The sequence below is a fragment of the Aphis gossypii genome, unplaced genomic scaffold (assembly GCF_020184175.1).
Source record: "Aphis gossypii isolate Hap1 unplaced genomic scaffold, ASM2018417v2 Contig00296, whole genome shotgun sequence".
NCBI classification, from domain to species: Eukaryota; Metazoa; Arthropoda; class Insecta; order Hemiptera; family Aphididae; genus Aphis; species Aphis gossypii.
In genome coordinates this window covers 1-60,654 of record NW_026083056.1, presented here as the reverse complement: position 1 = coordinate 60,654, position 60,654 = coordinate 1, and the positions used below count along the sequence as shown (strand labels likewise).

At 30.1% G+C, this 60,654-nt stretch overlaps 4 protein-coding genes and 1 pseudogene across 4 annotated transcripts; 3 read left to right on the top strand and 2 right to left on the bottom strand.

The window, feature by feature from the left end:
• The first annotated feature begins 15,548 nt into the window (after window positions 1-15,548).
• On the top strand, window positions 15,549-17,121 carry LOC126553653 (uncharacterized; annotated as a pseudogene).
• On the bottom strand, window positions 17,073-20,784 carry LOC126553647 (uncharacterized). The gene is made up of 2 exons (XM_050208790.1): window positions 19,026-20,784; window positions 17,073-18,961 (listed from the first exon to the last, which is right to left on the bottom strand). Exons 1-2 carry the CDS (start codon window positions 19,576-19,578, stop codon window positions 17,280-17,282), a joined length of 2,235 nt encoding a protein of 744 aa, XP_050064747.1. The 5' UTR covers window positions 19,579-20,784; the 3' UTR covers window positions 17,073-17,279.
• Window positions 20,785-26,859: 6,075 nt separating this feature from the next.
• LOC126553652 (uncharacterized) lies at window positions 26,860-27,886 on the bottom strand. Its single transcript, XM_050208795.1, has 4 exons — window positions 27,852-27,886; window positions 27,644-27,754; window positions 27,200-27,292; window positions 26,860-27,129 (listed from the first exon to the last, which is right to left on the bottom strand). Exons 1-4 carry the CDS (start codon window positions 27,879-27,881, stop codon window positions 26,860-26,862), a joined length of 504 nt encoding a protein of 167 aa, XP_050064752.1. The 5' UTR covers window positions 27,882-27,886.
• A 1,501-nt stretch (window positions 27,887-29,387) lies between these two features.
• LOC126553651 (uncharacterized) lies at window positions 29,388-30,050 on the top strand. The gene has a single exon (XM_050208794.1). The coding sequence runs from the start codon at window positions 29,388-29,390 to the stop codon at window positions 30,048-30,050; it is 663 nt and encodes a 220-aa protein (XP_050064751.1).
• A 19,868-nt stretch (window positions 30,051-49,918) lies between these two features.
• LOC126553650 (uncharacterized) lies at window positions 49,919-53,536 on the top strand. Its single transcript, XM_050208793.1, has 3 exons — window positions 49,919-50,119; window positions 52,851-53,055; window positions 53,400-53,536. Exons 1-3 carry the CDS (start codon window positions 49,919-49,921, stop codon window positions 53,534-53,536), a joined length of 543 nt encoding a protein of 180 aa, XP_050064750.1.
• The last annotated feature ends 7,118 nt before the right edge of the window (window positions 53,537-60,654 follow it).

The following is a 60,654-nucleotide window of genomic DNA, read 5'->3' as shown; positions in this document are numbered from 1 at the left end:
GACCGGACCAGCAAACAATTGGTTTACCGGTAGGAAATTTACAAATTGGGACGAATTCGTAATTCAGTTTAAATATACATTTGTCGGTTCGAAACTGAATGTAGTCGAACGTATGAAAAATATACTGAATCGTGTACAAGGTGAATCGGAAATGGTAAACGATTATTTTCACCATAAAGCTAGATTATGTCATGAATTAGAATTGCCGTTTGATGAGACAAAAAAGGAGATTGTGGCCGGCTTAAGGTCGCGAGATTTGTGTTGTTATTTATTAGCTTGACATCATATTGATGAAGACAGCCTTTGTTATGATTTGAAGTTGTTTGCTCAGATTAATGATGCCCGTTCACAGTATTTTAAAAAAAATAAGCCACAACGTCCAAATATCAACGAAGTAAGTCACGTTACGTCTAGTACAACAAAGTCTCAAATGCCTACTGCATTTAAAGAAACTAAGAAGTTTACCAAATTACCGCCGCGCAATGACAAAGACAAGCCACTCTGTTTCAACTGCTCAAGGTATAGGCATGTATCGAGATACTGCACAAAACTAAAAATAACGAAGTGCGAAAAATGTGGAAAATATGGTCATGAAAAAAACGCTTCTTTTACAAATACACAAGTTATGTTTTTAGTGAGTTTAATACCAAACACAATTAATGAAAAGTATTTTTTTGATTCCTTTTAGTTAATGACAAACCAGTTCAAGCGTACGTACAAGATACTGGGAGTCAACTATGTCTTATGCGAAAAAGTGACGCTATAACAATGGGATTATTGATCGAGTCAATACCGAATACAGTGAAGTCCGAGACGGTGATGGTAGATTGGTGCCTCTATGCGTTGTCACAGTGAAATTACAAGTTGACTGCGCTACTTCTCAAGTACCAATTTATATCGTTCCAGATGACGCACAGACCATAGCACTTATAGTTGGGCAACCATTCACCAAACAATCACATATTGTACTAGTCAAAAGGGGAGACATCAAGGGGTGATCGTGGAACAGCCTTCACTGGAAAAGAATTTGAGCAAATGTGTAAAACCAGGAACATTATTCATGTGAAGAATGCAACTGCTACGCCTAGAGCCAATGGACAATGTGAGAGACTGAACATGACAATTTTATCTACGTTGACAACCACCTGCAAAGAAGAGACTGATTGGGACAGAGTTATAGGAAGAATCCAATGGAGCATTAATAATGCATTTAAAAAAGCAACAAAATCAACTCCATTTACACTAATGTTTGGGTTTATTCCAAGGACCTATGATGGTGACGCAGTTCAAGATGAAGTGCTATCAACTCAATACAACACATGTGACGTTTTACAATTAAGTGCTCGAGCGTTAGAGTCAATAATTGCAGAGCGAAATAAAATGCAGGACTATCACAATCAAGGGCAAACTAAGGTACTACATTGTCCACTGGTGACTTAGCAATGATACAGCGTCAGATAACAGGACAGCCAGGAGAATAAAAAAAAATGTTAGTAAAATACAAGGGTCCTTATGTAAAATCACAGAAGTTCTACCTAATGACCGTTTCAGGGTACAAGATTTACTTGGGATTCAAAGAACTCAAAGATTCTATGAAGGTGTAGTGGCCATAGATCAGATGAAGATGTATATGAACTTTGAATCTGACTCATGCGAAGATGAAGAAGATAGTAACCAGGGAGATGAAGAAATGGAGAAAGAAGAAGAGGACAAGACTGATCAACGACCCATTCGAGTCAGGCAAAAGCCAAAGAAATTTGAAGACTTTATAATATGATCTCTTGTATGTAATAATTAATATATATGTATAAAAAAATAGGTATGTGCTAATAGGTATGAGGACATAAGGCCTAAGGATGGCCGAATGTTATGTTTATGTTATTATTATTATCATTATTATTATTTGTATTAGTATTATGTATTGATAACGGTACGGACGGGGTATCGATAATCAATAGTAGTCAGTCATGGCCCGTATGTTGAGACGAATGGTCATGTTTAAGTTGTATAATCTTTCCTAAATAAACTTTAATGTATGTTAAGTCATAGTGTTGTTCATATTTGTTAATGCTTGTTTAATACGTCCTATTACTGGATTATCTAAACGATTTAAACATTTTGTTCATCTTTAATACCCACGTTATTTTCAATTTTATAAGTAATTAATCTATTTTTAAATGCTGTTTCTTCAGTTTTTAAAATAGGTTGAATATCCTTCTTATCAAAATTAAAAAAAGTTGAGACCCTTTATAAATGTCCTATTTTATTAATTTTTATAATTATCATAAATATTAATACATGTTTTTCCATTTCTTGCCATACGAATAAATAATAAAAATAATCATGATCTCTTGCAGCTTCGTCTAAGTTGTTTATAGGTTTTTATTTTTTTCTAACTTTGTTCCCGGTCCTAATTAATTATAACCAGGCCAATGCAATTCAGGTAAAAATGAGCAATTCAAAAAATAATTAATAAATCCTGAACCTTTTATAATTTTCTTTGTTAAACATGAAACATATGAATATAAATAATATGCACCATTATTAAGAATATCAATTAAGTTTTTCATCATGATAAATATTAATTCCTTTTCTTTCTTCATTTGATATAAAATATATTTTTTTTTTATTATGGAATCTTTTGATATTTTTATAACTTATTTTGGTAAGTTTGTTAAATAATAAATATTCAATACCTTTAGTTGTATCAATAATTTTTTCCATACTTGTTTTACATAAATTTAGAATCGAAGTTTTTCGTTATAATAATTATTATTTCCTGCTCTTTCTTCAGCAGAAATAATTTGTTATCTGCATATTAATTGTTTCATATTATCAATATAACGATATTCAATACGATCATCTATGTATTGTCATAAACCCTCTCCTATTGGTTTTGTTATTGGTCTTTTCTTTCATTTATTTCTTTCAAAATATTGCTTATCATTGATACATATTTTGCACCACCACTTAATTTAGCTCTTCCGGTTGATTTATCATTGTTTTGGTATATAGAATCAGTTTCAATTAATATTTCTTTATAAAGTTTAAAGTTATCATCTGTATACATTTCAGGTCTGGTTAACATCTGAATGAGCTAATAATCTCCACAAACCTACAGTTCCTTTATATTTTTTTCCATTTAAAATTATATCATTATTTTCAAATGTTATCATACATTTCCCGATTATATGATCTTCAAAATCTTTATTATAATATATTCCAAAATAATTATTGGGTTTTATTGTTAGTAGATATTTTGTTGCAGTAGGACCTAATTTTATAGTATCTGCAGGCATTTGAGAACTATCTGTTGATTTTTGACGAGAATTTTTTGGAGTTTCAAAAGTCTCTTCTGTACTCATTAAACGTTGTAATTCTGGATTTTTAGGTTTATAAAGAGGTATTATAATCTTTTGAATATCATTATCGATTTTAATAGCAACCTCTTTAACATCAATAACAGATGGTTCAACATTTGATAAGGCTTTTAATATTTATCGTTTAATACTGTTTTTCTGTAGTTATTTTGTACATTTTTTTTAAGATAAATTATTTTTTGTAACTTTGTTGGTGTGTATTGTTTTTTATTCAATTTTTTATATTATTTTTACTTTCACCTTTATCTTCATCTTCTTCATCTTATTTTTATAAAATTTAATTTTTTTTCGGATTGTTCTAAATCTGATTTTTTATAAGTTTTTTGTAAATTTTATCTAAGATAAATTAATTGATTCATTTTTTCAGTCACGTTTTCATAATTAGTTTAAAAAACTTCTTAAAATTCTTTTGTGTTTCTACTGCTTCTGGTGGCTCTTCAATATTTTTTTTTCTAATTCTTTTTGAATTTGTTTTATATCCATTTATAACACAAAACTAAAAAAAAAATATTTTCATTGTTCATCAATATTTAAAATATCAATACCTTTATTTTCATAGATCAAATTTTTTTTATCATATGTTTTACAATAAGTTCTAAAAATTTCTTTAAATTTGTCTAATGGTATAATAAATTTTGCTAATAAAATCGGACGGCTGTCATATAGTACGCGGTCTACCGGTGAATTTATGAGTATAGTATGCGGTCTACCGGCGATTTACGAATATAGTATGCGGTCTACCGCAAATAAATAAATTAAAAATATCATAATATTGCAACGTGCTTTGATAAAACACTTAGAAATAATTCAACAGTTATACATAGTATTGTTGTATAATTATTCATAGTATTATTGTATAATTATTCATAGTATTATAGTATAATTATTGTAGTAGTAGTATCCAGTAAAAAAATTAATAATTAAATATTTGTTAGTCAAAAAAATTGTTGTCAATGAATATAAATATAAAATATAATACGTTAAACAAAAACTTGCGCCATATCTCTCAAAAACGCATTAAATAAATCTGATTTATTTATTCCTCGCCACCATGTTTCCATTAGATACCTGCAATAATATGTATAATATAATATTACATTAAATTTATTAAACATAACTTAAAATAATTTTACCTTGGAAGGAGGTCAGGAGTTGTACCACACATATTTTTTACTACTTTTAAGCGTAATGGTCTTGTAGTAACCAGTGATGGTTGCTGCACGCTTCCGTCGTAGGTTGGAAAGATGAGGTATATAAGTTAGACAATAGATTAATAAGATAATTGATACGTTTATTAACTTGTTAAAACATAAATGAAAAGGCTTTCGTTTGCGTAAGCACAAGTACTTAACTACCGTAAAGCAAGTGACAACACTGACTAAGTCTAACTGACTCTTAACTAACTCTGATTAAATCTATGATGAGGACTCATATTTATATGGAACATGCCGTGATGGAGAATAGGATGATCTACGTCTATGAAGTGGCGTGATATAGTTCTAGGCCACTGGACTTTAGAACTACGTTTTTATACTAAAAACGTCGGTTTACTACATTCCTCCCCTATAAGACGATACTCCGTATCACATCGGGGTGGGGTACACGGAATACCTTGTCTTGATCTGAGGTGCGGACGGTAATGGAATAATGTCGTCCTTGATCTGTTCCTGTGTTCGATTAGTTACTGGAACATCTTCGTTTGGTTCTGACTGGTATGGTTCTTCGACTTGTACTGGAGTTTGAAAATGCCATAATTCTACTTCTGGATCTGGTGCGATATTTCGTCTGGATCTCCTGGTATAGCATAGATCCATTCGTTTTTGAACTTCAATTTGTGAAATAGATTTGCTCGCAACTGTACTTGCATGATTTCACAACTGTCTGGAACCTCTTTTGGCTCTTGTAGTAAAAGCACCTCGCATATAGGACGTCCGCTTCTAGGATGTAAAGGATAAATTTCAGGACATAAAAGGAAATCGCCGGGGTGTTTACAAAGGCTTTGATCAATTTCATCTTAGACTGAATACATTTCTTTAGATTTACTTACAGCTAAATACTTATATTTAGGTTTTATATAAACACAATTATTATTATTACAATCTGGTAAAGGTATTAGCTGAAAAAGTGTCAATTCGTATTGATATACCAAAGGTATATTTAAAATAAAAACAATTTTGTCATTTAAATAATATATCGTTATGTCTGAGAGGGGTATCATTTCTTGTACATTACTTTCATTTAAATCTATGGGTAAGTTTGTACCACTTGGCATCCCTACCTTAATATTTAAAAGCTGTTTTAGTAACTCTTTGGGGGTTAATAAGCTTGGCTGTATTAATCCTACTTTGGCTGTTTGTATGACGTCGAATAATATATCGGTCTCGGCTTTATATAATTCTAATATTAGCTTGATTTGAATAAAATGATACGCTAGAAAGCTTCTCATATTAGCTTCGGATGTCATATTTCGATATATCATACCTGATAAACGAATTTACTAAATAATACTAATGATAATGATATAGCTATGACTACTTATAACAATAAAAAAACATCAGAGGATCCTACAGCTAAACCTATATATAAATATATTATGACACCTTAAGTGTTCATAAATCAGTCTCGAAATATTTTTTTGTATTATTAATGTGGATCCTGTAGTCTTTCCTCCCTTTCTTTATTGTTATATTTTCATTGTCGTGAATCATTATCACCTCGTATGGCCCTGACCAATTAAAACATAATGCATTTTTCTTGTTCTGATCTTTTAGTAACACTTTATCTCCTACGTGTAATTCTAATATGTTTGCGTTTTGATCATAATATTGCTTATTGGAATTTTTCTTTTTTTATTAGATTTTCCCTTGCTATCTTATGTGTTTCTTGCATTATTCTTTTTAAATCTAACGCGTAATTATCATAATTATATTGTGGTTCAGTCGTTTGAAAAAAACGTGTCGGAATTATTGGTTTTTTCCCGAAAACTAACTCGTATGGAGTATAATTTGTTGAAGTATGCACCGTGGTATTATAGCAAAACATAGCATAACTAATTAACGCGTCCTAATTATTATCTTTGTCTACAAAACTGCGTAAGTAAGTTTTCAAAGTTAAATGTGATCGTTCCAAATAACCATTTGATTGGGGATGCCACGGAGTTGTTTTAGTTTTCTCGATTTTTAATAATTTACAAACGTCTTAAAACAAATTTGATAAGAAATTGGTACCACAATCTGTTAGAATAGTAACTGCCGTAGGGTTGCCATAATTTCAATAAGTAAAACCGGGACAGATAGAAAAATAGTAAATAAATTTAGAATTAATTATTATTGAACTATATTCGCCATTGGGTATGTATTAAAAAAACGACACAATAGGTTATAGTGTTATAACTTATACACTTTATTTCTATAACAAATTGACAATGTAAACTTTTTTTTTTAATTTATTATTTTATAATATTTAACAATATTAAATTAATATACTATAATTATAAAATAACAACTTTTATTTGCTTGTACTTGGGCCGGGGTGGTTGGGCTCTTCTGTCTCCTTTTCTTTGTGCCATTCATATTTCTTAGATGATTTAACCGATGCTAGTAAAGATGGCTGTGTTTTAACATACTCGTAAAATTCGGAACAAGTCATTTTGTAATTGTACTTGCACATTATAATACTTTCCACAGTATCAAGCTGAAGACGATTTTGTTCGTCAGTCCATTGTATTTCCATTAAAGAAAATACACGTTCGACGTTAGCATTGTGGGCCGGTATTGCAAAAACATACTGAGCAATTTTTAAAAGTTCTGAGTGTTGTTCATCGTGTATTGACACACTAAAAAAACATTGCCATTTTTCACTAGCAATTTTATTATCCCAATCTAATATACTGTTTTTGAATTCTTCGATTTTTTTTTTTTTAAGTATGTTAGCTGATCAAACAATAAAGAATCATCTAACTGTATGTTTTCATCAGATAAATAAATTATTGTTTCTTCTACGTCACGCCATGCTATCGGCTCCAACAAAGACATCCAGTCAAAAACATGAAAGTGATTTGTTGAGACCGACCATTTGGTTAAATATGTAATTGCTGTATTGTAAAACTCATCAACTTCTTCATAAAATGTATGTTTTACTTGATCAGATATTTCTTCTTTTCTCAACATTTCTAGAACTTTTAAACCAACAAATTTATTAATTTGTCTATTTTTTAAGTTATCTGAAATGGTGCTTAATATTTTTCTTAGTTCAATCATACTCGTTTTAGATTTTTCAATCAATAAAATGTTCCTGTTAAAAATAACGAGTTGTGCATGTAAAAACCACATATGTGTTTCACTCATCAGACTATTAAATGTGTCGAATAGTATTTTTGGAGGTTTCTCTTCGGACTGAAAAAATGATTTTAGTGCAGGCCACATAGATAGCGTTCTTTCCACTGCTGGTAGCAATGATACCCACCGAGTTTTGGAATGATTTAAAATAGTTCTGTAGTTGATATCCACAAATTTACAGAAATCTTTTAATATTTCTGTTCTTACAGTGTAAATAGAAAAGTACCCAAATATTTTAAATATGATCATTTCAGCATCAAAACTAAACGTATTTACAGCTGTAGAAATAGTATTGTGCAATATGTGAGCAGAACAGCCAAAACCTTCCAGTTCATTTTGAATGGCTTCTTTTAGTTTAAAAAAAATATTATTTTGCCCTTTTCTATGAATTCCTCTGGTGTTTGCATTATCTGCACAAAATGCAATGCATTTTTTTAAAGGTATTTTCAAATTATTTAATGTATCAATACAACATTGCGAAATTGTTTCTGAAGTTTCGTTTTTAAGAGAACTCATTTTTATTAATTGACTTTTTATACCATCTTACTTTGTAAAATATTGAATTATAATTGGAAATATTTTTCTGATTTATGATTACTAGCATCCGTCGCCATACTAAAGAAAATTGTATTTTCTAAATCTGATTTAAATATATCAACTGTATGTGGAGCTAAAATGTATTTTACTATTGCAGTGCCTTTAGTTCGTGCAGTTGACATTTTACAAGCAATTTTTGAGTCGGGAAATAATTTTGAATAAAGCGGTGTAGTACAGTCCAGTGAATTAAATGAATTATGGTGAAAAATTACCTTATAAACATTAACCAACTCTGCAGCAGCTACCAATTGTTCTTCTTTTGTATCAGGAGTTACAAAAAACTTGGTCACTTTTTCACTAATATTTACACTTTGAGAATTTTTTTTATGTTTGTTACATTTAATATGATCGACTATGTCAGATTTTCCACCCTGGGCAACTTGAAAATAGCTTTTGCAAAAAGTGCAATATGCTTCAAATTCATTTCTACCTTTTTTTATAAAACTCCAAGTAACGGAAAACTCGTCACGAAAGTGACATTTTCTTTTTGGTGCCATAATAATGAATAAAATAATAAAAACGAACAATCTAGGCTACGTTCTACGAGTGACTACGATCTACGTTCAATTGATGTAAAAGTCATTACTCTGTCTCTGTATCACCCGTACAGTGTTGCCAAAAGTCGGATAAAAGTCCGATTGTCGGATATTTTTTTATTAATAGGACAATTTTCGGACAATTAATGAATCGGACTTTCTACGGATTTTTAATAAAAACTATTGTATTTTATACTTGTACTTTTCAGAAAAAAAATGCCTTGGGAAAATTATTATTATTAAAATAAACTAATACTATTTCGTCAGAATATTTTACTAATAACGAAATATTATCGGAAATAGCACAGCCGCATAATTGGCATCGCCTTCGCCGTCGTCGTCATTCGGAGAAAAATAATTAAAATTCGCTAAAAATAGATACACGAAATCCAATACACCATTGAAATCACAAGATAAGATCCTACTGAATAACTACATATAAATATTGAAACAGTGCTACTATAAACAATCAAATAATACACCCATAAAGATATACATAACATTTACCGACTACGTGTCGACCGGTCGACATCCATGAGACAATGTGACAGTTGTAAACTACGTGTCGACTGTGCAACTGAACATGTTAATTTAAATTATTATTATACCATTTTATGATTGATAAATTTTATAATGGATAAATTCGTGACAAAAACATTGAAGTTCCGGAAGGATGTAACTGATTTAAGTACCTATAATATAATTTGTATAATATACACAATTTACAGTAATTGCTGGTCTAACGTTTGGACCTATTATTTTTACATTAATTTTACATTCTAAGCAAAACCAGAAATATTTTGGTTTTAGTCTGTTTATTTATTTTTTACAAAAATTTTTATTTTTTTGGGGTGTTCTACTTGACATATTTTATTTTATTTCAGTCTAACGATATACCTAGTACCAGTACATTAGGTGACGTAGCACAAAATAGTGAGAGTGAAGATGACCCCCTTGTAGTATCATCTGAAAAAAAAAAATTAAAAGGCATATCTTGGAAAAATTTAACCCATCATGGTTGGATAATCCAATGTTTAAAGACTGGCTTCAGAAAGGGAAATTCAAAAATAAAAAAGGTCATGAATTAGCATTTTGTAAAATATGCCAATGTGAACTTTTAGCTCACAAAAGTGTTTTAAAAAAACATTTGAAAACTGAAAAACATGTAGAGCTAATGAGAGTATCTGTAAATCAGCAGAATTTACCACAATTTTTTGAAAATAAATCAGGTTTAGTAAATAATATAAAAAGAGCTGAAATTAAGTTGGTTGGTTTTTTAGCTACCAATAACTTGCCTTTCACATTGATGGATACATTATGTCCTCTATTAAAAGATGTGGCTCCCGATTCGGAAATATTAAAAGGCATAGCTACTAAACGTACAAAGGCGACTAAAATAATGAAGTTAACAACTAGAAAACACTTTAAGTTAAAACTTTCAGAAAAATTATCTACCCCTGGCTCATTTTTTTCTTTGGTATTGGATGAAACTACAAATAGATCCACAACTAAACAAAGTGCTCTAACAGTTACATTTTATAATGAAGATGAAAAAGGTGTTAAAACTCATTTTTTGGATATAATTGAAACCCCGTCAGGAACTGCAGACAGTTTATATATGTGTATTCAAAATTGTTTGAAAGACCATTCTATTCCACTAGAAAATTTTGTAGGATTTTCTTCGGACACTACTAACGTAATGGTTGGAAAAAGTCATTCAGTTTTTTCCTTATTGAAAGACAAAAATCCAGCTATTGTTTGTGTCAAATGTAGTTGCCATTCAATACATTTAGCCGCTTCTAAGGCATGTTTGAAGCTACCTAGATCTGTAGAGGATCTTTTAAGAGACTTAGGTGCTCATTTCAGCAGAAGTTTTGCAAGGAAATGTGTCCTAATTGAATTTCAGAAGTATTTTCAAACAGAAATCCATTCAATTTTAAAACCTTCCAATACTCGCTGGCTCTCATTAAAGTCATGTGTTGATCGAGTTTTGGAACAATACCCAGCATTAGAAGCCTACTTAAAGGAACTAGTATTTGAAGACCCATCCAAAACTTCTAATTAAATGCTGAAAACAATGAATAATTGTTATACTAAAATTTATTTAGAATTTTTGTCTTATGTATTATCTTTATTGACAGAATTTAACATATTATTCCAATCTGAAGCTCCTTTATTGTACAAACTAAAATCAGAAGTCGAACGTCTATTAACAAATATTGTAAGCAATTATATAGAGCTTAAGTATGTTAAGTCATTAACAAATATTTTTGAAGTTGATGAAACGAATCCCCATTACTTTGAAAAACAAGATAATATTTACATAGGCATGGAAGCTTCTGAAAGTATTTTATTAATTAAATCATCTACTACAACTCAAAATTTGGATATTTTTTATAATTCTTGTCTTAACTTTTACATTGAATTGGTTAAGGATATCAAAAGTCATTTCAATTTTGTGGTGAGTGATCCACTTTTTGATATGATAAAAATTGTAGATCAAGCCCACGCACAATCATTCCAAACAAAATCATTAAAACAATTTTTTATTAGATTTCCAATTCTGAATAATATAGTAAATCAACAACTCACCGAACAAGAATGGCGTGAACACGCTTTATTAAATCATTCTACTGAAAATTTGGACACCTCAATTTCAGTAGAAGATTATTGGAGCAGTGTTTTCAATATCAAAAATGCAGTAGGCTGTAGGCACTCCACTTTTTAACAATTTAAAAGTAGTAATTAAGTTGTTACTTGTACTTCCCTTTTCTAATGCTTCAGTTGAAAGAGTGTTCAGCACATTAAATTTGTGTAAAACTGCACATAGAAATAGACTGAAAACCGAAACCTTACGTGCAATTATGACTACAAAAGATGGAATAAAATCAGAAAAAGGAATTGTTGCTTTTAATCCAAGTAAAGCTATGCTAAATGAAAAACTTTGGTCTTAATTTGTGTGACTGATATTGTCCTAATATAAAAATTATAAAATCAGTGTTATTTTTTTTTTATAATTTTGAGTTGACTGTTATATTTTGTTACATAATAATGCATTTAAAAAAAAAAAACTATTATAACATTAAGTTATTAAGTTATAATTTACATTTTTGTAATTTTAATGTACTTAAACCTTTAGTTTATAAATTATTTATTGTTAAAGGAAATAATAAATATTATTTAATGCACAAAATATTTAAATTTAAAAATGTAACAAATGATAATTGATAACGTTATTTGTATTATCATTGATAGTAACAAATTTTAGTTCTGGTCTCTATCATAGGATGGCACTAGTGAGTAGTATTGTTTGTACTTTATAGTGAAAATGATACTACTAGCGCTCGTCTTGTGATAGCGACCAGAAGTGAAATTTGTCCTCGTCTATCGGAGCTCACTAATCGTAGAACGGTATGATTTTGTTAGCTGATCTAACGTTATGAAAATTTTTTGTCGGACTTTTCGGATAATTTAAAATATTTTTATGGATTATTAGTTAAATCGTTTCTGGTAACACTGCACCCGTATGGCCGTATCGATTATCGATAAAATATAAAAATAAAACATGTAAACTGTATAGTGCACAGCGCACATGACTTGTTTGTTGTTCTCGAATATTACGGTATCCAACGCCACGGTCGTGGCGAGAGCTGAGTAAAAAAAATAAAAGCGGCGGCACGACAGTGTATATTATCTCGAAGCAGGAGTTTCCCATTAAAACCGTGTAAATTTCGGTGTTTTTTGTCAGATGAGATAATTAATTATCTACTGAATCAATTTATACCAAGTAAATTGCAAAACATGAGGAAAATCATGGAGATGATCCTTTTGTAAAATCATAAAAATCGTACAGTAGAAGTTAAGTAATTAAGGAAACATGAAACATTTTTAATGAAAAACTATATTGAAATCTTGAATCACGGCGGCCGCTTCTCGCGTTGTCGTGCCGACCGGCCAAATATAAAAAAAAATAAAAATAAATATAATAAAGAAAGATGGCCTCGTGTGGAAAAGACGTGTATATAATAATTCTAGAAAAACAAAACTAAAACAATTATAGTCATTATAGATATTATAATATTATTTAGATAAAATTAAAGATAAAAATATAGAAACATTATCATTATTATAATTTGCATTTGCAATGATGATAAAAATTAGTGATATCACAACAAAAACCCTTCGTAAACTTCGTGTAAAAATGGCTAAGTAAAAAAAAAAAAATCTTTAACTTTTAAGCACTATAAAGATGTGATATCATGAATTAATGCTAAGTATATTGAATTTAAGTAAACGTATTTTGTTTCAATAATTTATTTACTTGGCGAGGAATTATTTCTTAAAAGAAACAAAGTGTGATGAATAATATAATAAAATGGCGAAGAACTATTACAATATAACTTATTATTATTTAAAACATATTATTATTAATATTTATATACTATTCTAAATAATTCCTCGCCAAGTAAATAAATTATTGAAACAAAATACGTTTACTTAAATTCAATATACTTAGCATTAATTCATGATATCACATCTTTATAGTGCTTAAAAGTTAAAGATCTTTTTTTTTTTTTACTTAGCCATTTTTACACGAAGTTTACGAAGGGTTTTTGTTGTGATTATTATTTTATATTTAGCCTATGAATTTATCAATTATTCGTTATCTTTAACATTAACATGTTGACTCTCGATTTCAATTATTATTTGAAAAAATAAAATTGTAGAAATTATACAATTTTAATTTTTTCCTAAAACCGGGACATATAGGCGTCCCGAAAAATGTTTTCGGGACACCTGCACACAAATTCGAAAACCGGTGACAGTCCCTGTTTTCCGGGACGTATGGTAACCCTAGTAATTGGTATACCATAGATACATATAAAACATTCTACAAATGCTTGTGCTACTGTCGTTGCGTCTGTGGAGGCTAATGCTATGGCTACGCCATAACGCGACAATTCATCTTGTATAGTTAAAATATACGAGTTACCTAAACTTGTTACGGGTAATGGTCCTACTATGTCTAAACATATTTTGTGAAACGTAGTAGTTACGGTAGAAGTAATTAACATAGGTTGTTTTGTTTTTTTACCCGATTTGTTTCCCTGACAAATAATGCATTTTTTAATGTAATTTTTTACATCTTGTTTTAAATTTCTCCATTGATATTTCATTTTTAATCTTTTTATTGTACGGGAGGTACCTTGGTGCCCCCTATTAATGTGTCATGATACTCTTTAATTATTTGATTTTTTTCGTCTTCCGTAAAACATTGTTCTTTATATATCGTTACTTCTATATCGGTGTTTTTAAAAACAAAACGGAACATTGCGCGTATGCGCTCGAAACAGGTCAATGTCGTTAACCCTTCTAATCTAATGATTGAAAATTGTTTGATTTGTTCACCGACACAGAATAATTTAATTTCAGCTATCGCGTTATAATATTGTTCTGCGTTCATCTCAGTAGTATATTTTGGGGGATTCTGACCGCTGATCCACCGCATCCACATCCCACATCCCACCGCATCCACATCCCACCGCATCCACATCCCACCGCATCCCGCATCCCTCCTCGCCCACCGCGTCACTGCACCCTCACCGCATCCCACATCCCTCCTCGCCCGCCGCGCCGCCATATTCCCTACGTAACCGACATATCGTACAAGCATTATCATTTTCTTATCACTGTTATCAAGCATTTATCAGTTATAAAATTGTTATCACATATTATCATCATTTATCAGTTATCAAATTGTTATCAATCATTTATTTTTATCAGTTATCATATATTTAAAAATATAATATTCTGCGTTAGAATCGATCCGGGAGGGTATGAGCGTATCATTTTACCACCTTCCCACCTCGACTCTAACCCATTGAACAATATAGTCAATACTGCTATATTTAAATACACGCTAAATAATATACATAATCATATAAATATTCTATAGCTACCTCTTATACTTAGGAAAATCATATACAAAAAATGTAATTAAATTTAGACTCAGTTATATATTTATTACCACCACCACCCATTGAAACTATTACATTTAAATACACGCTAAATAATATAATCATATAAATACTCTATAGTCTCCACTTATAATTTTAGAAAAATAAGTGAATATACTTTTGTATATATATTCGCTCGAGTTGCCAGGACGTCGCCGACTCTTAATAGCCACAATGGCCATTTATATTGAAAGACACTTAACAATAATAGGTATATTATCCGTATTCAATTAAATACCTATTCACATACCACCTGGACATTAGTGATTGAAAGACATTTAATAATGGTAGTAATAATCACAAATAAATGTCTTCTTAATGTGCCCTACCGGTCGTCAGGATGTCGTGGAATCTTAATAGCCACAATGACCATTTATAATGAAAGACACTTCCGCCTTATCGGCATTAAGAGACATATCCTTATTCAATTAAATATTCACTAATAGCTCTGATTATATTCTGACAGCTTAAGTTTCCCGTCATTAAGATATTTATTTAACAAAAAGCCTAAGGATTTCGCATACTCTTAATAATATTTTAATAGTATAACTAGTAGTTCTTTTATGATTATCGGTTATATATATCACTGAGCATAGCTGAATCGGTTTAGTCTGTTCCGACACGTTTACACGCTCCGACTTTTTAGTACAAGTGTTAAATTTTCGTTTCATCATGTTAAATGCGAACAGTGCCCATCTGAGTTTTCGCGCAAGGACAGTTTAACCAGGCATAAGAAAACACATGATAAAGTCTGCTTTCCATGCGTGCAATGTGCTAAATCATTTAGTTACCAATCGAACCTTGTTCGCCATATGAAAAACACTCACAACCGTGCACGACGTGATATCACGACTCCACAAGTACAAGATGTACAACGAGGTGAAATAGAGATTGCCCCGAACATAATAGTGCCAGATCAACCAGCAGGCCCCTCAAATCAGCCTCAAAATTCGAATAATACACAAAACCAACATTTTTCTGAAGATGATTTGTGTATAATGGACGAATATCAACCAGTACGACAGAGTGTCATACAGTTCGCGCCTCGCATTGCTCCACAGATCCAGATTGCCCCTCAAATTTTCGTTCCCGATATCCAGGCCGGTTGCTCGAACATGGTAGCCGAGGACGAGATTTGCATGGCAGTTATGGACGAATTTGAAAATGAGGATGATTTGTGTATGATTGCAATGGACGAATATGAGAAACAGAACGCTATTACAGGTTAGTTTATTTTTTTTTTTTTTTTTCAAACTCAAATAATTAGGTTTTTTCATTTTTTAAAAAGATTCTTACACTACATCCGTTAAAAGGGGACGTACTTCCATCGCGAATACCACGTCGAGTGCTAGGGCGAAAAAAGCTCGTATGAACATGGTTAAGGCGCCTGGGTTCACAGAAATTTCCTCATCTGCGAATCGAAAAATCGTGTGGTTTTATGTCAAAATATAAACAATGTTCAAAATTATCCCGACTTTCTCCGCTCGATCGAGCCTGAGCTAAATCAAATATTAAAAACACGCGTTCAGCAAGGGGCGATTAAATTTAATCTTAAGCTCGAGGCGACGTACAGCCAGCCAAACGTAGAGAATTCAGCCGAGAACCGTGCGTTTAAAACTTCAGCCAGAGAAATTTTTATGTATACGGATATCGACTCAATAGTAGAACAAGCGTTCGTAAAATTATTAGCTGAGGAAGACGCTTATGTTTCTCGCGGTAGTGGCTTTACTTTGGAATCCATAAACGGCTTATTATTAGGAATATACAATTACACACCAATGACTGGGTCGTCATATATTGAATTACCGGCATGTATAGATAGGAAACGGGCCACCATTAACCCACAAAACAATGACCAGCAATGTTTCAAGTGGGCGATTCTTGCGAGGCATGTGGCAGAGAATTTATCAGAGAAATATAAATATTGTGTCGGTGAAAACTATACACACCACGAAGGAAATATAATTTTGATGGTATTTCGTTTCCAACACCACTATCGGATATTTCTAAATTTGAAAAAAATAATCCGAACGTCACTGTGAATGTGTATGGGTTAGACAAAAAGTTACAGCCACCGCGTAAATATCCAACGTACGAGGTGTACCCGCTACGTGTCGCTGATGAGGAGAAAGCCAACCACTTTGATCTGTTGTTGGTAACGGACGACGAAAGCGGGTCGCACTACATCTACATCTCAAATTTTTCCCGCCTTATACGCTCTCAAAAGACTGGACATAAAGAGAAAGTCTTCTAATCTTTCCAATTACGATGCTCATTTTATAGTAACAGAACTTGGTTATGATACACATAGAATAAAAGTAATTCCAAACAGCGAGGAGAAATTCGTTACTTTTTCGAAATACATAAGTAACGATTTTACGATCAGATTCGTGGATACATTCAGATTTATGGCTACAAGCTTATCAACTCTCGCCGCCAATCTAATAACACCAAAAAATGAGCATCGTAATTGGAAAGATTATGAATGAAAACTGGTACGTATTTCGGTTGTTTAAGACTTAAATTACATATATTGCATAAAGTCTGTCTAAATTTCCCGGTCAAGTGATCATGATCGCGAATACGGGTGTAGTTATTAACATCGCATTTGCATAGATTGCAGTGCGTCGCTGCTTCATGAGCTTGTATGTCGTCTGCGGACATATTTAGCGGCATATTCGTCTTCAGTAACTTTTCAATCTTCAACGATATATCCGTCACGGTATCGACGAAATGTCTCGCCACATCAGGCTGACTCTCGCTTCCTCGGTAGATCACTGGTTTTGTTGGAATATTGTGTTCACTCAATAGCTCTGTCGGTACATCTTCACTCGCCTTCACAATGAGACCATAGCTCATAGGACGGTGTTTTTGTATGATTGTTGTATTTTTACCCTTCATCTCATCCGTCTTTACAAGCAGAGCCTCAAAATCGGCATATATAACAATAGGATGCCTCTGTGCGTTTTGCCAAGCGTTAAATTCAAGAACTGTACCCTCTTCAGGCATCATCGGTAATATTAGCTTATGTGCACCGCATATAAGCTTATGCTGAGTTAACGCCTCCTGTCCGCTCAACTTGTATTTATGCCGCCTGTCATCGAATGATGTGAAACACCTTTTGCAAAACACTACTTTCTCTTTATGTCCAGTCTTTTGAGAGCGTATAAGGCGGGAAAAATTTGAGATGTAGATGTAGTGCGACCCGCTTTCGTCGTCCGTTACCAACAACAGATCAAAGTGGTTGGCTTTCTCCTCATCAGCGACACGTAGCGGGTACACCTCGTACGTTGGATATTTACGCGGTGGCTGTAACTTTTTGTCTAACCCATACACATTCACAGTGACGTTCGGATTATTTTTTTCAAATTTAGAAATATCCGATAGTGGTGTTGGAAACGAAATACCATCAAAATTATATTTTCCTTCGTGGTGTGTATAGTTTTCACCGACACAATATTTATATTTCTCTGATAAATTCTCTGCCACATGCCTCGCAAGAATCGCCCACTTGAAACATTGCTGGTCATTGTTTTGTGGGTTAATGGTGGCCCGTTTCCTATCTATACATGCCGGTAATTCAATATATGACGACCCAGTCATTGGTGTGTAATTGTATATTCCTAATAATAAGCCGTCTATGGATTCCAAAGTAAAGCCACTACCGCGAGAAACATAAGCGTCTTCCTCAGCTAATAATTTTACGAACGCTTGTTCTACTATTGAGTCGATATCCGTATACATAAAAATTTCTCTGGCTGAAGTTTTAAACGCACGGTTCTCGGCTGAATTCTCTACGTTTGGCTGGCTGTACGTCGCCTCGAGCTTAAGATTAAATTTAATCGCCCCTTGCTGAACGCGTGTTTTTAATATTTGATTTAGCTCAGGCTCGATCGAGCGGAGAAAGTCGGGATAATTTTGAACATTGTTTATATTTTTGACATAAAACCACACGATTTTTCGATTCGCAGATGAGGAAATTTCTGTGAACCCAGGCGCCTTAACCATGTTCATACGAGCTTTTTTCGCCCTAGCACTCGACGTGGTATTCGCGATGGAAGTACGTCCCCTTTTAACGGATGTAGTGTAAGAATCTTTTTAAAAAATGAAAAAACCTAATTAATTTGAGTTTGAAAAAAAAAAAAAAAATAAACTAACCTGTAATAGCGTTCTGTTTCTCATATTCGTCCATTGCAATCATACACAAATCATCCTCATTTTCAAATTCGTCCATAACTGCCATGCAAATCTCGTCCTCGGCTACCATGTTCGAGCAACCGGCCTGGATATCGGGAACGAAAATTTGAGGGGCAATCTGGATCTGTGGAGCAATGCGAGGCGCGAACTGTATGACACTCTGTCGTACTGGTTGATATTCGTCCATTATACACAAATCATCTTCAGAAAAATGTTGGTTTTGTGTATTATTCGAATTTTGAGGCTGATTTGAGGGGCCTGCTGGTTGATCTGGCACTATTATGTTCGGGGCAATCTCTATTTCACCTCGTTGTACATCTTGTACTTGTGGAGTCGTGATATCACGTCGTGCACGGTTGTGAGTGTTTTTCATATGGCGAACAAGGTTCGATTGGTAACTAAATGATTTAGCACATTGCACGCATGGAAAGCAGACTTTATCATGTGTTTTCTTATGCCTGGTTAAACTGTCCTTGCGCGAAAACTCAGATGGGCACTGTTCGCATTTAAACATGATGAAACGAAAATTTAACACTTGTACTAAAAAGTCGGAGCGTGTAAACGTGTCGGAACAGACTAAACCGATTCAGCTATGCTCAGTGATATATATAACCGATAATCATAAAAGAACTACTAGTTATACTATTAAAATATTATTAAGAGTATGCGAAATCCTTAGGCTTTTTGTTAAATAAATATCTTAATGACGGGAAACTTAAGCTGTCAGAATATAATCAGAGCTATTAGTGAATATTTAATTGAATAAGGATATGTCTCTTAATGCCGATAAGGCGGAAGTGTCTTTCATTATAAATGGTCATTGTGGCTATTAAGATTCCACGACATTCTGACGACCGGTAGGGCACATTAAGAAGACATTTATTTGTGATTATTACTACCATTATTAAATGTCTTTCAATCACTAATGTCCAGGTGGTATGTGAATAGGTATTTAATTGAATACGGATAATATACCTATTATTGTTAAGTGTCTTTCAATATAAATGGCCATTGTGGCTATTAAGAGTCGGCGACGTCCTGGCAACTCGAGCGAATATATATACAAAAGTATATTCACTTATTTTTCTAAAATTATAAGTGGAGACTATAGAGTATTTATATGATTATATTATTTAGCGTGTATTTAAATGTAATAGTTTCAATGGGTGGTGGTGGTAATAAATATATAACTGAGTCTAAATTTAATTACATTTTTTGTATATGATTTTCCTAAGTATAAGAGGTAGCTATAGAATATTTATATGATTATGTATATTATTTAGCGTGTATTTAAATATAGCAGTATTGACTATATTGTTCAATGGGTTAGAGTCGAGGTGGGAAGGTGGTAAAATGATACGCTCATACCCTCCCGGATCGATTCTAACGCAGAATATTATATTTTTTAAATATATGATAACTGATAAAAATAAATGATTGATAACAATTTGATAACTGATAAATGATTGATAATATGTGATAACAATTTTATAACTGATAAATGCTTGATAACAGTGATAAGAAAATGATAATGCTTGTACGATATGTCGGTTACGTAGGGAATATGGCGGCGCGGCGGGCGAGGAGGGATGTGGGATGCGGTGAGGGTGCAGTGACGCGGTGGGCGAGGAGGGATGCGGGATGCGGTGGGATGTGGATGCGGTGGGATGTGGGATGTGGATGCGGTGGATCAGCGGTCAGAATCCCCCAAAATATACTACTCATCTCTGTATAATAATTATTTTTTAAATTGTAAAATATTATTAATTTGTCTAATTGCTTAACAAAAAAAAAATTACTTTCATTAAACGTTATTTGACCTAGCAAATTGTTATTACTAATAATCCCTCTTATCGCCGGATGCGTTATTATTTTATCGCTTGTTATAGATAAAATTACGTTTTCGTCGGGTTTTGCGTGTTTAATACTGCCTTTTATTTCTTTTATTTTAGAATTAAATATCGGTTTATTTTCCGCCTTTTTAAATTCATCGAAATCGTTAATTGGCTCATTATTTGTAACTACATGTATACGTGATAAACAGTCCGCGTTTGCATGCTGTGGTCCCGCTCTATAGACAATTTCGTAATCGTACTCTTCGAGTTGTAAACGCCATCGCATTAATTGAGATGAAACATCTTTTATATTAAATAAATATGTCAATGGTCGATGGTCAGTAATTATTTTAAATTTTTTCCAGTATAGGTACGGCCTAAAATATTTAACTGCCCACACTATCGCTAACAATTCCTTTTGAATAACACTGTAATTTGTTTAGGCCTTATTTAACGTCCTACTTGCATAAGCTACTGGTTGATCTTTTGGTACCTCCCCTTGTGAAAGGACGGCCCCAATAGCATATTGACTTGCATCCGTCATTAAGTTAAAATTCCCGTTCCCCCAGTTAGGGTATACTAACAGAGGTGGGTTCATTAATACAGCCAATCGGACCATATTTTTTCAAAATAATAATTTCACTGATTAAAAACAATTAAAACAGTTAAATTATTTCTTATTGTTTTTATATCTACTGAAGTATATCTTTGTGTTTAATACAATAGATAATTTTTTACCAAAATATGTATTTTACTTTGAATGGTTTTTCTTTTTCCAAATCACTACATTTAATAAATGTATGTCTATTGTTCATTTTATTTAAAGCTGCTTTAAAATTTTCCATTTCCATTTCTTATTTATACAAGTAAATATATATACAGGGTGATTTTTTTATCATTGAACACTCATTATTTCAAAAAGTATAGATTTTTTTTCCAATTTTTTTTTCAAATGTTTAGATACATGTTTTTCTACAACTGTATAAAATTTTAATTTTTTTCACTCATATATTTAATAGCAAAATAACTATCAACTTTTGATTTTCAAATGGCAACCTATATTAATAATTTTATAAATTAATAGAACCATTTTTTTCATGAATTTTCACGTTAAAATTTTTAACTTTCATTGATCCGTTGGCGAGTTATAGCTGCTCAAAGTTGGTTGGTGTAGTAAGCCGACGGAGTCGTCTCACTATTTTCTTTTCTATTTTAACTCATTTACATATACTACGAGGTTCTTCACATTTAAATATTTTATTATCATACTCGTAGCAATACGTAATTACATTTGATGGCAATTTCCAAGAATCAAAGCGTATGGGAAAACACAGCCACAAACAACTTTTTCTTGCCCTTTTGACAAACAAGCCATGCACATAAATCGTAGATGCGCACGCCTTGGTATAATAGCACAACAACAAGTCCAATCCAGGGTTAAGTGTCTTGGGCGCAAAACCACTTTTGTAGCTACAATGACAACATTCTATAACACACCTTTTTGTCCATTTCCTAGCCTCTATCATGTACAACCAGGGGGTACAGAGAACCATATAAATACAGGTCTCTGTCCGTCTTAATTTTTAGAATTAGTTTCACATCCACATAGAGCTAGTCTATGTCCAAATTTTAGATTAACTTTTTCTCGGGCAGCTACTTAACGTGCTGTCCTCAAATTCTTATACACTTGTTTTATTGTAACAGATTATAACTTTAATTTTAATAAACTCTTGTATTAACATTGTGTCTTTGTCTCACTTTTAAAACCCGTAATCTTTTCTCGACAACTTGATCCAACTGCAGATGTCAAGCACTCATTTATAAACGATAGTGAGAGATCACTACATTGGTTTTAAAAAGTTTTTAGGTGTCATACATCAGTACTAATTAGTCAGTACTGGGATTTTTATTTGTTAAGTCCAGTAGCTATAATAGTAATGAATTCGATATCATCGATCCATTGTGTAGCGGGGAGTAGTGATAATATTAAATTTGTACCTGTTATTAGCTGTTATAGCTTATTATCAATTGTCATATAATTATAATTAATTGGACTAAAATTACTACTATAAATACTATTATTTGCTTATCGCTTTCAATTACCGACTCCGACGATGATGCTTAATAAGTCATTTTAATATAATACCGGTTAGTAATTATGAAAAGCCAAAAGTTAAAATACCCCTGTATTATGTAACTCCGGCCAACCTAAAACAATAAATTCATGAAGCAAAATAATAATCTTGCGTCCTGTATAATCACAAAACAATAATACCAATACCACAGACCTTATACTTATTACCTAGTATAAGTTTATGTTACCTATGTATAATATGTACGTATCCGAGATCGGCAACTACAACTTACTAGCAAGCAGCAGCTATCCTTCAGATTTCAGTTGTATAATGTTTCATGATTACACGATACCTCGTGACAACTTACTTAATACTTACTGACAACTTTAACGTCTGACAGTACGCTGTACGCCATATTGTACTATGTAGTATGTAGTATGACTATGTAGTAATCTAGTGAGTAGTGATGCATAGTACATCAGACATCAGCATTATAATAAAACAACATGACATAACAGTTAATATTATATTATAATAATATGTCATGGTATGTTGTTTATATTATATTTTATTTTGTTTATTAATTTAATTAAACATAGAAGTACTTATTTAAATTGATATAATGCGTGTAAATTGGATACTTGGAAAGTCCTATTAAATATTGGTAAGTATTATTTGTTTTGTAGTTATATATATGGTGACCAGATATAAAAATTTAAAAAAAGTATATTTTAAAATTTAGCTTCTCCTCTGTCGTAATTGTCAATGCTGAATGCATATAGGTACTCATTTGCCATATCATAGACCATATGTCATATCTTACAAAATTGTATTTTTTTTTAATTATTATTATTCCCTAGGTACTAAAAAGCTAATTATTTCAATTTATTATGTCAACTCATTAGATGTGCGTCTTTATGATAACAATTCTATGAAATGTAAGTAAATTAAACTAAAGTACTAATTATAAATATTTTAGTTATTTAAAGGTAAAATACCAAGTGTGAAATTTGAATAAATTAATACAAAACTTTATTAAAATGTAGATTACAATTTAATATACTATTTTTAATGACAATAGGACTTGCTTCAAAAAATAGTATTTCTGGTCACTATATTGTTTATGTAAAAACTATAATAAATAATTCTTATTATCATTATTTTTAAACATTTTGATTTCAGTAATACATCAGCTCTACACAATTTTTGTTGAAATTTATATGGACCATTGACTTGTTAATAATTATTTCAGTCAATATGGTTAATATTTTGATAATACAATCCAGTAGGACTATAACATTGCTAGTTGCTCTATAGTCAATGCCATTTTAGAAAATCTATAACATACTAAAATTCTTCATAATGATATTCAAAGATTATTTGTATTCACTAAAAATATCCAAGTGATTTGAATGATAAATATTAAAACAATATTCCAATTTACAACTGGAAACCATAAGAATAAAAATATTGGATTCTATACCTATTGGATTTTAATATTTCAACAGGCAACAACATTAAAAATATGGTTTGTATACTTAATACCTACAAATTTTAAGTGAAATATTATTCAAGTTACCGATTAGGTTTTTATTGTATTTGTTTAGATACCTTATCAACTAAATTTTAAAGAAATGTTAACAATTGAGTCCAACCAACATTCCAGAGGAAAACAATTACCAATCATTTTGTATATAAAACTAAATGAAAAATATGTATTGTAATTTGTATGATATTTCATAGGTACTTAAATTTAAATAAGGTTACAACATCAATCATTTAAATTTTAAACCTAAAAGATAAATATAAAATATTATGTCTTGCCGGTGCATTGATTAGTAAAAATAGAAATTTAGATATTGTTAAATAATATAAGTTAATATTCTATTATAAATCAAATAAATAATTTAAAAAAAAATTTTTTGGTATCTTAACATCTATGATTAATTACTATATTCAGATTGCTACTAAGTATTTATTTTTATAATGTATGATTAATACATAATAGTTAAAAAAAAAGGATTGTCCATCAGCAACCGTTGCATTGTCCCCTTTGCCCTCGACTTGTATCTGCCTTTTGGTAAATGATGGTGTTGTAGCCTATTTATTGTTAAATATTAGAAATAGTTTCTATTAAAGTAATAATTCAAGTAATAACATTTTTTAGTAAGTAATTACATACTTGCATATAAATATATAATACATTTTTGATGCACAAATAAGTTCATATTCTACAATAATTTTTTCCTAAAAACTGGGCCCTTATATGAATTTCTAATTTCTTGAATACATAAATCATTACTCGTATTTTGCATAACTGCATAACGAAAATTTTGGTTTAACTGTATCATCAAGTTAGAAATACATTTTCCATAGTTCTGGACTTTAAAATGATGGTGCAATTTTTATAGAGGCTCATAATAGTATTAATAGAAATTTTAAATTCATAACAGGCCTGGTTTTTATGAAAAAATTGAAATATGAACTTATTTGTGCATCAAAAATGTGTTAAATGCAAGTATGTAATTTAACTAAAAAGTTAAATTATTCTGCTTCTGCAATATTGTAACTATTTTAAAAATGTAGAACATATTATATTAAATGTTACTAAAAGATGAAAAAAAACATTAACTAGAATTCATAAACTATGCATTAAAAAATGTTAATATAGATATTCAATTAAAAATATGACATGTATGCAAAATATAAATTTTGAAAAAAAGCTTGGCCCTAGTGACATTATAATAAGTTGTTTTCTTAAAATGTAATTGTGTTAAAAATAATTTTAACAAACTTACTTTATTCAAAGTGCATGTGCTTATTATTAATTTTTATATGTAATCCTACAATGTTTCGTTGTAAAAAAAAAAAAAAAAAAATGTGATAAAAAAAAAGGAGAAATTCCAATACATGCACATTGAAAAATATACTAATTTTGAAAGAATATACCAGTTTTATTTATAATTTAAAAAATAAGTTGACTATTTTGTTTTTTTAACTCCTCTGCATGTTATTAAGCAAATAAATATTTGTGATTGGTTTGTGACTTCAACCTGTAAAGTATATTATATTTTTGGTAAGTATGAACATGATTACATTTCATTTTTGTTAATTTCCACGTTTACAATTACAAATTACAATTAAACTAAATTAACAACCGTGTATATGCATTCTTAACTCCAAATGGACAGGAGTTACCTAGTTCGTATTGAGATAAATCGTTATACATAAAAATAAAGTTATATTTTTATTTTCTCGACAATATGACGTTATTTTGAACATAAGAACTCACTACTCAATCCATATTCTATAAGTGTATAGGTTAGGTTATTATATATAATAATAATAAGATAAGCTATAATGTTTATTTTATGTTAATGTTTATTTTTAACCTAAGTGCTAATAAAATTTGTAATTTGTACAGTTTTGACAGTTTCATAGTTTGGAAAATTGCACGTTTAATTTTTCCATATCACTGGGCATTAAGGTTGGCCAACAAGATGGTAAGACATACGGCTTAGGCTGAGTACTGCGTTTTCTGTCATAAGTACAACATCTAACCTGTATTGGAAAATTGTTCATTAATGTCTGTTTAAATGTATTATATTGAATCATGCAACAAAAGAATATAATATATGTATATTACTGTGTCCCCTTTGGCCCAGTATGCATAACGAGACTTGGCTCGTTTAATCAAAGTTTCATCTTCATATGTAGATGGCTTGACCTCTTTTATCAAAACTGCAAAGTTTGAGTGCATGGGACACCACCATTCTGTGCACTAAATTAAAATATTATGTAAGTACCTATACTCTAAATAAAAATAATTCTAAATAATTAATTTTTTGTTTCTTAACAGAAAGTGTGTACTTAATTATAATAATTTCAATATATTATAATGTAAATCATGTACTTGTTTAATTGCAAGTTAGTACATTCATCGTGGAATGATTTCACTGGCGAAGAAGAACGAGCTGAAGCGGTTGAATCATGTTCCTCAATCACAATATTTGTTGCTTGTTTTGTAGCTACGTGAGGGGTAATGCCTATAGGATTTACCAGGCCTTTTACAATCCTATTCTCAAGTTTAGCTAATTTTGTGTCCAATAACTGTTCCATTTGTTTTATTGTCACCATTTGTTCGTTCTCCTTTTTCTGTGTGTTATTTTTTATTTTATTATTTTATTTTTTTATTTTTCTTTGTTTTATGTTAAATTTGTCTTACCAATGTTTTAATTGTACATTTTAAATTTTCATTTTGCAACAGTAAATTATCACTTTTAGTTTGCAATGTGACATTGCTCTTTTTCAACTTTTCCTGTAATAAATGAAAATATTTATGTAATGTGTATACTAAATTAGTAGAAAACAGTAGCGGATCTAGAAGTCACCCAGAGGGGGGGGATTTTCATAAATTAAATATCGGCTTTCAGGAAGTTCCAGCCCAATATTATAATTTATAATATAAAAATTAAAAAAATACAGCCCAAGGAGCCCTTGTATCCCCCACTGTAAATATATTGGATATACAATATATTCTATGTATTTTTAGTTAACATTTTTTTTTATATATTAGGTAGTTTTTTAGGGTTGTTTTATACACATTTAAATATTTTGTAAAAATTTACTTATAATTTATTGTTCTAATAATGATTAATTTAAGAATTACTGATTTTATTAAGGTCTCTCCAATTTCTTCTTTCAATTTCTCATTCAATTCACTTGTATCGCTCAAATCGTGTTTCAAAATAGAAACTTTGCCTTGTAAACTATGAATTTCCTGTGGATAAAATAATAAAAAAAAAAATTCAAGATGTCATTTTATATAAATAATTATTGTAGTAGTATCTATTAATTTATTTAATTATATTACTTACTTGCATATTGGCTTCATATGCTTTCAACATAATTGAATAACTTCTTTATAGAATTCTAATTCTAATACCTTTGATATATCAGACTTAGAATTCAAATATGTTTCATAGTTTCCTGGAAACTTGTTCATTTGTAATAAAAAGTAGATTTTTACACTTATTAAGTAAAAAATATGTAGTTTGTAATTATTATAATTAAAATTTAAACTGTTTAATGGAAGATGTACTAAACAACAGCATTAGGTATCTTGTAAGATATAGATTAACTATTTATACATTTTTTTTTTCATATCTAATCATTTTTTTTTTTTTTGTCATATAATTAATTATTAATAATTATTTTTTTTTAAATCAATTAATTTTCACAAAAATTAATTTGTATTTAATATTTTTAATTTTTTTGTATAAAATACATTAATATTCATCACCAAAAGCTCTCATTATAATATTATAAAATAGATACTATCAAACTATTGAATATTATATAATCAATTTGGAAAATCCAATACTTTATGCTTAAACTTTTATATTTAAAATGTACTGTAGTGTTGTACATGAACATAAAAGATTAATACGTTAATTTATGGAAATAAAACAGTTAAATATATTCATCATTACAAGTATCTTGTAAGATATAGATAAACTATTATTCTTTTTTTTTCATACAAATTAATTAATATTAAATATTATAATTCTTTTGTATAAAATACAATTATGTTTAATTGTATAATTTTAATTTGTAATATAAATTATTGTTTCATAGTTTTTTTATTTATGTATTACAAATATTAAAATAACAATAAAGGAAATTCCCATTGTTGATAATATTAATGGTTAATTCTCTAATAATTGTCAGTCCTACAGTTATTAGTAGAACACCTTGTCAATTTATTAAATTACAAAGAAACTTTTTTTTCTTAATTTTAAAATGAATTATTCGAATGAGGAAAAGATTGACATGTTGGCTTGTTACAACGAAACTAGGAAAAACTCTAGAGCTGCAACAAGGTTTGTACATATATGTATTAGTTTTATTAATTTTCTTTACATTTGAGTATACAACATAAATAAATAAAATCACAAATAACAATAAAATGTATCTTTGAAAAAAGAAATATTTGTACATCCAATATTTTATTAAATATGTATAGATTATATAAAAATCGGTATCCTGATCGCCCTTGTCCGGCACATTCGTTGTTCCCTTTTTTGTATAAAAATCTACAAAATTTTGGAGGATTCCAGAGAAAAAAACGTAGAATTTGTACGGTAACCAATGAAGAAAATTCATTTTCAGTGTTGGCCAAGTTCAATGAAAATCCACAAACATCCTTAAGAGTTGTAGCAGGTACCTATCTTTATAAAATAAAATAAAAAAAAGGTTAATTTTATATTTTAAATTTTAGATGAATTGAACATATCATATTCTTCTGTTCAAAAAATTGCTAGAAAATATAAATATCACGCATACCTGTATTCCCTGTTCAATTCCTCCAATCAAATGATTATGAAAGGCGTGTTAATTATGTAGCTCACATCATGGTGGAATTAGAAGATGATCCACATTTTTTAAAAAAGATTATGTGGACTGATGAAGCAAGGTTTCACAACAATGGTACTGTAAATCATCATAATAATCACTTTTGGAGTGATTCAAATCCTCACCTTTTTAGTGAGTCTCATAAGCAAGTTCGTTGGGGAGTTAACGTATGGTGTGGAATAATTGATAATTTCTTAGTAGGTCCATATTTTTTTGAACATAATTTAAATGGAAATAGATATCTCAATTTATTAGAAAAAGATTTGCCAATTTTGATGGAAAATATTCCACTGCAACAGCGCTTGGATTTAATATGGCAGCAAGACGGCGCACCAGCACACAATACATTAGCTGTACGTGCATTCTTGAACAAACTTTATGGAGACAACTGGTTTGGAACCCATAGCCCCAAAATGCAATGGCCACCACGTTCACCTGATTTAAGTGTTTTGGACTTTTTTTTTTGGGGTTATCTAAAAAATGAAGTTTACAAAGAAGAGTTAAAGAATGTAGAAGAGCTCAAAACAAAAATAACAGAATGCTGCAAAAATATTAAATCTTCAGTGATAAGTAAAGCTACATCAACTGAAGTGATGAAGCGTTTATCATTTTGTTTAGCCGCAAATGGCAAACAGTTTGAACACTTATTAAAATATAATTAATTATTAGTATAGGTTGTAATAATATTATTTAATATCATAATATATTTTAAGTTATACATATAAGTATTATTTGTAAATTACCTTGTATCTAAATTATTCTTCTAAATTATTTCTTCATATTCTTCATGTTTTGAAGACCTAATAACATCTTTCATTACTTTATACCTAGGACACAAACATTTAGTAAGTAAATGCTCTACAAATATTTATTTAAATTTTATACTTACGGACAGATGTGTTTGGCAAACATTAAAAACTACAACGTGATCGTGGTGAAGTCAATGAAAAATAATATCACCGCCATTAACCATAGTCTAAAAGCACGATGTAGCATGTAGATCTACATCGTGTCTAAAAGTTATACGCATAATAATATTGTTCTGTGATAATACTGTTTAATTATTGTTTACACCTACTTTACTGTTAACACTGAAACCAGATAAACACTAGACTACGGTTGTAAATTGTACAGAACGATAAGAATGGTTACCACGAGTTGAGATTACAAGTTAATCACATAAGCAAAAATAATAAAAATAACGTCAGTAAAATGTCTATAAATAGAATAGCATTGTCCGTACTATACCTCCGTCCCAAGAGAGAAGTAGACCGGGAGGCGACCAAAACTCATATTTTTCCACGCATTCCCACCACTTTACCAGCCAGATCACCACCGATCGTGCGCCGTCGTCGACAACAAAATTCGTGCGAGTGCGTGATTTACTATACTTGCGTCTATGCCAACTGTCACATAGTGGGGGAAATGGAGCCACAATCATGGCCCCTGCCGTTAGTCAACATGCGCGAAACGGTCTACTTCTCTCATGGGATGGAGTTTTTTTTTTATGAACACCATCTATTGGTAAATAAATAACTGTTTCTAATTAACTGCACGTAACACAGTGTGCGCGTGCCGCGCGCCATGTATGGCCATTAAATTATAATAGGTACAAAGTACAATGATTATCAATCATGGATTTAACGATATCGAATTTATTACTATTATAGCTACTGGTCTTTACAAATAAAAATCCTTGTTCCGACGGTGCTGATTATGTAGTAAAACCTTTTAAAACTACCCAACTTTAGGCAGCTATAACTCGCCAATGGATTAACGAAAAATGAAAATTTGAACGTGATAATTCATAAAAAAAATATATATTAATATTAATAATAATATAATAATAAATACGATGAATAATATTAGATAAGAAATAGTGTAAATATTAATAAAAATAAATGAGATGTCTTAATTATTTCTTTATTAATATGGCAGATAAAAAAATAACAACAATACATTTTTATAAATTGAAAGTTTTATTCTTATTCAAGTTATATTATTATAAATATTATATTATTATACAATTCTTGAACAATAAAAATTCATTCACATTATATGAATGTTGTATATTATTTGGATCATTTGGTATTTCATTTGATGTAGGACTTAGTATGGTTGTTACTGGTGAAGTATGAGAAGTGTCTGAATGCAAAGAAATCATTGTAGAACTAGGTGATGGTGTTGAATAGTTATAAGAATTAGCATAGCCGCTTAATGAAATTGATGAACTTAAAGTCAATTTTTCCAATTTTCCGTAAAAAATAACTTCTGAAATCAACTTTTAAACATGTAATGTGTTTTTTAAATAAATTACGACTCCATCATTTTTATTTTTATTATTCTCGGTTGCATGGATCGTATAACCATTCATTTGGAAATTATTAATTGATATACCTTCTAAACCTAGCCAAGCTTCAGTTAAGATAATTACCTCAAATTTTGTTTCAATATTATCCAAAATAATACATAATTCATCAAAGTGTTTTTGTATACTGCAGATATTCATTGTAAATATATTTATTGCATTTTGATTGTACATTACGGTGTCGAGATTATTATACACACATTCAATTTCACACAAATCGTTAATGTTATCAAGAACTAATGCACTATCGGTGTTATAATAATTAGTGTTCATAAAATATAGTGAGATAATCATAGCGTGAGAGACATATATGTATAGTAGTGTATTGGTTTAAAGTTCAATGAATATTTGTAAAGATAATTAATGTGATATTTAGTGGTTGAAAACCTGGCTAATGAATTGAAATAGACGTTCACTAATAAGACCTTCTTTATGTTTTGGGAATAACAATTTAAGTTTTAGACAATACAATAATAATTTTGAATAGTGTGTGTGTTTACATAAGAATATTAAATAAATGTAGTTATTGATAAATTGTAGATGATTTTTTTTACTGTTAATGTGAGAGTATGATTTTGCAAATAAGAAACAAATTATTTTAAATGAGTAGTTAGATTTCAGATTATGATTATGATAATTACCTCTTCATTAGCCACGTTGATTATTTTCTCTAACTCATTTTTGCGGAGGAAAATTTGCCCGTTTTTAGTCCAGACGAATTTATAGTTGTATTGATTGCGGAAGTCTCGAGCTTGTTTGAATAGGAAACTGCTTTTTTATGTTAAATTTTCTCTTATGTATATTGACACTTTAGGTTCCATACCAATATTCTCTGTGGACAGATTCCTTATTATTTTACGAGAGTCTAATATTTTTACTTTATCTTGGTGACTTGTGAATCCAACCACTATTCTTATTGTAAGATTATTTTGTGTACGACCAACTCTGTGACAGTCATTAATCATAGGGTCTGTAATTTTAATATTAAGTTGAGTACCGATGTTTTTGACTATTTCGTAACAATTTTCTAATTTATTTTCTGGAACACCGTCAATGACAATTTCATTTTTAATCATACGACGTTCAAGGAATTCAATTTTGCTTTCTAAAGTATTGATTTGGGTTTTCATGTTTTGATTATCTGTTATGATTTTATCAATCATATTAATTTTTTTGTTTATAAGATCGAAGTTGTTCCCGGTTTCTTTTAGATTCTGAACGAAGTGATGAATGTATTGATTTTACAATGGTGTGTGTTTTTTTGTTTTTGTGTCTGTGTACAGCATAACTAGTCGAAATAATGCTCCAATTTCAAACTATAGGGGTGGTTTCCGATGTAAAAGTGAATATCCTTGGTGCATTATAGAGGTAAAAAGTTAACATTTTCCAACAGTTTTCAAAAAAATCGAGAAAAACAAAAAAAAAAAATGACGGAAAAACGGCAATTTTTACGCAAAACCAGTTTTCGACCAAATCGATTTTTTTTTATGGTTGTAATTCAAAAACTAATCACTGAAAATACTTGAAATTTTCATCATATGTTAATGTCAGTAGTATCTGTATATAGTTAAATTTTCAAAAAATTTTGACTTTTTTTGAGTTATTTATAGACCACTGAAATTTTTCCAAACCAAAAAGTTTTGAAAATTTAATACAAGGTTCCTTATGAGTTGTTTTTATTGTAGCTAAAAAAAATTAAAAATCGTTAGTTACAATTTTTTTTCATAAGAGTTTATAGTTAAAATTTTTACGAAATCTGTCGAAAACGCGAAAATTTGCAAGTAATTTTGAAGTTGAAAAATCATAAAATTTTTTTCTTTTATAACTAAGTTTTGAAAATTTGGTACAAGGTTCTCCATACATTTTTCTTCAAATATCTGTAAAAAAAACTCTACCGGATTCAGACAAAAAATTTTTATGAGTGTTTGAAATTTAAATTTTTACAAAACCGCGTTAAATAACGGTTTAGCCTCAAACGATTTTTGATATTTGTTATAATTCAAAAAGTATAAGTCGTAGATACTTGAAAATTTTACCAGTTATTTAGATTGGCATTTTATTTACTTGATTTAATTTTCAAAATATTTTGAGTTTTTTTGAGCTATTTATAGACAACTGAAATTTTCAATTTTTCTGAAAGTTGTTTTTTATGTGTCGATAAAATCTTTTTGGCCCTATCAAAATACTTGAAAATTTAATGCAAATTTTCTCATAAGTTATTATTATAGTGATTAAAAAATTATAAGAATACATAGGCACAATTTTTTTTTATTAGCATTTGAAGTTCAAATATTGACAAAAATTCGTCAAAACCATGAATATTTGCAAATTATTTTGTAGGTATATTTCTAAAAAATTTTTGTATAAGTAGCTAAGAGTTGAAAATTTAATACAAGGTTTTTCATAAGTTTAACTTACAATTATTATAAAAGAACTTAAATTTTGTTGTATTCAGGCCATTAAAACATAAACCACCTTTTTCACCAAGCACTAGAAATTATATCCTAGGCTGACAAATCATCTTCGTTCAGAATCGTTTTTCGTATACAATGATAACTATCATTGGATTCAAATTTAACACTCCTATAATATATAATAATGATCCATACGGCACCTAATGTACAGCAGAGCGGTACTCACTTGCCCGCTTTTTGTTTTCAAAATTGCAATTTTTATCACAGCCAGAATCATATTTCAATAGTAGTTAGCTAAAATTGTTGAAACTTGGATACAAATACACGCTATACATTTTCAATATTCTGAAGGGGGCCCAGCACCCCATAATAATTTTAATGGATGCTTGAGCCCCCGGGCACCCATGTACCTGGCGCCTATGATTAACCCGTCGTTGGTGATGCTATGCGCATTTCACTCACATTATTGTTATTTTGGGAACCATTGACTTTAAATTATTTTGTTGATATTGATATTATTAATATGCTAACACAAATTACTAATGGAGATAATAACGTAAACATTAGCTAATCTATAAATAAACTGTACATGTGATTTCCGTCCAATGTCGACAGTACCGTATTTGTTAGCGTCGCGCTTGCACGTCACGATTGGTGTATTTATTTTTCTCCGTACATGTTTTTTTTTGTCGTGTGGTGGAAAATATACATTATTATTTTGAATTATTATTCATTTATCCGAGTTATTTCGATTTCTATCGTATAAATGGCTAATAAAAACCAAGTAAATGCTTGGTTATAAGAATTTGACGTTGATATAATTTTGAGTGATAGTGATGATTCTGTCACCGACCCTGACTTTATTGAACATCTGGACCATACTAGTGACCACGAAGTTGTGAATGATTTAGAAAAAGATGATGATCTATACGATACTGATGATAGTAATTTTGCTACATCTGAAATTGATTTTTATTTGGGCAAAGACAACAAAACTAAATGGCTAAAAATTCGACTTGCCAAGCATACCAAAAAACGAACTCGTAATGTAATTACTCAGCGTTCAAGTGTAAATCTAATAGCGAAACATGCTGTTAGTGTGATAGACAGTTGGAAGTTGTTTTTTCCCGATTTCGTAATAAATGAAATAGTAGTATATACAACAAATATTTAAATAAAATACGTTAAAAATATCAAGGACAAAATATCATACCAGATACTAACAAAGACGAAATCGACACACTTTTTGGTCTTTTATATCTTGCTGGATTTGTACGCAGTAACCATCTAAATCTAAAAGATTTATGGAGTAATGATGGGTTTGCACCAGAATATTTTCAATTTGTTATGTCTGAATTATGATTTTATATTCTACTTCGAGCATTAAATATAAACATAAGATACGACATAGAAACACGAAATGACAGAAAATCAAAAGATAAATTAGCACCAATTTGTATAATATTTGATGGATTTGTGAAATGGTGTCTAGAATATGACACTGTTGTAGAAAACTGCACAATTGAAGAAATGCTGGAAGGATTCAGAGGTTGGTGTAGTTTTTGCCAATACACACCAAGCAAACCCAACAAGGACGGAATAAAAATACAAGATTTAGTTGACTCTAAGTCATATTATAAATCCAACATTGAAGTATACGTGGGTACTCAACCGGATAGACCATACAAATGCGACAATAGTCCTGCTAGCATAGCAAACCGAATGATAGTATACATTTGTATGTTCTGCGCACTTTTGACTGCAGAGATTGTAAAATTTTAAGGGGGATTTTTCCCCTCAAACTTTTTTTTTTCTACGCTGTACCAGTAAAAAAACACTGATTTTCAAAAACCATAATATATGTTCTGCGCACTTTTGACTGCGGAGATTTTTAAAATTTAAGGTATAGTTTCCCCCTTAAACCAATTATTTTTTCCCCTGTTACACATAAAGTTTAAACAGTGTATACACTATTTATTTCCCGTGTAACACAGGCGGAGTATTCCGCTAAAACCAATACATTTTTTTCTATGTTACACATAAAGTTTAAGCAGTGTATACACACTTCATAATTATATTTTTACTCAAAATTTTTTTTTAGTCATGTTTTTTTAAAAAAAATAAAAAAAATACGTTTTGGTTCAAAATAAAAGAAATATATTTATATGTACTGTCTCATTATTCTAAATTAATTCTAAATTGATTATACTAGTTTTCTTACTTCCCTAGTAAAAGGTACATATTCTACAATGCAATCATGAATTAATAAACAATAAGCAGTTACACCTGTAAAGAGATTCTGATGCTTCAATTTCTAATTGAACATCTACTGATGAAGCTGTAGCTGAATCATTCTGTTTTGACGTATCGATAACAATAATTGGAGCATGAGTTAGAAATGTAGATGGGCTTAATATTGGGTTCCGAATACTTTTTTCATAGTACGATTCTTGAAACGATGTATACAATATACATATCATATAATAAGGTAAAATTATTTTTAGCAAAATCCAAATTTAAATTATCATAAGGATATGCTTTTGAGTTTAAAAATACTTTTACATTAGTTATATAATATATTACAATGATCGAATACACCACAATCTTTTTCTAACGAATTTTTACGTTCCTTTTGTAATCCGATTATAATGAATCGAGGTTTTTCTAATTTTGAAGCAGTTTTTAGGTTCAATACAACTTTTTTAGTGGTTCCAAGTTCAGGATATTCAAAAGTTTCAAAAGATCTGAACGGGATAACAAACTTTTTTTCTTTTTCAATAAGTTTTAATAATTTTAACCTTTCTTCATCATCAACAGTAATATGTGGAACCTTCCAAACTATTTTATTCAAAACAACTTTTCCAGAATTTGTACTTCCACTAGTAGGTAATTACTTTTAGAGCGTTTAAATCGCTATGACTTCGAGTTAATATTAGTTCTAATCTAGAATTAACTAATATCTTTTTAAAGTCTTCAAATAGACCTAACCAATATTTCAACGGAATGCATGCACTAAATTCTCCATTACTATTTGCTGGGTTTGAACTATTTTTAAAAATCCAACCAGCATTTGCATAACAATTATAATTATCAGGTGTACCTGAAAGATAACCTTTTAACGAACTGGTAATACCAAGTACACGTGTACTATCTACTTCTATTCCATTGATTTCAAGTCGTATTTGTTCAAAGAGATAGGAAAAACCGTTATTAGTAAGTTTTACTTTTCCAGCATCTGATACTTCACCTTCTAAATATATAAAGCTTTCATTCAGATACGGATAAACATCTGTTTGTTGGATTGATATACGTATTTCATCATTATTATTAAATGAAGTTGTATACGGTGTATATGAATGATATTCGATTTTCGTAATTTTAGAATCGGTTTCAAACGGTGAACTTATATCTAAAATATCACTTTCTGGCATTCTGCTTTAATTTATAACCTAAAGCCTTTAAAATTGTTTTATTTTTCGTTGTTATTTTTTTTACTTTATTCGATGTTACCGGTAACGCTTTAGTCATATGACTAGCAAGATTTATCTTATGTAATGGGCTTATATTAAATTTTAATTTGATTTCCATGAACCAAATAAATCAAAAAAACTAGCATATAAGTACAGGGGTCCTTTCACGATTATCGAAAAATTAACAGACGTAAACTACAGAGTAGAACTGATATTACGAGGAAAAAAGGAAATCGATGTTATACACGTACAAAGAATGAAACCATTCTACGAGACAGATATACCACAAACATAGACGGTCTATAGAACATTTAAGCTACTATATATATAAATAAATTTGGAATATAAAAGTTAACATAATAAAAATTGCCGAAATTCCTATATAAGAATACACCACATAAAAACACATAAACACGTACTTATCCTAATCACAATAATCATATTAATACAATAAAATAACGGTACAAAACAATAAGACAAAAACGATCCGGACGCTAAGAAGAATTATCGTATACTAACAAGCTTCAACAAAAATACAAAATCAGTGAAATGAATAATACGATTATTTAACAAAAACAATATACATAATAATATATTATAGTCCTACGCTAGTCTGATAAGAACGAACAACCAACAGATTAAAACGCTACTATACCGCCGTTTGAAAAAAAAAAAAATAAATAAAAAAAAAAGAAATATATATATATATATATAGACGGTTAATGTACAATATATTCCGCGTAAGCATAAAACAAACACCCGGCAAAGATATTCTGCTGTACCTCCTTTACATAAAATATAAAAATTCATGGATTCCTAGAAATATTGCTAACTATTAAATTATCGTAGAGATCATAATATAATATTATTAATCACCTACAAGTAACAATGAGCATAAATAATGTTTTAAATTATTTTATTTATAGAATGACAAATTAAAAATTCGTATATACGCACAGAAATACATAATTGAAGAGTGACAAAAGCATTTGATAAAAAAAAATGGGACATGTTAAAGCAATAGAAAAACAATTATCAAGCATGAAAATACATGTTACCTTAATCACCGTGTTTTTTATAATAAAATCCAGTGAATCAAATTCTTTTAAAAATGAACAATTTACGAACAATCCAGGAATATATTTTGAAAATATCTCCCCATTGTTCTTAACTGTCTCACAGTGGAACTTAGTAACCTATTACAACATATCTGATTATGAACAAAATTATGCAGCAATTAACCTATATTATATTAATCTAAAAGACCTTTGTGATAAATACCAATCAACTTATGAAAAATTAACAGAAACTTGCACGGAATTACAAAAAATTAATTTTCAAACTATCAACAAAATAAACGAAGAACACGAAATTGTTCAACAATACCTTGAAATTGACGAAACCAATTACAACACAGCTAAACAACGAACAAAACGAAGTTCATATTTCGGCGGGATTGGAAAATTGCAACGAATTTTATTTGGAGTGCTAACGGAAGAGGAAGGAGAAATATTTGAGGATAAGATCAGAACACTAGAAGAAAAACAAATAAAAACCTTAATGATTCAAAAAGAACAAATCAAAATATTCAAAAGTTCATTAGATTCAGTGGAGGAAATTACTTCAAGCTACACAAAAATTAAAGACACCATAGATATTAATATGAATAAGCTAAATAATGAATTAAAAATACAAAAAGACGAATTAAAAATCTTAAATATAGTAGAATCAATATTACTATATAACTCACTCTATACTGAATTACTAAATCAATACGCAAAAGATACCACCTTATTATTAAACATAATAACAAATGCACACAAAGGACAGCTTAATCCCCAAATAATTAAACCAAATGAATTATTGACACAACTTAAAGATATCAAAACAAATTTACCATCAAATCTAAATTTACCTATAGAAATAAACGCTAAAAACTATTTTGACTTTATGAAATTAATCGATTTAAATATTTTTTATGTCAATCATCTAATAATATTTGTAATAAATATACCACTCATACAAAACATACCCTTTAATCTTTACCATATCATAAGTTTACCGGTCCATGTAAATAAAAACGATTTTGTTTTTATTCAATCTACCCACGAATTTATAGCGGTAGAAAAAAATAAACAGTCTTACATATTTTTTACTCAAAATCAAATTAATAAATGTAAAAAAACTAAACAAAACTAATCTGTGAATCAAATATACCGATTTCAAACAATATTAAATCAAGCTGTGAATTTCAATTATTTACAAAAGAAAACAATATGCCAGAAAATTGCGAAATAAAAACGGTACCAATATTTAGTGACTTATGGCACCAACTAGGAAATAATAATCGTTGGATATACGCAACCCATAAGCCCATTGAGTTAATCGTAAGCTGCCAGGACGAAGTAAAGAATATAGAAATAAACAAAACAGGAATATTAAGCCTAAATCCGAATTGTAAAGCTTTCACTAAAAACAACATTATATTAGCTAAATATCTGGGAAGAAGCAATTTTTCTAAAGACTATGTACCACAATTTCACTTATCTAAATTAACTGAACACTTCAATGACAAAATAAGACAACAACCCGAGGGTGAAAACCAAATTAGCCTTAATACAGCGGTGAAGTTTAATGATTTAAAAATATATGCAAAATCAATGTCAACCTTAGATGAACAAATAACAAATGAATTAAGCTCAAAATCAAACGATAAAATAAAAACGGTACATTCTGTAGGAATATCAACGATAGCGCTAATATTAACCGGAATTATCCTATTCAAAATAATAAAATCACTCAAGACAAAAAATAAAACTAAGCCATTAGACACTGTGAAAGTAGTATACAATGCTCAGAGCAACCAACTTCAAGTCCAGGATAACACAGAATCAGCCTAAAGATAAATATTAAGATTAATTAAACATTAGGTAATAAATAAATATGTATAATTTAAAAAAAAAGAAAAAAAAAGAAAAAAAGAGAGACTAGTTTTAAGACAAAAGGGGGAAAATAGGATTAAGCAGAAAACTAACCATTATATATTAACCATTTATTTTTATTTTATTTATCATAAAATATAAAATTAAGTTAAGTTAGAAAACTAACCATTATATATTTATATTCTTAAGGCAAAATGTCAACAAAAACAAAAATGTAAAATAATACAATTAAGCAGAAAAATTAACCATTTATTTTTAAGATACACATAATAATGTAAAATTAAGACAAAAAGCAAATGTAAAATAATTCAACTACGCAGAAAAACGTAACATATTATTATTATTATTTTTTTTTTCGGGGTACCTACATATAAAATTGTAAAATTTAAACCAACCATTTGTAAAAAAATTGTGTACTACCTACTATATAGTATAAAAATGTTCAAAATTAAATCAAAACTATTTCAAAACTTAATGAAAATAAATAATATCAAGAAACGAGAATCAAAGAATATAAATTTCAAATCCATTATTACAGATGGATAAAAAAGAAGAAGTCGCGAGACTAGAAAAAAAAATCAAAAATGTCCAATCAATATAAATAGGATCCAACAAGGTAAAGAAGCTTACAATAGAAACAAAATCAGGAGGATTCGAAAACACGAAGCACAACAGCAAGTAAAAAAAAACAAAACAGCAGATATAATAGCAATAGAGGAAAAAATGAGAAAGAAATTTGAAAACCTGGTGGATTTTATAACAAGGGAACAAAAAAAAAATGATATTACAATGTCGTATAACCACAAATAGGTACGTAATATATATATATAATATTCCCATTACAAAATACCTATGTGTAAAAATAAAAAATATGAGGACATATTTTATTTGTAGTAATGGGACTGTTGTATATATAATGAAATTACAAAATATTAAAATAACATACGAAGCAGAAAGTCAATCAAACCGAGTCAGCAAAATTGCCACAACTACTTAAGGCGACGTCTGCGACGGGATGGGGGCTGTTTTGTTTGTTTCGCTTATTGTGGTAGCCAACGAGCTGCAGTACTTTTACGTTTCTTTATATTATTTTATTTTTACATATTTTATTATATTTGATTTCTTTTTTTAAAAAAAGCGTCACTGTTTTTCTTTACTCCTTTTTTCAAAGGAGAAAAATATTTTATCTTACGAGTGGGTACAGAGACGTTGTGGTGAATAACACTTTTAAAAAACAGGTAGTAAGACATTGTGGTACTTATTTTTTCGGCCAGCACTCGTTATCGTGGTCAGTCGAAAAAGAGTAAGACCTTGTCTAGGTAAAAGATAACTCACCCTCGAACATCCAGTACTCGTTATCGTGGTCCAGTGGAGCCCAAACTCAATTTTTATTATGTAGCAAAGATAGAAATTCAAAACTACCACCCACCTCCGATATTTTTACATCCACCCATATATATATATAGATTCTCTGATCCCTACCCTAAAACATCAAGTCAAAATTTTTCTTATGATTTTAAGATATCAGTAAAAAAAGAAAAGCAAATGCAATATGTTTTTTTTATAATTATAAGTAACATAGTATAATATATATTATATAAATTATTTTGTATATTTGTATATTATATAGAAATATGATTATAGTATATATTTTAACTTGTATATATTTAATATAGAAATTTTCAAAAACATTATTTAAATATGCAATGTACTGTATATGTAAAAACAATTAAAGATAACAAATTATTTAAAACAGGTATATAAATATTGACTTAAAACATAATTTTTTTTTTTTTTAATATTAAAACGTTACAGCAATATATTATATACAAATTTATAAATTAAGTACATATGTAAGTCGGCTCAATTTGCAGATATTTAAATTTTTACATAAAAACTACCATCGATTGTAAATCCAAGTATTTAGAAAGATATGATAATAACTAGTTGTTGCTCTAATTTAAAATTTGCAATTAGGCACCTACATTTAGTACATGAATTTTAAAAATATATTATTTACAAGCAAAAAATAAATTGAGGAATACCTACTATGAATGTAATACATTGGAATTAAATAAGTTGATTTTTTAGATATGTACTTGAATTTGCAAAATTATCAAGAACTTTATCTTCGTCGATATGAATATCAGTCTCACAAGCTATCAACATTAGTCCGTCCAATCTTTCTGCACTCATTGTACTTCTCAATTTATTCTTAACCAATTTCAATTTAGAAAATATTCGTTCAGGTGATGCACTAGATGTAGGTAATGTTAGTGAAATTTTTAATGCTGTGTATAAATTAGGGAAAATTGTGTTTAGTCCACAAGAACAACATATATTTTACAATGATAGTATACTTCCTACATTTTCAAACACACTATTTTTAGTCTTGTTTTCTTGTTCTTCATCTTCACTATCACTACTATTTTCAACATCTGATAGTAAATAATCACTTGAATTGTAAAAATTTTCCGGAAGTTTTTTTATGCATTCAAAATTCCAATATTCATGTGAAAATTGTAAGTATTCTCTTTTGAGGTCTTCTAAATTTAAAAATTGTTTGTAATTATCACAGATTTCACTAAATGCATCAATTGGCAAAGAAGATGGAGATTGTTTAATTTCTTTTAAACGTTTTCTCGAAAACAAGGATAAATCTTTTAAAACGCCTTTACATCTTTCACTAAATCGATCTGAGATTTGTGTTATAGTTACATCTATTATGGGCAAAAATGTCTTTATCTTAAATGTTTTCACTGGATCTATAATTGGTTCTTCTATTGATTCTTCTGCATATCTTCTCTTGGAATATATTATTCTGGTTTGAGTTAAAGGTGAAATATTGTAAACTTTATAGTCTTTAACAGTTTTATTTAAAGTTTTAATAAATGTATGTGTAGTTTTAAAAATCTGATTAAATTCAATATCACAATTATCTCTTAATACATTTAACATTTTTAAGCATTCATTAACACTATTGATGGCACCTAACAAATCAATATCTTTACTTTGTAGAACTTTGTTCAATGGCTCTACAATTTCAAATATTTTTTTAAAAACAAAAGCTGTAAGTAATATTTTTTCTGACAATATTAAATCAAAAATATTACTGGCTTGACTAATTTCTTTTCGATCACTAGATTTTCCAGGCTTCATAAGCTCTTCCAATGTTTCAAGAAGAGCATGATATGTAGATAAAATGTTATTTAATGCATAACTATGAGACATCCAACGGGTTGTTTCAACTCTCTTTGGTCGACGTATAGATTTACCAGGATACAACATTTTTTGGTGTTTTTCAAAAAGTGACACTCTATTTTTGCTTGAACAAATAAAATCATATATAGTTTCAAGGATACCAAATAATTTAACTGAATCTGTACAACTATTAACTGCGTCTGTTATAATAAGATTTAGACGATGTGCCCAACACCATACATATAAGGCTGAAGAATTATGCTTTTTAATAAGAGCTTGTAGACCGTTGTAAGCTCCACGCATATTTGATGCACCATCATAGGCCTGACCGACAAGATATTTTTTCCAATTCAAATCTAATTCCAAACATATTTTTGTGAATACTTCTAATAAATTTTGACCTGTAGTGGAAGTGACTTCATGAACAGCAATGACACGTTCATAAACATTTAAATCTTTTATATAACGAACAACTAAAGAAAGTTGCTCTTTTCTTGAATAATCGAACGTTGTATCCATGCTTATAGAAAAAAAGTTGGCTGATTTTATATCTTGGATTATTGATGATCTAATAAAGTAGGCAATGGAATCAATCAACTGATTTTGTCTATTCCAAGACAAGTAATTTCTTTTTTTGCCTGATGATTCTAGTTCTGTTATGTATGTGGTCATAACCGGGGAATATTTTGATAAAAGAATAGCTAAATCTTTAAAATTGCCATGGAGTTTTTCTTTCCAGCCTTCACGGTGTCCTCTAAAAGCTAAAGAATGTCTACCTAAAAAAATTGTTATATCAATAAGGTGTTTTACTATTTCTCTGTTTATCGCAATAACTTGTTTTTGCTTTTCATGTATCAATGGCAAAATTGGTAGTGAAGCTTCTCTATACATAGCACGAATTGAAGCTGTTAAATGAACTTCTGATGTTTCATGAACAATAATACTAGTTGTGCCTCTTGACCAAGTATTAAAACCGTTCGTTGTCCATGATGGTTTTGTATGTCTTCCAAAAAGTATACAATGAATACAATAAATCTTATTTGTTGTTTTCGAATAACTAAGCCAATTACGATTTACTTTATCACCACTAGGAAGTATTTTGTAGTATACCAAGATGAATGAAAGGACCTATTATTTTCAGTTGGAAATTTATGATCTATAAAATCATCAGCCGTTGGTTGAGATGGACCAGCTTTAAGAATCCAATTAATGAAATGTTGAGGAAAAGTTTTTAAGCTACAAAATGTAGCTGGATCGTTATTAAACACAGTATCTTCTCCAACTTTCAAAACTTGATTACCAATTGCACTATGATCCTTATCATGACCTTCCAAAATCTGATTGTAATTTGAGTTTTCTTGACTTTGAATTTTCTCCAAAGAACCTAAAATAAATAAAAATAATGTTTCCAATATTAATGGTTTGGGATATGAATAGATTTGCCATTTAATAATATGATTCTATTCTGTATTTTTTAATTTTTAATTTTTATATTTTGATTTTTGAACAGGTTTATAGTATCAAAAGTAATATTTACCTATTTCACATTGTTCTACAGCATCAGCATGATCAGTAGTACCAGGCATATAAATTTCATCATTATGTACTGCAAAAATAATTAATGTTCTCAATGACAATATTATTTTAATTTTATACAATTTAAAAAGTTGTTATACTTAGGTAGCTAATTTGTAAATAACTGTTCAATATTTAACAGTCAATAAGCAGGTACATAAATAATATTGAATAAATTAATTAATTTACTTAAAAGTATAGGAAGATTAATTACCTGGCTTTAATTGATCAGTATTTAGTTCAAACGAACTAGATGAAGCAACATTTTGATGGCAATTTTCATAACAAGCAATAGCTGTAGTTGTATTTTTACTAACTGATTCAAGTTTATCAACTAGGTACAAAATATGAAATTTGTATTTATAAAAAATAATACAATAAATGAACAAAATTAACACAATAAATTTCAATATTAAATGCACAGTAGAAAATTCAGTTTACAATTAAAAAACATGGTTTAATAATATTATGAGTTATGACATATTTTCTGAATATTCTCAACTAAGACACTTAGTACTCAGAATACAATTTCTATTACCTAGCCATTTCGTTTTAAGATGTCAGTACTTTTTAAATTGTACATACATTAATTGAAAAATATTAAACACAGGAATAATAATGAAGTACATACTTGGTGTTTTAAATGTGGATAGTAATGCTGAAGAGGACTTTGTGTCAACTAACATGTCACTTTGTGGAACAGCTTAAATAATTTAAAATAATTTAATTCTAAAAAGTATTTAGGCATGTTTAGTATGTAGTATTGACTTACAGTTAGAAAGTTTTTGTTTTTTGAAAAAAAAACTGTTCAAAGTAACTTTTTGCCTTTTATTTTTGGTTCTGCATGATTCAATGTGTCTCTTCCAATTGGTATTATTATGATTATTCCGGTCACGTCCACAATACTCACATTTAAAACTCATAATTATTCAATAATAACTAATTACCTGCCTAGTACCTATATTAGGTTTTTATAAAATATCTATCGATTTTAAGTTAAACACTATAAGTTAATAAGTATTAAGTAATAACCTCTAAACATGTTTGCTTATCAAGATTCGATGTTCCACTATAAATAATATGACAATTTTCAATTTATTTCCTAATAAAAATAATCTGACGAATGCGGTGCGGGTTAATCAACTACAGCCGACTAGATCTACGGTATTTCCAGAAATCATAATCGCATAGGACAACTATAAAATATACTATATGCATTACTATAAATAGTAACTAGTAAACATTAAACAGTAGATCTAAAATTATAGTACAATTGTTTAAGCCATACAGGCGTACAGTGTATGTAACTCAATTTTACCAATTATCGTTGATAATGTGATTGGTATCGACACTCATAATTTCTAATGTTATTTGAAAAAAGTCGGGACATGGCCTTGATCTCATGGGCGCTGCCAATTTGTTAAATATGATAATCAGCTGACGACTCATATCATAACCTACCACAGTGGTAATAAGTAATAATGTAATACTGTATTACCACTTCTAATTAGTAAAACCTTTAATTTTTATAAATTATATTCTATCATTCTATATTACTATTCTATTCAATATCGACTATCTCAATTACTGGTAACACCTAACCACCCACCCAAATTATGTGTAGCAACTGCTACACTCGGAGTATAGTTTGGGCGCCTCTGTCGTGGTCAGTTGTTCGGGAGTAAAATAACCTTAGAGTTGTATAGTGTAAATCCTGTTGGACTTTTATTTAATTATCCTATTGCGCAGCACTCGTTACCGTGGTCACCAAAAGGAGAACTTAAATTAAACTCATACAGCAGGTGTCGATAATTTACTCGTTTGACGGTTAGAGAATCGGAAACCGAAACATATCTGTTATATACGCCAAGCCTTTGCGTGGCGTATACGACAAGATCGATTATTAATTTCTCACCTAAATTGTTTATTGGATTATGATCTTGATCAACTAATTGTATAGTTATTAAATCGATATTTGTTTTATTTAATTTATAATATATTAGGTTAGTTGGAGATTGAATCAGCTTCGTACCTATGTTATCAGTAGGGGAAAACTCATAAATTAAATGACTTGGCATATGGTTGTTGAATGAACCTTGAGCTATATTGCTTTTGCACATTGCTTTTATTGAGTTAACATTGTTTAAATTTACCACTTTCTGTGAACGATGACCATCAATGTATTGCATGTGTGGTTCATAATTTTTTTTTCAATCCCCAATAAAGGTCCTATACTGTTTTCTACATTAAAACGTATTGTACCATTACTGAACATAGTTGTCCTAAAATCTACTTGATCAATCCCGATATCAAAAGTTATTTTCTCTGTTGGTTTTATTCCAATGTATTCGTTATCATTATAAAAGTCATCTATTTGTGTCAAAATTTGATTTTTAATATCCTTAATACCGTAACACCCCTTTTTCAGTGTGATATAACAGGTTTGAAATTTATTATTATTTAGTAAACGATCGGGGTTTTCTGAATGTATGTATTTCAAAGTGGTTATTATTTTCGTTTATGTTTGGAAATGTATTATATGTTTGTAAATTTAACAAAGCAATTTCAGAATCATCGTACACATCAATTGCTGGAAAATAATGTGTAGATAATTTAATTGTATTATCAATTAAACTTAATGTAATTGATTCATACATTGTAAAAATTCAAGACATAAATTACCACAATTAAATGAATTAAAATCTTTTATAATTTGAATAGTTATATATAATTGTGTTTCCTTTGAAATAGTTTTGTAATTCAATTGGTGGAGGTAAATCACCGAAGCTAAGAAAATATACAACCTTTTCTTTAATTTTGTAAAACGCTACCCAATGACTTCCATCACCCGAAGATACGTCTAAATTTAATATACCACATTCAATTGTTCGTGGTTTTTTAGGTAAGTCTGTCACGTAGCACAAAATAATAATAGTAATAATAGGAAAACAAAAAAAAAACAACAACAAATGTATATAATATTAAAGAAAAATTAATATAATAATAAAATAAAACTAGCGAAAGGAAAACTTTCGTGGCACAGCTTGCAAGAAAAACAAATTGTAGCAAAAAAAAGTAAAAAGAAAAATATATACATATAATAATATATATAAGATAAAATATGTCGCGACAGGTACGGTCTGAGTCAACGGCGGACGAAGACAAAGCGTAACGCGCGGTTAAAAACAGACAAACCCCGCCATCCCTCGCGGCGGTCGTCACACACGCCGCGGGAGCTTCGGCGCTCATCGCCGACTCTGAAACTGGTTCGATTAATCGCTCGGGTGTCCCGATTGATTATCGAACGAGTGGTGATACCTAGGCAAGGGGGTATAGCGGGTGAGATCGCGGTATTCGTGCGACACGACCGTGTCAACTCTCCCCCACCCAAGCTGATAGACACCTTTGTCTAGAGTCGTGCGGTGCCATCGGTTGCCGCGAACACCTACAGTTGCGATGGGGAACTGGCGATTACCGCCCAGTTTCCCACTTACCAGGACTATTCCCGGTATACCGGTATAGGGCCTCGATATCGACAAGGATGTCGTCACCGTCCACCTCCATTGGTGCGTGTGACACGAACGCTGGAAGTGAGGCCTGACAAGCATCTTCGTCCAAGGTCGGGGTCCCCTCCTGGGGAATAGCGTCCACGGGGGTTTCCGGCTGCCGTTCCCGTATCGGGGGCTGGAGGCCGGGTCCTAGGGCGGTTGTGGACGATGGTATGGGAGGCGGCGTAACGGTCGGTTGGGCGGTGCATGGCTGTGTCCGTGGTCGGGCGGTTGGCGGCTGTGTCCGCGGTCGGGCGGTTGGTGGCTTTGCCCGCGGTTGGGCAGTTGCCGGCTGTGGCCGCGGCTGGACGATCGGCGGCTTCCGGCGTTGTTGCTGGCTCGGACGTCTGTGTGCCGGTTGTGGGGCACTGGCCAGTGCTGATCCCTGTATTACCCGTACCGGCGGTGGTTGGCGTGCCGGTCGGGATTGTGGCTTCGCTGTTGGTGCCGTTGTCGCCTTCCGGACTGTTCCCAGTATGAACCGACGGTCCGTCGGTGCCGGTTGACTCGCCGGTGCAGCCCTCGCGTGTTCGCGCCACCCGCGCTCATACGCCGCCCACAGACGAGGGTCGGCCCGCAGCTCCGCAATGTCCACGTCGCCAATCTGCTGTACCGACAGTCCCTGCGGTGCGTCCCTGCGGTGGGTCGATTCTTGAACTCGTTCGATATGCTAGAGAAAATTAGTAGTATACTACAATAGTCGTATGATTAGTCGTATACGTTTTCTCTTATCTGTTAATGTCTATTCTTGAACACCACTCGACAATTTAGTTGTAGTATACTACAATATAGTCGTAGGAAATTTAGGTATTCATATAACCACGTATAACCGCATATGGTTTTTGGGTTATCATTATGATAAGAACTGTTAGTGGTGATAAATCAGCTGATACATCCATCAGCTGATTATAATAAAAAACGAAAATTGAAAATTTAAATTTTTTTTATTAATGTTTAATATTTTTAATACAGTAATTCGCTCATAGGTACTAATTAAAATATTAAATTTAAAATGAGTAACGAAAGTAAAGGTCGGGCGACGACTGAGCAAATGATTGGACTAAACGAGTTTTTGAAAAACGATGTTCAATTGTTGAGTGGTAAATTTAACTCAACATTTACATATAAAATTGCTCAGAAACGTTGGGCAGCAATCGCCGAATCCCTAAATGCTATGCCCGGAGCGGTAAAAGACTGGAAAAAATGGCGTAAAGTAAGTAATTTATGCAGTGGTTGAACTGGAAAAAAACATAAAGGTGGACTCTAAATGTAGTTGAATAATTATCATTTCAAAGCATATTAATCTGAAAGTAAATTATGTTCTCTGCATTGATATATGATTGACTACACTGATGCTTGGAAATCTTCTTTCTTAAACTAGCTTGTTGTTTGAATACACTATTTCCAGATGGAATAATGTCACATTGAATCCAGTTTGATTAAGATTTATATTTATTTTATAGCATATATTACAACCCAACCTTTTGTTTTTGAAACATAGCCATGAATATTCTTCACAAAAGTATTTTGCTTGTTTTAAGTCCCAACATTTAGGAAGTTCATCATTACATGTAAACTCAATTGGTTGACAACTGTTATTACTTATTAACAATAATGTTTTCATTATTAACTGAAAAAAAAATACATGTTAATTCCATTAAATTTAATAATTATTATAATGTTAAATATGACAAAACTCAGTATTATTATGATAAGTATGATATAAATATTATTATTTAATAAAAATGTGTTATATATGTGTTACAGTACAAATGAATGAACAAATTAAACTTTAGATTGTATTAATAAGTAATCTAGGATATGTAGGTACACTATATATGTATAATGTATAAAACAACTATAACATTCAAATGTTGGCATACATAATTTTTCATGACCATAGAAATGATACCTATTTATATTTATATCATAATTCTTAGGTACATATTATAATATAATAATACTCATATTTAAATTTAAATATTGAATAATATATAAGTGAAGACCATAACAATGTCTGAATTAAATTGGAAATGGTCTGCAACAGATATATTTTAATATAAAAAAAAAAATGTTAAGTAGAGTAAACAGAACCAACAAAATATTAAATAAAAACATGTATTCCATGAATTGTAAAATACCTGCAAACATTTGTAAATATATAAGTACCTACAGTTTAATGTTTATTATTATTAATATTAATAATTCATTTATTATTACTTAACCTATTTAAACATTATTTAATTAATTATAACAACAGTTCATTTATTAGTAGGTACTTGAAAGGATTTATTTTTATGGTTTCATTATTATAAGCAAAAAAAAAAAAAGAAATTAGATATTTGCTTTAAATTATTATAATAAAATTAGTTAAATGAACTTTATTTTAGGCATTGTATTGTTTTTACCTTATAAACATTAATACATTACTCTTAAAAAATATTATATTATGTCCACTATACATTGTTTATTACCTAACTTTGGTGTTTGTGTGTTCATTCAGTGGTACAGTCACCATAAATTTCCAACATGTTTTATAAGTAAATTATAAAATACAATTCGTCAATTCATAAACTAATCTCAGAAATGTATTTAAAAAATACTAAAGTAGGTATGTACCTGCATGCTGCAGTCTTGGTGATATCTGAATCATCGATGTCGTATTGAATATCATTATCTATAGTTTTAAGTAAATATTAATGCATTAATTAATAAATCATAATTCATGCGTTATAATATTTTATAATACCTTCTTACTATCGGGCATTTATTAAATAAAAATTATTTCTATTATTATTATAATGATCATTAAAATTGTATAATTACCTTGGTTTCTTCTTGAAAAATTCCGACGGACAATTTTTGACGTTTATTCATTATAGATATTAGATAGGTACTTCTAATTTATACATGCTTTTATAAAATAGAGTATACCTAATTTAATATATTATAATATATACAAAGTGCTGATGTGACAAATTCTTATTCTAACCATTAAAACCTTAAACTAAATTACTAAATTACAATTTACAATAGCGATAAGCCAATATAATAACGATTGGTGGCGCGCCCTGTTTCAAAATTAAATATTAATATTATTTGATTTTCGTAGAAAATGGTGGTTGATCGTTATTGTTATTTCATGATACAAGTTGATAATACTTGATATGTGACATTGACATTATATATATATAAACATCATGGCCATGCGCTCTCGTGAGTCGTGATGCACTGACGATAACAAAAACAATAGACGGGTATTTCTTTATTGAATCTATATTTTATTATAGTGTACTATACTCGTAGATCGTTATCGCCGACATCGGCACACACCGGGAGTTTTCGTAAAAGCTATATATTTTAACATTTAACACGAATTAAAACATGTTATACAATATTAATATATTAAAATATATTTTATTACTTCGTTTCTTATAATATACTAATATACTGATTAAGAACTAATTATTCCAAAAATAAAATTAACCATTTCCAATTTTTGATCATAATTATTCATACAAATGTCAATGGAAGATTTTTTCTACGTTCCTTGATGAATAAAATAAAGGGGTCAATGCCGTAGCCAGGATTTTTTTTGGGGGGGGGTGCTTAATTTTTTATAGCAGTGGATATCATGGATTCACGCATATTGCATACACAATTGTATTTTTAATAAAATTATTGTCGTCTGACATTTCGGGGGGGGGGAGGCTTGAGCCCGGAAGCCCCCCCTGGCTACGGCACTGAAAGGGGTACACTATAAAATGGAAAAAGATGAAGAGTAGCTCCGCCCCCCTGAGCCCCCACAATCCAACCACTAAATTTATGTTATATTACAGAATAATTAATACTTTAAATGTATTGGTTAGGTACAACTTTCTATGAAAAAGTTTTTCAATGTTCAAAATGTTTAAAGAAGTTTTTTTTGTATTGTACCCATATAGACTTTTCAAGATAATCGTACAAAAACTAAAACTAAACAGTCAGCTCTTCAGGCTGCTCAAAGGAGAACTGGCTATAATACACCATGTACTCCATTGTCTTTTGTAGAGAATAATACTTTGGAACTTATTAATCCGACGAGCATATCTGGTCATACCGAAAGTATGGCTTCAAAAGTGTTATTTTCATTTGATAATGCTGATGATGGTAATTTAATGATGATGTCGTAAAAAAATTTGATTGAACATGATTTAAAGTACCTATTTCTATTTATACTCAATGTTGGAAGTATTTAAAGTACTATAATACTTTTATTTATATTATCCATTTAAAATAATTTTTGTTTTTATTTTTCATGATAAATAAAATAATTTACTTATATTGTTAGGAATATTCCCAAATATCAATAACTTTATTCCATTGCCATTTCATAGGTACAATGTTAAATATTGAACAACTCAAGTGTTTTACAGTTAAAGAGAACCAAATAGGTACTTTAAATATATTATATATTTTAATATATTTCAAATTTACTTATAAAATTTACATAGATATGCTTGAAAGTGATCCTATCTGTGATGGAATACAAGTATTAAATAATAATGAATCAAATGAATTGTTTCCTGAGGAGAGTGTTGAAAATGAAGTGTTTTTTAAGTTTCTCTTTGAGCCCCCCTCAAAACATTAATGACACAGTAATAGACACTAATATTAGCTTTCCTTGCGCACAGTCAAATAAAAAAAGTATGTAATTAAAAAAATATATATTTTATGTATTAAAATATATTTTTATAATTTTATAACTTTATAATTATTATTCTGCATTGATAGATATTGAAATAGTAAAAAAAAAAAAAAACAAAAAAAGTCAACAACTGCCAAAAGATTGGATGAGAGTAATAACAGTGCTGCATGCTTAGTTGCTTTAGGAAAAAAAAATTAATATGAAGAGTGAGTACTATAAATCTAAACTCGAAATTCTCAGAGAAAAAAACAGTATCCTTCAACGAATTGCGGTTGCGCTTGAAAATCAACCTTCAATTATTTCAAATATTTAAATTACTATTAGCTATTAATATTATAATATAATTATTGTTATTATTTATTAATATTTATATTATTATTAAATTTTACCTTAAAGTTATGAAGCATACAATATTTATTTTTCAGTAATTTTCATCTATTCTAAATTTCTAAACCTTTATCAAGAAAAATAATGATATTTATTATTTTTAAATTTTTCTTTTTATTGTTTCTATCTATTATTATAAATATAATTTAATTTTTTGAAGACTGACAAATATTGTTATAAATTTTCTAGTCAAAGAATGTGACTATCTATTAATATATTATGTTATTTTATTTTTAAACACTTACAATTAAAAGGTATTGTTTTTCATTTTATATATTATATTTTCATTATAAAAAAACATGTTTGTATTGATTATTATATTATGTTATTTGTTTTTAAAATGTATATAACTAATACATATATATATGTATATAAATACAGTATTACAATTAATTGTATTAAAAAAAAATTATATTACATTCTACTACCTATATTATAATAAAAAGGCATTTATGTATACATGGGTTTACAGGGTATACTGCATACTAATGTACTTTACATTAAACTTTTAATATTGTCTATTTCTTTGCATATAACTTACAACTTTTGAGCGAACATATCTGCCTTGGACTAAATCATTGGCAATGCCGCCATGAGGCATTTCATTATTTGGAATGTTTTGTTGAATTATTCCCATATCAATATCAGCCACATGTTCATTAGTCGGCAGTGGTACATTATTCATAATACACATATTATGCAATACTGTACAAGCATTTATAATTCGTGTTGCTTTTTCCGGGTGGTAATGCAGAAATCGATGTTTTAAAATACATCTAGACATAATGCAATTATTACTTAGTTTTTGTATGACAACGACGTCATATAAGTTTTTTTTAAATCAAACATTAGGTACTAGGTACTGTTGTATTATATGTATGAATATTTTATAAGAGATGTTAGTACGTAAGAAATAAGTTAAGAAAAACTATAGATAATAAGTAAAACAGTAAAATTCAATAAGTTAAGCAATACTTAATTATTCACACAAATAGGTTAAAATAACAATTGTGCAATTCAGTATCCGTAAACTTTATATTACAGTTAGCATAGTAAGCAAGATATAATAATAAGAAATGTAAATAAATTTGTTTAATAATTTACTAATCGGGTTAAAATAACAATTACATAATAATCATAGTGTCATAGTGTCTATAAACTGTAAATTTAACGTAGTAATAGAAAAATGTAGAAAAATCGATAGTAATTCGATTGTAAGTGTAATATATAAGTGAGATGGCTAAGACAGCAAAGGGAGTCGGTGGTGGTGATCGTGTGACTCGATCACCACCGGACGTCGTGTTCAAACTTCAAATAAAGTACTTTGCGTTATTTTGTGTTTCACTTTATTTTGGTATACGTCCGAGTAATCGGCGTATACGACAAAGTGGCGCCCAACTCGTGGCTCGTTAATCTACGGCTTTCTTTTGTGTGTGTGTTTTGATTATACACGATTTTTCGAGTGATCAGTGTGTGTGTTAAGTACACGCGAAATTTTTTTTGGATTTCTACAGTTGTGTGCGTTGAGTACACGCGAATTTTTTTTTCAGTTGTGTGTGTGTTGATTATACACGATTTTTGATGTGAAACATCTATAGCCGCACGTAAAACAAGTTTCTGGCGTGGCGACGCATGCCGTGGCGACGCGTCGCCACGCTATATGATGGTGTATAATATACAGTCTATATGCAGTAGTGTGTACTGTGTGGCGACGCGTCGCCATGCGCAACCGACTGCGATTCTCTTCCCACTCGATCCCGTGTTAAGCCATCTCTCTCGCCACACAGCTCGGATACTTATAGTGTATACTCCATAGTGTTTTGTTTACTACGGTACACATAACCTGTCTTATACTTGAAAACAAATTATTTTATTGATGTGAAACATCTATAGCCGCACGTAATTTTACCAATATTACCAATAATAAAATATGTCTGACAGTGATAATTTAGAGAGTGACAGTGATCAGCCTCTTGCAAAGAAAGCAAAATCAAACTATGACACACTATCAAGTCATCAGTAAGTTAATTATATTTCTATTATTATAATTAAAGTGTGCATGTAAGCACTGTAAGCACTGCTTACACTTGAAAAAAAGGAAAAATAAAAATTAATATTAATATTATTATAATAACAAAATCATTTCAAATTAAATCATTGACTACTTTTTTTTGTTTTCAACAATAATTAAAATAATAAATAATTTTATGTTTAGAATAAAAAGATAAAAATCTTGACGAACACATGTTTTGGTTGTCGTCGTCGTCGTCGTCGATTGTTGCATGTTGTAAGACGATGGAAAATTTATTTTCGTTCTATTAATATTTGATATTGACGCGTCGTGCCGTGGTGTAACATGTTCTGAAACTGCTTACGTGAGCTAATAGACACGATATACGTACAATGTCGTAGAGGGGATATCGTATTTAAACCATAGATAATAAAGAATGGATAGGCCATTCGACCTTATCATACGTTCTCAAACAATTATGAATGTAGGTGTTTTTATTATTAATCCATATATATATATATATATATTATATATATATCAGATTTTCACAATAAGGGATAACCAAAAGTTGAGATAACAGGCACCTTAAGATTAATATTTACATAAATTGTATTGCATATAATGTTTTTTTAAATTCATTATTAATTTTGATTTCATTGTAATTAGAGTAAATAATAATAAAAAAGAACGTCAAAAACGATACAGGGAGCAGAACAGAGAAAAATTGAAACAGCGTGAAGCGGAAAGAAGAAAACACATACAATATTCACAAAGTATTGCCGGACCATCTTCCTCTTCAAACACGAATAGAATAGAACTAAATAATGAAGAAATAATTACTGCTCAAAGTTCATTTAGTTTTGAAAAAACACAACTATTATCCATTCAAAGAAATGAGCAAGGTAATGAACTAAATGCTCTCCAAAAAAAAAGAGAACGTCAACGAAGATACAGGGAGCAGAACAGAGATAAATTGAAACAACGTGAAGCGGAAAGAAGGAGGCGTCTACAAAATGCACAAATGATTACAGAATTATCTACTTCTCCAAATATCGAATTTACAGAAATCATTAATTATCCAATAATAGATGAAATAAGTACAGATTCTCGAAGTGAAGCTGGTTTGGAAGAAATGCAGCATTTAGTGGTTGAAGTATCTCAGCAAAATGTAAGAGGTCAATCAAGTGAAAATACGACGGAAATTCAAAATAACTACAGTCAATTTAGATACCATAAATCAACTCATGAATATTTTAATGATAACTTTAAAAATAATGAATTTGGACATGCTTGCTCAATCTGTGATCGACTTTGGTTTGAAAAAGATTTAAAGAAACCATCTGCAACTGGAAATATAATAAACACAATAACTTACGGGCAAAATGTGGATACACTCAAAATTTGCTCTACTTGTAAATCAGCATTAGATAAAAATAGCATTCCTAATTTGTCTGTTTATAATGGATTTCACTATCCAAAAATAACACAGCAATTACCGAAAATAGATTTCATCACTGAAAGGCTTATTTCTCCTCGAATTCCTTTTATGCAAATAAGAAGATTAAGACACGTTCAAGGGCAATTCGGCATATACGGACAAATTATCAATGTTCCTGTTGCTGTTGATACAATGGTACGATTACTTCCAAGAAATGTCAATGACGAACATTGCATTTACGTCCATATTAAAAAAAAATTGATTCATAAAAGTAGTTTTGTTCATGGCCTAATTAACATTGGATCAATTAAAAAATGGTTGGATTATTTGATTCGTACACCTTTATATCAGCATTACAAAATAACAGTTAATGAATCATTCTTTAATCAAGAAACACCACTGATTACACAACAGAACATTGACGAATTTAGTGAAAACATCGATATTGAAGATAGCCTAACTGCTCAACAACAAACTTTAGTATGGAATGAAGAAAAATATTTACGATTAGCGCCAGGGCAACACAATATTCCACAGAGTTTATTATTCGATGAGCATGCTGAAGAGCTATCATTTCCGAGTATTTATATGGGACACTTTAGAAAATTTAGGGATACAGTCAAAGCTACACCTTTCATGATGGCATCTAGTGAACTGCGACGTAAGGATCGTCGAGGAGTCGATCCCTATCATTTGTTATATATGGCTGTAAAAATAATGAGACTGAGAGTTCGTGACTGTTTAACGATCGCGTTTAAACATGTTGGTAAAAATACCAATATAACTAAGGAACAAGTTCAATCCGAAGAGTATATTCATAACTGCATAGAATCTAATTTAGCTTTTCTACGGTCAATACCAAATTCAGTTTGGTATTGGTCTGCAAGGAAAAAAGAATTATTCGCAATGATTCGGCAGCTAGGGAAACCAACTGCATTCATGACACTAAGCGCAAATGAAATAGGGTGGCCAGATTTATTAACATTGTTGCATAAATTAGCTGAAGAAAAAGAAGATATGCAAAATTTTATCGCATCGGAACTAAGTTTTATCCAAAAAAGTTCATTAATTAACAACGATGCTGTAACATGTGCTATTTATTTTAACAAGTTAGTTAATGTAATAATGACAATTTTACAATCAAAGAAGTTCAGTCCTTTTGGTAAGTTCAGAGTTATTAACTACTTTTTAAGGATTGAATTTCAACATCGAGGGAGTCCACATGCGCATATTCTTTTATGGCTGGATAATGCTCCCACAGATATTCTTGGAGAAGAGCAAAAACAAGCAATAGAAATGATTAACAGTTTAATATCAGTATCAACGTCGGAAGCATCTGGAAACATAAAATTACTTACGCATAAGCATACCTTCACGTGCTACAAAAAAATTAGCTCTAATTCTGGGCAAAAGTGCCGATTTGAAGCACCATTCATGCCTTGTAAATCTACAATGATTTTAATACCGATGGAAAAAACGAATCCACTTTACAAAGAACACTTGAAAAGATATAATGAAATTAGAATTAACTTAGAAAGTAATGACTATGACAGTATTGATGATTATTATGAAAGTAATAATATCAGATCAGATGAAGAATACGAATATATACTAAGAGCTGGTATTAGTAGACCAAGAATATTTTATAAACGACATCCGTCAGAAAAATGGCACAATACTTTCAATCCATTTGTTTTTAATGTCCTGAAGTCAAATATGGATTTTCAGATAATTACTGAAGAATATTCTTGCTCGGCATATGTCGTCGAATATGTAAATAAGACCAACAGAGGCATTAGCAATTTACAACGCAAAATAATAGAAGTTATGAATGAAAATCCAGAATTCGATATTGTTGAAATAACTCGTAAAATGAGTGTTGACATGCTGAATACTATTGAGATGAGTAGTCAAGAAGCTGCTTGGTATCTTTTAAGGTTACCAATGTCTAAATCATCAGTAGCGGTTCAGTATATTAACACTTGTTGGCCTATTGAACGACAGAAGATAAGAAAAACACAAAAACAAATAGATGAACTTGATGACGACTCTACTGATATTTGGAAAGAAGATTGGCATGACAAGTATCAAAAACGGCCAGAAGAATTGGAAGCAATTTCTTTAGCACAATTTGTTTCAAAATATACTAAAAACAAAAAGGGAGAGTTCGTCAGAAAGAAGCAGCCTCAAGTTATTCGTTACAGAAATTATGACATGACTCAGGATTACAACGAGTACAGAAGAGAAATGGTGACCTTACATATACCATTTAGAAATGAAGACACAGAAATATTAGCAGATATGAAATTCACAACTATATATGATGAACACGAAAATGAAATTTTAGAAAAAAGAAAAGAATTTGAGTCAAATATTGATATTCAAAAGACAATTGATATATGCCAACAATTATGCCATGAAGGTGAGTTAATAGATGACGAATCAGAAATTCGAGACATTGCTACAAGATTTCCAGAGCCAAACCCCTTTGAAGAATTGTACAGAAATCCGAATGCTGCTGTTAATGAAGATTTACGTATAGCTACGCTTAAAAACTTGGGAGCAATAGCTAAAAGAAGAGAAAATATCATGAGTAATGATCATTTTTGCGAACTCATGAGAAGCGCTAATGAAAAACAAAAAGATTTGCTTTTACACGTCATTCATCACAATTTATCTGCAGAGAAGTCACCTTTACAATTATTTTTTACTGGGCCAGCTGGATGTGGAAAAACCTTTGTAATAAAATTGATAATGGAAATATATAATAGATTTTCTGATAATGATGGGTTCTGCAATTCATATATTACGTGTGCTTCGACTGGTAAAGCTGCTGTAGCTATTAACGGAACCACTGTTCATACTGCATTGAAAATATCATTGTCAAAACTAATTCCGTTGTCAATAGAAACAGCACAACAATATCGATGCTTATTTAAATATGTCAAAGTTTTAATAATTGACGAAATCAGTATGATTGGTGCCGAGCTCTTGAACCAAATAGACGCAAGACTAAAGCAAATAACCGGAAATTTTGACGAAAATTTTGGTGGTCTAGACATTATTTTTATTGGAGATTTGCGACAATTACCTCCAGTTCGTGCAACTCCAATCTATAAGCAGTCTAAACAACGGATGGTCGGACCCTTACTTTGGCGAGGATTAAAATTCTACGAATTAACACAAATAATGCGTCAAGATAACGAAATGTTTGCTTCTATTCTC

Coding starts and splice junctions, on each gene's coding strand:
- LOC126553650 (XM_050208793.1), top strand. CDS start 49,919: ATGAGTAACGAAAGTAAAGGTCGGGCGACGACTGAGCAAATGATTGGA. Junction 50,120..52,850: donor ACTGGAAAAAATGGCGTAAA/GTAAGTAATTTA, acceptor GTACCCATATAG/ACTTTTCAAGATAATCGTAC. Junction 53,056..53,399: donor ATTTGATAATGCTGATGATG/GTAATTTAATGA, acceptor AAATTTACATAG/ATATGCTTGAAAGTGATCCT.
- LOC126553651 (XM_050208794.1), top strand. CDS start 29,388: ATGGTGGAATTAGAAGATGATCCACATTTTTTAAAAAAGATTATGTGG.
- LOC126553652 (XM_050208795.1), bottom strand. CDS start 27,881: ATGTTGAAAGCATATGAAGCCAATATGCAA. Junction 27,755..27,851: donor CATATGAAGCCAATATGCAA/GTAAGTAATATA, acceptor TTTTATCCACAG/GAAATTCATAGTTTACAAGG. Junction 27,130..27,199: donor AATGTACAATTAAAACATTG/GTAAGACAAATT, acceptor AATAACACACAG/AAAAAGGAGAACGAACAAAT.
- LOC126553647 (XM_050208790.1), bottom strand. CDS start 19,578: ATGTTTAAATGCGAACAGTGCCCATCTGAGTTTTCGCGCAAGGACAGT. Junction 18,962..19,025: donor GAAACAGAACGCTATTACAG/GTTAGTTTATTT, acceptor TTTTTTAAAAAG/ATTCTTACACTACATCCGTT.